The sequence below is a fragment of the Telopea speciosissima genome, chromosome 7 (genome assembly GCF_018873765.1).
Source record: "Telopea speciosissima isolate NSW1024214 ecotype Mountain lineage chromosome 7, Tspe_v1, whole genome shotgun sequence".
In the NCBI taxonomy this organism is placed as follows: Eukaryota; Viridiplantae; Streptophyta; class Magnoliopsida; order Proteales; family Proteaceae; genus Telopea; species Telopea speciosissima.
Window position 1 is genome coordinate 66,979,303 of NC_057922.1, and position 70,337 is coordinate 67,049,639.

At 41.4% G+C, this 70,337-nt stretch overlaps 10 protein-coding genes across 13 annotated transcripts in view; 5 read left to right on the plus strand and 5 right to left on the minus strand.

The window, feature by feature from the left end:
- LOC122668868 (pectinesterase 3) overlaps positions 1–969 on the minus strand; it is a 19,544-nt gene extending 18,575 nt beyond the window's left edge. For both annotated transcript variants that reach the window (XM_043865424.1, XM_043865423.1), the window contains exon 1: positions 1–969. This exon is cut by the window's left edge and continues 126 nt beyond it. In XM_043865424.1, coding sequence (XP_043721359.1) covers positions 1–961 — 961 coding nt within the window. In that variant the 5' untranslated portion in view covers positions 962–969.
- A 9,036-nt stretch (positions 970–10,005) lies between these two features.
- Positions 10,006–11,594, plus strand: LOC122668792. Its single transcript, XM_043865324.1, has 3 exons — positions 10,006–10,023; positions 10,128–11,116; positions 11,498–11,594. The coding sequence occupies exons 1-3, from the start codon at positions 10,006–10,008 to the stop codon at positions 11,592–11,594; spliced, it is 1,104 nt and encodes a 367-aa protein (XP_043721259.1).
- Positions 11,595–23,591: 11,997 nt separating this feature from the next.
- Positions 23,592–25,896, plus strand: LOC122669596 (probable pectinesterase/pectinesterase inhibitor 46). Its single transcript, XM_043866391.1, has 2 exons — positions 23,592–24,648; positions 25,217–25,896. Exons 1-2 carry the CDS (start codon positions 23,592–23,594, stop codon positions 25,894–25,896), a joined length of 1,737 nt encoding a protein of 578 aa, XP_043722326.1.
- A 5,731-nt stretch (positions 25,897–31,627) lies between these two features.
- LOC122668793 (probable pectinesterase/pectinesterase inhibitor 46) lies at positions 31,628–33,932 on the plus strand. The gene is made up of 2 exons (XM_043865325.1): positions 31,628–32,714; positions 33,256–33,932. The coding sequence occupies exons 1-2, from the start codon at positions 31,628–31,630 to the stop codon at positions 33,930–33,932; spliced, it is 1,764 nt and encodes a 587-aa protein (XP_043721260.1).
- A 1,281-nt stretch (positions 33,933–35,213) lies between these two features.
- LOC122668794 (putative pectinesterase/pectinesterase inhibitor 45) lies at positions 35,214–38,325 on the minus strand. The gene is made up of 3 exons (XM_043865326.1): positions 37,294–38,325; positions 36,235–36,395; positions 35,214–35,905 (listed from the first exon to the last, which is right to left on the minus strand). Exons 1-3 carry the CDS (start codon positions 38,301–38,303, stop codon positions 35,214–35,216), a joined length of 1,863 nt encoding a protein of 620 aa, XP_043721261.1. The 5' UTR covers positions 38,304–38,325.
- An 8,297-nt stretch (positions 38,326–46,622) lies between these two features.
- Positions 46,623–49,125, minus strand: LOC122668583 (pectinesterase/pectinesterase inhibitor PPE8B). Of its 3 annotated transcripts, none has more exons than XM_043865129.1 (3): positions 48,698–49,125; positions 47,981–48,601; positions 46,623–47,324 (listed from the first exon to the last, which is right to left on the minus strand). In XM_043865129.1, exons 1-3 carry the CDS (start codon positions 49,032–49,034, stop codon positions 46,624–46,626), a joined length of 1,659 nt encoding a protein of 552 aa, XP_043721064.1. In that variant the 5' UTR covers positions 49,035–49,125; the 3' UTR covers position 46,623. The 3 variants fall into 3 exon arrangements, with proteins under 3 accessions (XP_043721064.1, XP_043721063.1, XP_043721062.1); XM_043865128.1 differs by having other exon boundaries at positions 47,981–48,607; positions 48,701–49,123; XM_043865127.1 differs by having other exon boundaries at positions 47,981–48,604; positions 48,698–49,123.
- An 11,648-nt stretch (positions 49,126–60,773) lies between these two features.
- Positions 60,774–61,190, minus strand: LOC122668795 (glycine-rich cell wall structural protein-like). The gene has a single exon (XM_043865327.1). It carries the CDS (start codon positions 61,188–61,190, stop codon positions 60,774–60,776), a length of 417 nt encoding a protein of 138 aa, XP_043721262.1.
- Positions 61,191–61,344: 154 nt separating this feature from the next.
- LOC122668797 (uncharacterized mitochondrial protein AtMg00810-like) lies at positions 61,345–62,535 on the plus strand. The gene is made up of 2 exons (XM_043865328.1): positions 61,345–61,539; positions 61,699–62,535. The coding sequence occupies exons 1-2, from the start codon at positions 61,345–61,347 to the stop codon at positions 62,533–62,535; spliced, it is 1,032 nt and encodes a 343-aa protein (XP_043721263.1).
- Positions 62,536–64,500: 1,965 nt separating this feature from the next.
- Positions 64,501–65,382, plus strand: LOC122668798. The gene has a single exon (XM_043865329.1). The coding sequence runs from the start codon at positions 64,501–64,503 to the stop codon at positions 65,380–65,382; it is 882 nt and encodes a 293-aa protein (XP_043721264.1).
- A 4,096-nt stretch (positions 65,383–69,478) lies between these two features.
- The window catches only part of LOC122668582 (pectinesterase-like), a 4,180-nt gene continuing 3,321 nt past the window's right edge, over positions 69,479–70,337 (minus strand). The window contains exon 2 of the mRNA XM_043865126.1: positions 69,479–70,181. Within this exon, the coding sequence (XP_043721061.1) occupies positions 69,487–70,181 (695 nt within the window). The 3' untranslated portion in view covers positions 69,479–69,486. The remainder of the gene's footprint in view (positions 70,182–70,337) is intronic.

Sequence of the window (70,337 nt, forward strand, 5' to 3'; positions counted from 1 at the left end):
CCTCGTACACCCCTTGCTTGACGTAGATCAGGAATCTCGTTTCACTCTTCTTGGGAATGGTTGCCACTGCTTCCGTTATGGTACTGAAATTCCCTGTCCCGTCATTGGCTACCGTTACGTTGGCTTTGGTGGTCCCCCCGTTCTGTTCTTGATGAAGTAGCTTGCGGTCGGCGGGCCCGACCCACTCTGGGAATTCGAATCCAAATCCGAGAAGTTTCCGTCGCCGGCGGTGGATGGGTAGGTCGAAGTCTTGGAGAAGAGCTAAGATCTTAGAGACAATAGCGAGGCTGTTGCTGGTGAGTTCCGTGGGATTCTGCATCGCCTTCCTCACCTCCTCCAATGCCGTCGAGTTGGTCTCCTCCAGACCGTCTAAGCACGTCTGTAAGTCTGTCAGAGACGCGCTCAGCCACGTTTTCATATCGTCGATCTTCGACGCCGACAGCAACTGCCCATTTCCATCTAATTGCATTGAAGAGATGGAGGTGTTGAGCTGGTCGATGGCTTCTTGGTAGAGGCTCTGGCAATCGAGGAGCGCCGCCTTGTCTCGGACGTCATTGGTCCTGGCTATGAGTTTGTCCGGTAACGTCGACAGCTTCGAGAGCTCGTTCACCGCGGCTTCCATGGACAGCTTGAACAGTTCCTCTGGATCTGCTGCCTTGTTGGTGGCTGCCTTGGTCTCCAGCGAAGAGAGGGAAGAGAAGCAGGAATTGGGGTACTGGGTGACGCTGCACACGGCTTTGATGGAATTGGCGAGGTTCATGGGGGATGACGAGGTCGCCTTCCCGTCATCCTGATTGGTATTGTGTACAGCGACACCAACGATGGCTGCAATGATGACACTGAGCAAGACTATGACGGAGACGGCAACGATGATCATACGCTTGCGGGTCTTACGGCGGAACGCTTGATCCTCGATCGCGTCCACCTTACCGTAACCCTTGAAGGATTTGATGGTATCCATCCTTCTCTTTGAATTATACTGACCTAGCTCTTGTCTTTCTTCGCAATCTCTATAACTACTACTTCTCTGGTTTTCTTTTGGTTTTTCCTAATCCTTTCCGACCCTAACTCGGAAAATGTGATTTTGGGGGATGTACCTGTCCCTGTTTAGTAGTGTTCACAAAAGCTTTCTGCTTTCTGCTTTCTGCTTTCTTCTTTCTTCTTTCTTCTTCTTTGTCCTTTCTTCTTTGGGTTGTAGATAACAATTCAATGCATAGATGGTAGGTTGATACCCATTGCATTTCATTCCATTCCTTAATTTATATAGGCACAGGCCCGTGGCGTTGGGCTCCCCTCTGTAGCGTGACACAGTGTGTATCGCATATTCAACGGCCGTGTGTATTCGGACACACAGTCTAACACCCTGCCTGTGTCTTAAGAGGTTTTTGGAGTCTTTCGATCTGAATATTTTTAAAAACTAATTAATTACACTGTTAACACAGCTTATAATTGGATTTTTGATATTTTATAGAACTAAACTGACGCGGTAAGGACCGGTAGTGGAGAGGACGAGACAAGGCTCCGAGTGGGAAATGGGACGGTGAGAATGTGAGATGCTTCTTCCTTAAGATTAATAGAGTATTATTATTAATTAGTCTTTAACTATCATTAGGCTTTAGACAATCTAATAATCAACTGAGGGAAAAGAACTCTTAGAGGAAGCGTGTAAACTGCGTCCAGACGAAGGGGGCGAAATACCGGCCCCACCCTCACGAAAAGTAAAATTGCCACCACTTTTGATGCTTGCTCGTGCTCTTTCATTGGTCCCCACAATGGTGCATGGCCACGCTCCCACAGAGAGAGAACCTAACATACAAAATCCCTTTTCCTCATAATTATTAGCTAGAATTTCTCTTTAATTAATTATGTCAGACACCAACCTGTTATTGTGTTGACCAACCGTTTTGAATATTTCTCCATCTCCGCCATGTTTATTGGATAGTTGCAACTTCCCATTCAGAATGTATGCTCTGTGTGGAATTTATCCATGTAACTGTCATAGACACGGTGGGGGCGAGGTTGCAAAACGGGGTGATTTGTTGGGGGTTGGGGGGCGAATTTTTATCACCCCAGGTCCGGTGCACCGAGGTTGCAAAAAGGTGCATCGGGCGTGCACCTTGAAGTTGTTTTGTTTAAACACTCTTCCAAGTGCATGTGCATTGTTCGATATACCTTTTAGGTGCATCGGACTTGACAGTATAAAGATCCGGGGAGTGGGAGGAGTCCGGATTTGCTTCTCACTTAGGGACGATGGGGACAAATCTGAACCCTCCATGGGGCATAGATCCCACATCCCATGGAGGGTTGGGATTTGTCCCCATTGCAACTTAACCTTGAGTCCTTCCAATTTGGGTGTGGGTGTGGGTGTGTGGGGTGGGGGTGGGGGTCGGGGGAGGGGGATTTGTAAGATCGATTGCAAGAAAACGAAGACAAAAAAACTAAGAGGACAAAAGGGGGAGTGGCTTGCCTTTCTAATTACAAAAGCAAAAGTCTATTTTACTCCTCAATTTTAAGATTTATGAGCATTCGTTCTTTAAAGTGTCCGTATAAATAGATAAAAATAAATTCTTTTTTATCATAATAGATAAATGGATCTTGACCCTATTATGATTTTTGTATTATTTTGATTTTATTTAAATGGAAATAAAGTTCATAAATGATATCAAACGATTCAAACACATGCAAAAATATTTGTATAAAAAACATAAAAATAAAAAAGGCAAAAGTTTTCATGCACAACAATGTATGTGCACGAATTGCATTAAATGCACTCAGATTAGCATAAGTGTCAATCCAAAATGACATAAAAACCCCTACACCCCTTATTTGATGGAGTTGATGGAAGAAAATATTTCAACAAATACCTTCCCCAAATAAAAAGGATTACCAAAGAAAGTCTTAGTCTACTTCTTGGTTTGTTTTCTTTCGGAGTGACTTTTTTTCTTCCTTACCATTGGAGGCTTGTATTGTTGTATAGTTTTCTTTTTGTTAATGGGTTCTATTTTTTGTTTTACCAAAATAGCTAAGAAGAAAATTATCAAGTCCATTCAAAAGTAGTGTCAGCAGCTTAGCTAGGGCTGCAGCAGGGTCAGGTTGGGCCAGGGTTTATAAAACCCCAGTTCAACCCTTAGTCCCCTTAACTAGGCCCAACCCCGGCCCGATCCTGACTCAAGACTTGAAAATCCAACTCTGACCCACCCTCAGGGTTGGGCCAGGATGACCCTTATTGGTGTGGATAGTGAACAACCTTAGGAATGAGTAGTATTGATCTGGACCCTTTGAACTGGCTAAGCCACTAGATTAGTTGATTGATTAGAACTTGCTAACTCAAATAAAGGATTTTATCAATTATAAATGATTAGAACTTGCTAACTCAAATAAAGGATTTTATCAATTATAAATGAAAAATATTGGCACTCCAACATCTGGTAAAAAGATCTATGCACTTCATGCCCACCCTAATACATATTGAACATCATAAGTTTTGAGATATCATATCAGAATTCGAGAGGAACATTTGAAATTGAAATTATAAGTCACTGGATAGTGGAAATTCATGATATAGCTCCTTGTCAATCTCAGTCTTCAACATTATGCATCATGCTGATCGACGATGAAATATGAATTTTTAGTCCAACTTTTTTAGGGAAGGGAGACGGGGCTAGGCCAGACCGGGGAGAAGAAGAAGAAGAAGACAGGGCGGGTTGGGCTGGGCCGGGCTTAGCCCAAAGCCTCGACCTTGACTCAAGGCTAAAAATTATCGGCCCTGACCCGCCCTAGGGCCAGTGTATCTCAGCGCAGGCTTGGGCCGACAGGGCCAAACGTGCTCCACCTAAGCCTACCAATACAAGACTACTATCTACTCTTGTCGTCTCATACAAGATCCCTTGATAGCTGTAACCATGATTTAGAAAGCCTTGACAAAAGAAGTGGGGCATCAAGCAAAGGTTGCATCTTAACGCGAATGAGATTCATTTTTTTTTCTGAATGAACTCATCAACTGGCAACCTAAGGTTTATCAAGCTTCAACCAAATAAAGAGTGCCTTGGCTGTAAGTAAGGGGCCGATACAAGAGACATCCAAGGAGGATTTTGGGAGAATTTTCATAGACTATGGCTATAAAAGAAATTCATAAGAAGCAGAGGCAAGGGGAATGCAACAAGGAGCAAGTGGCTCACTGTTTCGTCGAAGTCAGTTCATATAAATATGGAGAGAGAGTCACATGAGATGGTTAATTGGCTGACAAAGCCTCAACCAACACCCAGCTTGTCCCAACTTTTAGTTGAGATTTCTGAGGTCAAGCCCGACCCATTGTTTGAAAATCCCAGCCCGTCCAGAAAAATTTGAGCGAGCTTCATGGTTTTCAGGCCCAAGGTGCATTCCAAGCCGAAATCAAGTACAACACATTTAGGTATGGTGTTATATACACGCAAAGTACTCTTGCATGTTGGGCTTGGTCAGGCCTTGCCCAACTCAAAGCCTCAACCCTTACTCAGGTTGGCCCTTAGTTAGTAAGTTCGGGAACGGCAATTGAACGGGAACGGATACGTACGGCAGTTAAACGGATTAGACGGTAATAATACTTTTCAAAAATCCGGCTTCATAAAATGCATACGGTAATAATACGGTACGACGTTTAATACGGATATAATACGGCATAGACGGCAATAATACTTTAAAAAACAGACATATATTCATTATATAACATGCATTCACCACCTAATAAACAAAATAATATCATGATTTTATTAACTAAAATAAACACAATAATATAATATGCTATATAACATCTCTAAGATTATCATTTAACATACCAAAATATCAATAATCTACAAGAAATGAATGTAGATTGTCCGAAAATGACATGAGCAAGTTGAAAGACCAGAGAAACAAGAGGAGAGTACAAGACTTAAGTGCCGCTTTGTTGAACGGAGATGGCGAGGATGATTGGAGATGGAGGGCGGCTACTTTTGCCTCGCTACGGTTGGATGTTCAACGAAATCGAAAGGGACGAAAGGGAAAGTGAAATCGCTTCCCTAAATTCTAATCTTTTGGATAATTTTTTTTAAAAAATAATACGCATTATACAATAAATACGTGTTGCTTAAAAACGCTGTTTTTTATAAAAATACGGAAAATACGACGGAGTATTATACGCTTAAAATCAGGACCTGCTAAAGCCTAACCCGATTTACTAACTAAGGTTGGCCCGACTTTGGGTTGAGATTTCTTAGGTCAAGCCCGACCCACTGGTTGAAAATCCCAGCCCAAGTCCAGCAAAAATTGGGGCGAGTTTCGGGGTTTTCAGGCCCAAGTTGCAATCAAGTCTAAATCAATTACATACCCACTTCTTATTCGGAACATATTACTTCCCCTACTCTCACTTATACGAATTTAGCTCGTCTATAGGGAGGCGTGCACCCAGGGTGCTGCCAGGGGGCATCCAGCGGTTGAGCTGTGCCACACACATCTCGGCGCATGTCTAGGGATATATGTGGTACAGCCCAACGGCTGACAGCGTCCTGCTGGGCGTTCCCTGCTCCCTGGAGACGATCCTGATCCCACTTATACGTAGGAGTATAAATGAATAGCCAAAATACGTTTCCGTATCCGTGTCCGTATTCGTTTAGCACTATCCGAGTCCTTCCGAAAGTTAAAAGGATGCGGATACGGATACGGATATGCTATAGCTATCCGAAAAGCTATATTTACATGTAAACAAATAAAATATCCGATCCGTATCCGAGTCCATATCCGTTTAGCACTATCCGAATCCGTTCGATAACTAATCGGATGCGGATGAGGATATAGCACTATCCGAGCCGAATCCAATCCGTTTACAGCCCTACTTATATGTCTCTCTCTCTCAAATTTGGTTATCCAACTCAACTGTAATGCCCACTTTGGATTCCTTCGTTTACCCTTGAATTGTCTTGCCTTTTTGGGCTCATCTTTTGTATCTTCAGCTGTTTTAATTGTTTGACTAATTTAAATGCTTTTTTCATCGGTCACATTAGGGATGTAAAAGAAGTGATTTCAGAGTAAATCTAGCAACATTCGAAATCATATATAATTAGCAGTTCTGTTATACGAATTCAATTGATATTTTTATAGACATTTCAAAATTTTTTTTTTCTGGGTAATATATAGACATTTCACTTAATTAGCCGAATTTGTCTTTAAATCCTATAAAAATCACTTAATATAATTATTAAAAAAATGATATAAAGTAATGCATACTTGTGAAAAAACACAATAAGTATCTTACCAATATAAAAAAAAAAAAAAAAAAAACGCTGAGTATAAATTTTATAAAAAGGGAAATTCTTGTTATAACCAAGGTTGATTACAACAACAAGATTAATGTAAGCTTAATTCTTTGCCCTTTTAGTACAACATATATATATTTTTTTGGTTAAAAACATATATTTTTTTTCAATGAGGGTAAATTAATCATTTCACACTAAAATTGTATTGAATATTTCATTAAATGATTTTCAATTTTTGAAAACTTTTTCTGGCCCCTACATTGAATAAGACAAGACAATTAAAATAAGGTTACATCTTGTTACTTCACCACTTTGGTGATTACAAGTTGTTCAAAAAAAATTTAGGGTTTTTGAAAAATGCCCCCCTGGAAATGCCCATTTGTCCAAATGCCCCCTTGAAACTTTTCTAATCCTAAACTCCCCCTTACTTTCATAACACTGTAGCAAATTGGTCCGTTCTGTTAGAACGGAACGTTAAATGCAAACGGATGAAGATTTTTGATCATTCTACCCTTAAAATGTAGAATGACTAAACTAACCCTCATTTACACATATGAACGTTAGAGACCAAACTTCGTCTTCAACCCTAAAACCCATCTTCCAAAAGCTTGGTGAGGACGAAATGAAGCAATAGACCTGCAACTGCAGCAAGTTCTTTCGAATCGGCGGCAAGATCTTCTTCAGTCTTGCTGCAAGTTCTTCAATCTTGCAGCAATTTCTTCAATCGGCGGCAACTTGCGGCAAGGTCTTCATCTTGCAGCAAGTTCATTCGAATAACCTGCAACTCTTTGAGGCAGAAATCATCTCATTCATCTAATTTCACAATCGGAGGACTTCATATGCACTGTGAGTGAAAACCCCTAAGATGAAACTAAGGTTTGAGATGTTAAAATGAAGGTTTTTTTTGGGAATCCGAAATTTAGGGTTTATTTGAGGTGAAATAAGTATAGGGTTTATGTTATTTTGATTCAATTGGTTCAATTTGTTATGATTGTAGTCTAAATTAGGTTACATTTGGTGCAAAGAGAGATGCTCATTATTACATAATGAGATTTTCATCCCAAATGGAAGGAATTGCAGGTTCGGAAGTTTTGAATTAACACCAATTACCCATCAAAGCATAGGAAGAATGTATAGGTTATACCTTGAATACCGAGTATATAATCTGAAACTCTCAGTGTTGCCTTGGTTGTAGCTGTGTTGTAATGTGAAACCAGCTGGGACTTGGCTGATCATCATGGTTATAATACTGTAGGATTTTGAAACTTTTCTTGTGAATCAATATGTGCTCAACCGAAGCTCTTACTTCCTGTTTTAGTACATATATGTAATATAATGATGAAAAGCTAATTTTGACCTGCAAGCATAGGAAGAATGTATAGGTTATACCTTGAATACCTCCCTTAGTCCAATATCTAGTGCGCCATGCAATTGCAGACAACAGAGATTGCAGAGATTGGACAATTGTATGAACAGAACAGAACAGGGATTTTTTTGATGAGAAATGTACATAAGAGAGATGGGTTGGTCTTAGAAGTCAGATCCCAGTCCAATGTTATTCTCCCCTAATAGTGTAATCCTAAAACTGATTTGTTAAAGTGGTTGTGCATGTTTTTGTCTGCTTGACTGTTTTGTGATTATTTTGTGTCATGTTTCTGTCTTATTATGATTATGAATATATCTATAAACTGCTTATGTGTATGATTACAGGCATAAATTTATAGAATGGCTGATAGATATTGCATGTTGGTGTACCATTATAATGTGAGGGCTGAAACTAAGGTGGTAGAAGAGGACAGGTTTGGTTACCTTGAGATGCTTGGGGATATATATAACTCAGTTTTGAGCCATATACCCTGAGAAGATCTGTCATCTTCTCAGTGAAATACATGACAGCAGATGTGATTACAGATGTGGTTACAGATGTAGAGTTGAAATTTGACAGAGATGCAATTAAGATGTTTGTTGAGTTTGAGGATAAGGAGGAAATACATATTCATGTTTACGATGTGCAAGTGCTTGAGCCAACTGAATGTACTACCATCAATGGACACGCATTGGGAGTGATTGGTGGTGATACTGCAATAGGTAGGCCAGAAAGGGATGCAAAATTGCTTACTCCTCTTCAGTTGTGCGACACCCAAAATCAGAGAGAAGGTAGTTTTAGTAGGCCACCAAAAACACCTGTACGTAGGGGTGGTTCAACTTCAAGAGCAGCCGCAGCCACACCCACAGTAAGCAGGGGGGTTCACCCAGAGCAAGGAGAGAGGCCATATCCATAGTTGGCAGGGGGTTCACACAGAGCAACGAGAGAGGCCATATCCACAATTGGCAGGGGGTTTCACTCACATCAAGGAGAGAGGGTATAACCACAGTTGGCAGGGGGGTTCACTCACAACAAGGAGTGGGAGATGCATTACCCCCTCAATGGGGATTGCTTCTGTGAGATCTGATTGTACATACATTGCTGTTCTTGGAGAAAGACATAGTACTATTGTTGGTGTCTCATTTTTCAATGAAACTAGTGCAACATTGACTGAAACTGGTATGTCTTTTGACGAGGTTGGCATGTCAGGTAGATGTGTAAGTAGAGGTGGTGGCTTTCTTAGTGCTTCAACCACAACTGCTACTACTATTGAGGCAGATGTTCCTTCACCTAATGATGTACCTGATAATGGCAAAGGTGTAGATGAGGATGTTACTGACACATCAGATGATGATTACTTGGCAAGTGAATCAGATGAAATATCTGATAGTACAAGTAACAATGAAGATGCCTAAGGATTTGAAGATGAGGGAACTGAGGAAATAAGAGATTGAGCAGAATAGCAATGAAACAAATACAGAATGTGAGTTTGAGAAGGGGTATGGACTGTCTGACATGGAGGGTGTTGTAGACCAACAAATTGTATTGAGTGTTGGTTAAGAATTTAAAAATGTTCACCATTTTAGAGAAGTGTTGCAGGAATATGAAGTTCAAGAGAGTATTCAAGTGTTGAAGAAGAAAAATGATAAGAATAGAGTAATTGGAATCTGTAGTGGGAAAGGTTGCCCACGGAGGTTTCATGCTTCACTCAATAGTGATGGGATCACCTTTGTGATCAAGACATTGAATGCCAATCACACTTGTCAAAGGTCCAGGTTAAAAAACAAGGGTGTAAGTGCAACATGGATAGCAAAGAAATTGGCTCCCAATCTTAGAGCAGACCCAGAAATGAGCATCCAGGCAATGGAAGATTTGTTGAAAGAACAATATGGTGTGACAGTTTATCGCAGTAAACTGTACAGAGCTAAATGGATTGTGAATGAAGAAACAGATGGGAGCCATGCAAGGGCATACAAGAAGTTAGAAAATTATGGGTTTATGGTTAAGGAGAGAAACCCCGGGACAGAATATGTGATTGAGTACCACAATGCAAATATATATGGAGAAGAAGATGAACATGGAGTGATAAGGGTCAATCCACAATTTAAGCGACTTTTTATATGCTTTGATGCATCTAGGAAAGGCTTCTTGAAGGGATGTAGGCCATTCATTGGGCTTGATGGCTGTCATTTAAAGGGAGTATATGGTGGAGTCTTGGTTTCAGCAATTTCAATTGATGGGAACAATGGAATGTTTCCCCTTGCATATGGTGTGGTTGAAACATAGTGTAAAGACAATTGATTGTTCTTCCTACATCACTTACTTGGGTGCATTGGATCAGTCACACCTACTGGGGAACCATTTACATTCATGACAGACAAACAAAAAGTAAGTTGTTCTTTGATATTAACATATATATCTGTGTTATTCTTGAGATTCATTTGTATTCCAATAATGTTTAGTGATTTATTGATTTTTATTTTGATTTTTAGGGTCTTATTGAAGCAATTGAAATGAAGTTCCCAGTAGCACATCATAGGCACTGCAGCAGGCATCTATATAATAATTTCAAGTCACAGTTTGGGGGAGGGCTTGCATTGAGGAGATATTTCTGGGCTGCAAGTAAAGCATATAATGCTATTGGTTTTCAAAGGGCTATGAATGCCATGAAAGAAGAGAAGCCAGCAGCATATGAGTGGTTGATGAAGACTCCTGTTAGTATGTGGGCAAGACATGCATTTGATCACAAAGCCGAGAGTGATCATATTACCAATAATATGACAGAGTCATTCAATCAGTGGGTTGGATCCTATAGGAGCAAGTCAATACTTACCTTAGTTGATCAGACTAGATTGAAATTGATGGGTAGGTTTCAAAAAAGGTATGCAAAGGGTTGCAGCAATGAAGATGTGTTAACTCCTAGAATGAAAAAGAGGCTTGATATGTTGCAGAAAGATGTGAGGTATTATCATGCAGTATATGCTGGAGCAGATGAGTATGAGGTGCAAGATGGTCTGAATAGCTATGTGGTTAACCTAAAAAACAAGAGCTGTGAATGTGGAGTGTGGGTAGCAACTGGATTGCCATGTAAACATGTTGGGTCAACTACCAATTGGACCAAAGTAGGACTGCTGGAGTATTGTGATCCATATCTGACAACAGATAGATATCTCAAGGCCAATGGTGAAATGATTCACCCATTATCTGATGTCAAAACTTTAGCTGACACTGAACTGCTTCCTCCTGTTTTTAAGAGGTCAATTGGTAGACCTAGTAAAAATAGGAAGAAAGAAGCTGATGAGCCACTTAATAGAAGTAAGACGATGAGGAAGAACCCCAGTAATATTTGTGACCATTGCAAAGAATTTGGTCATAACAAGAGGACATTCAAGAGAGGTCCAGTAAAGGGTGAAGGAAAGAGGCCAGCTTCTTCTAAAGCAGTGGTATCAAGAGCAGTGGAGTCAAGACCAGTGGTGTCAAGGTACTTATTGCTCTCATTAAAATGTTTGATTTTCATTCTATTGCTCACAATACATTTTAGGTTTTGTTTATTTTCAAACCATTAACTAGTATTGTTGGTTTCTTTTAGAGGAAAAACATTCTTGAAGAACCAACTCTCTCTCAGAGGGTCACAAGGTCCTCTCAAAATTCATCTACAACTTTGACTGTAGATGAACAAGATAAGGCTTTGGCTGAAAGGGCGAAGAGGGCTACCAGAGAAAAGGCAAGGAGAATGGAAAAGAAAAGTCAAACATGATTTGGTATGTATGGTTTTGCTTAATATGCTGCTCATTAGATGCATTAGTATTACATGTATAACCAATCACTTATTTACTGTTGTTGATGTGATTCATCTATGTAGAGTAGTTGCTGTCAAGGGCTCAAGGCTAGGACTTGCTGTCAAATATGGAGTTGCTGTCAAAGAGGTGTGCTGTGAAGGAGGATATGCTGTCAAGTAGGAGGTGCTCAAGGCTAGGACTTGCTGTCAAGGAGGGGTTGCTGTGCTGTCAAGGAGGGGTTGCTGTCAAAGAGGATATGCTATCAAGGAGGATGTGCTGTCAAGAAGTAGATGCTGTCAAGGAGGAGTTGCTGAAAATAGATTGTCATTTTCAGTGTTTAATTTGTTGTGTATGGCATTTGTATAATATTGTCATAACACTAAGTTTGCGTTTTGGTTTGGATTGATGCAAGAACAATGAGTTTTATGTGTTTAAGTTGATGTCGAGGTTAGGATTGATGCAAGAACAATGAATGTTATGTGTTTAAGTTGATGTCCACAGTAGGGATTGATGGAAGAACAATGAACTCCTTGCTGTATTTCCTTTTATCACATATGAACTCAACAAAGAAGCCAGCTGTTTATGGAAGAGTTTTCAGATTTTCATGTTTAGAGTTTTCAAATTTTCTTGGACTGATTTCATGGACTGTTATCATGTGAGTTTTCAGATTTTCATGTGTAAAAGTTTGCAGATTTTCTTGGACTGATTCCATGGACTCATATCAGGGACTGCTATCATGTATAGAAATTTCAGATTTTCAAATCCCTTGTGTATGGAAGCTCTCGGATTTCAGCAGATATAAGCAATTTTCTTATGATTTTAGTTCATTTATTCTCAATATTAAGTTATAAAACTCATTTTAGCTTCAAATTAAACTGTGAGAACCTTCATACACCAAGGTCATTGTTTCAGCATAACTCATATCATAGGTTGTCATTGTTTCAGCATAAGTGCAGAGAGTAGTTTGAGAGTACACCAAGAAGGTGCACTTCAACTAACCCATAAAATGTACATTGATTCATTCTATACCTATAAGATCTACATTTTCAGAATAATAATAAGAAAATTCACTACAAATAACCCTGCCATAACTACACACAATAACTTCGTTGTCTCAGTAGACTTCTCCAGAGCCTTAACTCTATTCTTCAGACTGCGAAGCTCTTCACTCCTCTGTGGTAGCATCCTCTATTGCTCTTCTGCACTGTTTTCAATCATCATGTTTGGTGCATTATTGGTTAGGCCAACTTGACTTGCTTCACCCATTTGACTTGGATCACACCACTGAAAGAAGTTGCAACCACCCCTGAATTTGTCTTCACAATTGTAGTACAATCTGCTTGGGTTCTCTAACGAGTTTGATACCCTCACAACAGCTCTTTTCCTACAATGACATTGCTTCAAGGGATACTTCAAGTACCTTGATCTACTATCATTCACACTAATTGAAGACATATTCCCTGTTGGAAAAGCACATGAGGTTATTATACCCATTAAACAAATCAATTAAAGCATGATATAATAAAGCCCATAGATTGTGTAATACAAATTTTTGCTGCCTATGAGATTTGGCTGAGACTCACACAGGTATATACTTCAAATACATTGTGTAATACAAATTTTTAAGAGACACAGTGATGTCAAACTGTTAATCATATGCTCCAAAACTATCCATAGACTTAACACATCAATTCCAATTGCTGTCAAGGGGTCGCAATCAAGGGGTTGCTGTCAAGGGGTTGTAGATGGCCAGTCCCAACAGACAGTCACCAATTTCTTGATTCCTAATTTTTCAGGGTGTTTAGCACCTATACTATTATTCGATGGAGGTTGCCTTGCTTGGGTGGAGGCTTAGCATATGTGATGCTTAACCAAGGCAATTTGTGAGACTCTTGTGGAACTGTTGTATGTATTAGACAAAGAATATCAAAAGAGAAAAAGATATGGAACTCTCTTGCTGTTCATGACAAAGCTCTGTACTTTGGACATTACCATAATTTCCTACAACAATTTAAGCCAAAATTTCCCTTTCAATTTCTTTAACTTCTATTATTTCTCAGGAGAGAAGGATTACAGTGCAAATGGTGGGAAATAGGAAATTGACTTCATTTAACCAGATCTAACCATCCCAGCTTTAGACAACTTCTACATCAGCTTTGAACCCCTCTGCTCTGTTTTATATTTTGGGTTTATTATTCCCAATCACATCCTCTGAATTATCAACAAATTAGAATATCATTTCAATCTCATTGTCATACATAAGCCTGGGTGAGGGTGCTAATAGGCCGTAAATGATTTACTCAAAACAGAGTTATATGACCAACGTTAAATTCCATGGTTCCAGCAATGCAATCTGAGATGGGAAGAACATTGCTTCATGTACTTCTTAACTCATGGAATAGTGGGTCAAGTTCCAAAATTTCAATGCTGTGTGAGAAAAGCACATGGTGGATTCTTACAATCGTTTTCTGCTGGAGCAACTGTAGCAGAAACAATACTTACCTGAATGGAGACAGTCGTCTGCTGGTCTTGGTAAGTGGTGAAAACCTGAGATTTCTTGGTAGGGAGTAACGTTACTGTTGCTGAGTAATCGCAGCTCCTCTCACGGCGAACATTGTGGCGCAGCTCCTCTCACGGCGGCGAACATGGTGGTTGAGAACAGAGAAAAGAAACCTAGGGTTTTTCGTGAGGTGTTCTTTCTTCCTTGAGAAGAACCTCTCTAACGTTCATATTTGGGAAGTCAGGGTTTAATTTGGTCATTTGGTCATTTGGTCATTTGGTCATTTTACCCTTGAAAGGGTATAATGGTCTGAAATTGGTCAAAAATCTTCATCCGTTTGCATTTAACGTTCCGTTCTAACGGAACGGACCAATTTGCTACAGTGTTATGAAAGCAAGGGGGAGTTTAGGATTAGAAAAGTTTAAGGGGGCATTTGGACAAATGGGCATTTCCAGGGGGCATTTGACAAAACCCAAAAATTTATATAAAATCTTAAGTTGTAACTAGGGTAGGTATTTTCATAAGAGATACACTGTTATTTGAATTTGCGTTAGATATATTCATAATAGATACACTATTATTTGAATTTTCATAACATGCAAGAAGGCTTTGTTGTTGAGAGCCATTTGTTACGCAGATAAAATTCTCAAAATGTACCCTTGGGTTAAGAATATTCCGAAAAACAGCACCCAAGAACAACACCAATTTATGCCTAAGTAAATCCATTTGCTTAAGATATTATTCACAAATAACCAAACACCCCACATGAATCTAACAAAAATAGTCAAAAATTTCAAATTCCAAAAGAATAAAAAGTCAAATCTCTAGTTTAAGAACATAAACCAATAAAAATCTGATTTTCGATTGTAAGGGCAATTTTCAACTTTCAAATGGTAGGGTTCTTAGATCTAAATATTTCATAAATTTTATTATGATAAAAATCATTTAAAACCAAAAGACCCGCAAATTAATCTTTTGTTTCGATGTCTAAAATTTTATTTTCATTCAGGGTGATTTTAAAAAGCATTAGTGCATACAAAATAACTCCTTCAATATAAATCAAATTTAAGCAATCTTGGATTTGTTGAAAATTTAGTTTTATGCTCTACCTAATACAAAAAGTCTCATGCAAAACAAAATTATTTGACTAGTCATATTTATTAGAGAATAAGAACATTTCTCTAAATTGAGAGCGGTTTAATTATTTATAAGGGAAAATCACACTGCCACCCCCTAAGGTTTGTACTAAATACAGAGCGACCCCCTATGTTTCTAAATTATACAACCGCACCCCCTAAGTTTAGGTTAGTTGTTACAATCAGCCCCACTCTGTTAGTTAGGTGTATGGTGTTAGTAAAGTTTGCCTTCAAATGACTAATATACCCCTAATGGGGTGTGAGCTTACCATTTTGCACATTGGGCATCCCTAACTTCACACCCCTTTCCAAGGTCACTGTTCTTCACATTCCCTCTTTTGAGAGCTCTCTGCGACTCTAATGGCGCTCGGAAATAGAACAAGCAGTCCCGGCCGAAACCCATCTCCCCATGAATTTAGCTCGTCTCCATGGAGCCCAGCACACCCAGGATGCTACCAGCCGTTGGGCTGTGCCGCACACATCCCTAGGCATGCGCCGAGATGTGTGCGGCACAGCTCAACCGCTGGATGCCCCTTGGCAGCATCCTGGGCGCTGAGCTCCCTGGAGACGATCCTGATCCTCTCCCCATCTCCCCATCTTCTCATCTCATCTCAACCCCACCTCTTCCCCCCTCAAGATCGTTGTGATTTCATCTTTGTTCGTGCCGTCCAATCTGCTGAAGAATTACTTCTTCTATTAGAAAGAATTGATGCTTTGCTCACAGATCCACCTTCAAAATTACCTGTGAAATTGATTGTGATTGATTCGATTGCGGCACTCTTTTGTTCAGAATTCTAGAACACCCTGGCTGATCTCAAGCGAAGGTCGTTTCTGTTTTTTCAAGATTTCAGGGAAGTTGAAATCGCAGGCGAAAAGGTATTATACTTTATTTAACAAAATTTCTAGGGTTTTTGTGGTTACGAATCAGGTTGTCAATTTTATGGCATCTGATGGTGTTCATGGGCTGAGAGTTGGGAATTTGAGGTGCAACCATGGCGGCAGCACTGGTCAAAGCCCTAGATGGAGTTCGATCTGATGCTCATCTATGGAGATCATGTTCGTTATGATGTTGGGTTGGACAAGCTTGATGTGGTTAGTTCCATTCTACGGGAGGGAGGTTGGGATCATGGTCTTGCTTCTTGAGTGGAACTCATTAGGACTTGGGAAAAGCTTAGCAATATTGGTAGATTGGGGGAAACGATTCCGGATTTCATTTTCTAGAAAGGTAATTCAAATGGTATTTTTTCCTCTAAATCGGCCTGGGAGATTATGAGGAGCCCTCACCCTCAAGTGCCATGTAACACCTATGTGTGGTTTCATTCATGTATTCCTCCTCAATCCTTGACTTCTTGGGGTTGTTTACTGGATGCCCTCCCAACTAGGGATCAACTCCACATATGTTTTGATGTGGAGGAACGGTGTCATGTATTATTCCCAAGTGGCCCAAGTCTCCTAAGAATCAATACGTTGTAGAGAGTTGGGGGATTCACCCCATTTGGTCCTCCAGATAGGTCATTGACTAGTGGGATTCTGGGTCATGGGCTTCTCTGAAGCTGGCTTGGGTTTTTGTCTAGTATGGTTATTCTTTTGCTTCTCAGTAGTGTCGTTGGTCTACTTCTTTGGTTCAGGATCCTCCCTTGCCCCTATATTGTTTGATTAGCTGGGAGGGGGCTGCCTTTTAGTTGTATGTATAGTCTATCTTTTCTTTACAATAAATTTGATATTACCTATTGAAAAAAACTGTATAATCACCTTAGCAAAACCAAAACGATAGATAGAAACCTTATCAAAACATCAGTACTCAAGGTCAATGCCGACAGGAGTTGTTTAGGGAATCGAGACAGGACCAGTGCTGGCGGCATGATGTGTGATCATGATGGTAAGTGATCCTTTCTTTCAAGATGTTCTTAGGGGTTAAGACTATTTTTTTAAGCTGAGTTTGCGGGTCTTATGCATGGTACTCTTAAATCGAAGAAATTAAATGTGCCTACCCTATGGATTGAGTTAGACTCTGCATCTGTGGTCCTTTCAATCCAGTCTAGATTAATTCCTTGGCTTGCGCTCTAAGATTGAACTTTCCTCCAACCATTCTTGAGATGCATTCCGTGGTAGATCACGTACTGTTACCGAGAGACAAATCACTTTGCTGACTACTTGGCAAAAGATTTTGCAAAATCAGGGAATTCAAGTGATATGGTTCAATTTCCAAGCCACAGTGCTGAGGAGCTTGGGATTGATGCAATGTTAAGACCTAGGTTCAAATTCTATTAGTAGGGGGAGGTAGTTCTTACTGTAGGTGGGGCTACTTCTCCTTTAATCCTTTGCCTAGGAATGCCTAGCTCTTTATTTCTATATTGTATTTATTTTTCTTTTCTTTGCTTTAATGAATCCTTTTAGCGAAAAAATAAAATAAAATAAAACATAATAATCAACTAATCCAATGTTTTAAGAATTGAGAATCAGATCGGTGAATCGGCCGTGATTGATCTCGATTCCGATCCATTTGACACGTCCAATTCACACCCAAAATCCCTAGAAATTCCCTGTTTTTGGATCTGATGACCGATTCTAGGGTTCTTGGAGACTGATTCCCATTCAATTTGGATCGGAATCACCATAGACTGCCATCCCCGATTTGTGTTTTAAAAGCCCGCTGATCAAACTGAGAGGATATTGCTGATGACAATACTTTACCCTTAAGTGTAATTTGCTAGGGCAAGATTTTAAGAAATCAGTTTTGGAGCTGGTGTCTAGCTTAAAAATCATTGGTTGTCGATCTAACTAGCATACTGTTAAGGAGAAAAGTGTTATGGTTGGTTAGACTGTTAGGACCTATTGTTATATGTCACTATCAGTATCTATACGGTTTAGAACCTTCTCTGTACACATCAGCTCACATAGCCTTCTGTACAAACTCTATATATATTGTAACTTCTCTCATTAATAAAGTGTGAAGATATCAATTGTCTACATGGTATCAGAGCTTTTTATGCTCCTACGAGTGTCCCTCTCTTCGTTGTTGTGACTCTGCTTTTTTTTCTTTCAAAATGTCCTTTGAGATCTCCGGTGGTCTGTCTCCTACCACCACCACCATAGTGGCTCCGCTGGTGTTTTTGAATGCCACTACTACGATTCCACTCAAGCTTACAGCATCGAATTACTTATTCTAGCTTGCTCAGTTCCTTCCGCTCTTGCGCGGCCACAACCTTCTTGGATATATCGATGGCACATTTCCAAGACCTGCTTCCTTTAATGCAGACTTGTAACAGCTATGGGATCGCCAGGACCAGCTAATACTAAGCTGGATCATATCTTCACTGTCTGATGAGACTTTGCCACATATCATCAGTGCGAGAACATCGTTTAAGGCTTGGACCACTCTCAATCGTGTTTTCGCCTCATCCTCCAGACCTCGAGTGATGGATCTCAAGGATAGCCTCTTGCACCTTCAGAAAGGCACCTCTACAGTACCTGAGTTCCTTCTTGAAGTGCGATCAGTGGCTGATGCTCTTGCCGCCATAAATAATCCAGTATCCGATGAGGATCTGGTTCTTGCAACCTTGCGCGGCCTTGGAGAGGACTTTCATGATTTCGCCACTTCTGTGCGCATTCGCGCTGAACCGATCACCTTCTTGGACCTCTATGGTCTGCTTATGACTCAGGAACTTTACCTATCTTCTTCGGCATCTACTGCGAGTACTCCGATCTTGACTGCTAACATTGCCATTGGATCTGATTGCAGTATTGGATCTGATCGTACTGGACGCAATGATCGAAATCCTCGATTCTGTGGTAATGGTCGTCACCAATATTACTCAAATCAGGGGCGTAATGATCGCAATAATGGTCGCCAATATTCACCCAAGGGCTCTGCCAATGGTTATCATTCCTATTCTGGTAAAGGAAATGGTTCCAATAACTGCAGCTCAGCTTCAAGTACTTCTGATGGATATCGCCCTTACACTGGTTACAAAGGTAATTCTGGAGGTTCAAATGGTGCTGCTGCTTCAGGTGAGCCTTCCTTCCTTAATAATCCTCGCACTACCTGTCAAATTTGTCGAATGGAGGGTCATGTTGCTAGACAATGTCCTCAACGATTCAATCATGCCTATTTGGGTAAGTTTAGCTCTTCTACTACACCTGGTTTTTCCGTTTCACCCACTCTTTGGCTTCTTGATAGTGGTTCTAACAACCACATTACCGCAGACATGTCCAACTTAGCCATTTGTGACTCATATTCTGGATCTGACAGCATCATTGTTGGCAATGGCCAAGGTTTGCACATTTCTTATCATGGATCTACTACTGTGTCTTCTTCTACTGCTATATTTCGTTTGACAAATGTGCTTGTTGTTCCTACAATCCACTGCAACTTGCTTTCCATTTCTAAGTTTTGTGTTGACAATGCTGTTTACTTTGAGTTCCATGCTTCTTTCTTTTATGTTAAGGACTTCAAGATCCATCGGACTCTGTCTCAAGACCTGAGTGACAACTAGTTGTTCTGACTTCAGTTATTACCTTTTGAGCATGGCAACTCCTCTGTTCAGCTACCTGTTTCATGTGCTGCCTTGACTGTTACTGATTGGCACAGGCGTTTGGGGCATCCCTCTGCTCAATGGTTGCCTCATATCTTACCTACTTCTTTGCTACCACTTACTACTTCTAGTACTATTCCACTTTGTGATGCTTGCAGCTGCTCCAAGTCACATAGGTTACCTTTTATTTCATCTTCTTCTACTACATCTGCACCATTACAGCTTATACACATTGATATTTGGGGCCCAGCTCCTATTGTCTCTTTTGACAAATTTAGATACTATATCATTTTCATAGATGACTTTACCAGATATTGCTGGCTTTATCCTCTTTGTAATAAATCGGACATTGTCTTTGTGTTTAGCAAGTTTAAATGCCTTGTTGAAAATTACTTTCAATCCTCCATTAAAGTTTTACAATCTAATGGGGGTGGGGAATACGTCAAACTTGCATCATTTCTTTCCACACATGGGATTTTACATAGGTTTTCATGTCCCCACACCCAGGCTCAAAATGGCCTTGCTGAAAGAAAGCATCGACATATTGTCGAATCAGCCTTGTCTCTTCTATTTCAGGCTGGTATGCCTGCTCAATTTTGGACAACAGCTGTACAAACTAGTGTCTACTTGATCAATAGACTTCCACTTCCATCTTTGGGAAACATTTCTCCGTTGGAATGCCTCTTTGGCATCTCACCAGATTACTCATCTTTAAGAGTATTTGGCTGTTTGTGTTACCCATGGCTTCGGCCTTACTCTATGCATAAACTCTCCCCACGTTCAAGACCTTATGTCTTTTTGGGGTTCTCCCTTTCTCATAAGGGTTATCGATGCTTCGATCCAACAAATCAAAGGATTTTTATATCGCACCATGTCATTTTTGATGAACATGTTTTTCCCTATGTGTCCTTGACTTCCTCTCGGCCTACTCCTCCACCTTACTCTTCTTGGTTTTCATCGCAACCTGCCCAGATTATACTTCCCTGTTCTACACCTGAACGGCATGCACCAAGTTGTGCCACTGGGCCTGCTAATGTGTTTTCACATGGGCCTGCTATTGATGTTGCTAATTGCCTTGATACTACTGGGCCTGACAGTGCTTCTGGGCCTGTCACTAGGGTGGATATTACTTCTGGGCCTAATACTGTTTTTGTTCCTGGGCTGCATATGAGTTCTGGGCCTGATCATGCAGTTATAAACAATAACATGACTATTAGTGGGTCTATTACAGATATTGGTGATGCTGCACCATCTGTTACTCACAGGTCTCATCCTATGGTGACTCGCTCTGGTACTGGTGCTCTCAAGGCAACTACTCTGCTCAATTTGATTTCTGTGGTGGGCACCTCAGATGATGTTCCAACTTGCTACAGTCAAGCTGCCAAATCTCCTCACTGGCGCCTTGCAATGGCCAATGAGCTCAATGCCTTAATAAAAAACGGCACATGGGTCCTTGTACCACCAGCCGCTCATCAAAATGTCATTGGCTGCAAATGGGTGTTTTGAATTAAATGGCGCCCCGATGGCTCTATTGAACGCTAAAAGGCCCTCTTGGTGGCCAAAGGCTTTCACCAACGACCGGGCTTTGATTTCAATGAGACTTTTAGCCCCGTGATTAAGCCAACTACGATTCGTATCGTTCTTTCCCTTGCGGTAACTCATGGTTGGCCGGTGCATCAGTTGGATGTTTCTAATGCGTTTCTTCATGAGGACCTCATTGAGTCCGTATATATGACGCAACCACCGGGCTTTGTTGATGCTGCTTTTCCTTCACATGTGTGCCACTTAAGGAAATCTTTATATGGGCTATGCCAAGCTCCTCGTGCTTGGTACGCCAAGCTTAGCTCTTTTGTCCTGTCACATGGCTTTGTGGCGTCGCAGACTGATACTTCACTCTTCATATATCAGTCTGCCTCAGTGGTCTTATATTTCCTTATCTACGTTGATGACATCTTAGTCACCAGGAACAGCAATGCCGCCATAACGGTTCTCATAGAAGCATTGTCTCGATCCTTTGCTCTAAAGGATCTTGGGGACCTGCACTTTTTCCTTGGTGTAGAAGTCCAACGCACAGCCACGGGAATGCATTTGTCTCAGGAAAAATATATAATGGACTTACTCAAGGAAACCAACATGTCTACAGCCAAGCCCATCTCGACTCCTATGGGCTCTGATACATTGTCCATTACTCAAGCCAAGGCTTTATCCGATGGCACACTTTACAGAAAAACAGTTGGATCTCTCCAATATCTGGCGGTCACAAGACTTGATATTGGTTATGCAGTCAGCCGTGTTGTGCAATTCATGCATGCGCCAACCGATTTACATTGGTCCGCTGTGAAACGTATTTTACATTACTTGTGCGGCACAATCTCTTTGGGCTTATTCTTTGGTTCGAAGTCCTCTGTTTCTCTTACGGCTTACTCCGACGCCGATTGGGTTGGCTGCCCGGATGATCGGAGATCAACTACTGGTTTTGGTATCTTCTTCGGCACCCATCTTATCTCTTGGGGTGCTCGCAAACAACGCACTGTTTCTTGCTCCTCGACGGAGGCGGAGTATAGGGCTGTTGCTAGTACAGCAACTGAGCTCGTTTGGATACGATCCTTGTTCGGTGAGCTGGGCGTATTTCTTCCTCAGCCTCCTACACCATGGTGTGACAACGTTGGCGCGACATATCTCACCGCCAACCCTATTTTCCATTCTCGCACCAAACATATAGAAATCGACTTCCATTATGTGCGTGAGTTGGTGGCTGCTGGCTGTCTTACAGTTCGCTATGTGCCTACTACTGATCAAGTGGCTGATATCCTAACTAAATGTCTACCAAGCACACGGTTCCTTACTCTCCGGGACAAGCTTGCGGTTACAGATCCGCTGCACTTGAGGGGGCGTGTTAAGGAGAAAAGTGTTATGGTTGGTTAGACTGTTAGGACCTATTGTTATATGTCACTATCAGTATCTATACGGTCTAGAACCTTCTCTGTACACATCAGCTCACATAGCCTTCTGTACAAACTCTATATATATTGTAACTTCTCTCATTAATAAAGTGTGATGATATCAATTGTCTACACATACAATTGATAACTGGTGATACCAGCTGACATTATTCGAATAGATCGATCAGCCATCAGTACTATACTGGTATACCGGCCGATAGCTGATAATCTGACTCCCCAAACCATCATCTAATTCCTTTATTAAGTCTCCAAGATCGGATTGGGTTAAGTCCAATCCCAACTCTGATCAGAGTCAAGATGAATTAATAATAGGGCAGGTCATGTATTAGCTTTGGGTTGGCTATAATTAGTTTAATCAGTTTAACTTTTGATAGCTAAAATAATAATATTAAGAGAATTGGTGAAACCCGGGCCCATCCGAATCCATCCTATCGAGGCCCATTGACATCCCCAAGCGGGGGGGTTAAGAGTTGAACGGTTCAGCCACTCACATACATGTATGGTTAGTAAGACATATAATTATTAATGCATCTACACACTACAATTACATGCGAAGCACTCCCAATTTCTCAATTTGCTTCTTTAAATTTATGACTTCGAAGATCAAACTCTCCCTTTATATTGTTATATTTAGGGAGACAGCCTTTTACCCAAACAAAAAAAAAAAAAAAGAAGAAAATTTAGGGAGAAAGCCGAAAGGATTATATAAAATTAAATAAGAAATAAAAGTAAAACTCTCCCTTTATATATATTGTTATATTTAAGAATAAAGAATTATATAAAATAAAAAATAAAAGTAAAATCTTGCCTTACTAATGAAAGTGCAATACACGTTGTGTAAGTAAACAATGGCATTATAATTCTGGCCATGTTGGGTGTTTGTTTATATAAGGAGACCAAGATCTCCTTCCTCTCCTCGTCTTTGGGCCATCATCTTCTTCTTCTTCTTCTCTGCAATTGTCTGCCAATCCTCCCCACCTAGGAGGCAGGCTAATCAAATTTTTGGAGTTTTTGGTGCAGCAATTCCTTAAAATTTTCCAAGTATGTCTTCTTCATACGGGAAGATAGATGAAGCTGAACAAGCAAGGCTTGAAGCTCGTCGGAAAACGAGAAAGAGAATTACCATAATAGTCTTGTCCTCTATCGTCCTGGTCGCCATTATTGTCGGGGCATTAGTGGGAACTCTCACTTCTCGTGGTGGTGGTGGTGGTGATTCCTCTTCTTCGTCATCCACTCCTCAATCGGTTTCGGATTCTATAAAGGCAGCTTGTAAGGCGACCTTGTATCCGGATTCATGTTACACCAGCCTCTATGCAATGCTGACCAATTCCAGTAACATTGATCCTCAACAACTGGCCAAGTTGTCCGTACAAATCGCCATAACAGAACTATCCAAAGTGTCGGATCAAGTGTCCCTCCTGGAATCACAAGGCAAACTCGACAATATGTCCGCAGCTGCATTGCAGGATTGTGTGACTCTCATGGATCTGGCCATGGACCACCTCAACGATACTCTCTACTCCACTCAGCTAACGGCGCTCCAAGCAGCGGACGATCTCAGAACCTGGTTAAGCGCAGCTGGGACTTGTCAAGACACCTGTCTAGTGGGCCTTCAGAATGCTTCGCAGAGTCTGCAGACCCAAATGGGACAGTATACCCAGAACTCCACTGAGTTCATCAGCAACAGCCTCGCATTGGTCACCACAATATCAAACATCGCATCTTCTATCAAGATGGGGAGACGTTTGATGAGTAGTAGCAATGATCAGGAAGTCGAAGTCGGCGAGTTCCCAGTTTGGCTGAGTGCAGCAGACCGGAAGCTACTCAAGAAATCGGCAAATCAGATCAAGCCGGATTTGGTGGTGGCACAGGACGGGTCCAGCAAGTACAGGACCATCAGCGAGGCACTGAAAGCTGTTCCTGATAAGAGCAAGAAGAGGACAGTCATCTACGTGAAGAAAGGAGTTTACAATGAGAAAGTTACGGTCCTAAGCAGCAAATGGAATATCATGATGATCGGTGATGGCATGGGTGTCACTATCGTCACCGGCAACCTCAATTTCGTCGACGGCACTCCCACTTTTCAAAGTGCCACAGTCGGTAATTAATCAATCCTCCTCACACTAATAAATTTAGGGAGAAAGAACGCCTATCTAGTGTTGTGCCTGAGGACTTGGGTTTCCTCTCGTCATCCAGCTCAGCAAAAACAAGGGGGTTTGGTGGTCATTTCACAGAGAGGGCCCACACTGTGTAACCCTTGTGAAACCCAAACATCCCAGTCCGTGTTTTGCTAGGCTGGATCCTCCTCCCGCCACAGCTTAGAGGGGAGTCAAATTCCAAATTTAAGGAGAAAGAACGTTAACGACCGGTGTTGTGCTAACACCTGGGTGTGTACCTATATTAGACATAGTCGAGTGTGAAAAGAGTGACGCTGGCCCATGAAAAGGCGGAAAGCTTTTTGTGTTGGACTGTGGTGTCTGGGTGCATGTACACTCCCTGACACAACACAACACAACACCGATGATTAGCGTTCCATTTCCTATAAATTTAATTGCATTTTCCTCATTAGTTCATTCATTCATTTATTGAAGAATCAAAGTATTTATTTTATCAATATATCACAATAATATTCCCCTCCCTTTGTTAATCATTGATGATGATGATGCAGTTGTGTATGGGAAAGGATTCATGGCTACGGGGATGGAAATTCGCAACACTGCAGGGGCAGTGAAGCAGCAGGCGGTGGCCCTGCTATCGCATTCAGACCAATCTGTGTTCTTCAGGTGTCGCATGGACGCATACCAGGACACACTCTACACCCATTCCCTTAGGCAGTTCTACAGGGAGTGTGACATCTTGGGCACAGTCGATTTCATTTTTGGGAACGCAGCGGTTATCTTCCAGAACTGCAACATTCTGGCAAGGCTCCCACTGCTAGGCCAAGAAAACACTCTCACGGCTCAGGGAAGGTTCGACCCAAACCAGAACACAGGCACCTCCATCCAGAACTGCAATATTGCTGCGGCAGAGAACCTGAAGAGCACACAGACATACCTGGGGAGGCCATGGAAGAATTATTCCACCACAATATACATGGAATCATGGGTAGGAGGATTCATCAACCCAGCTGGATGGCTCCCATGGGTGGGTAACACAGCTCCCAACACCATCTTCTATGCTGAATACAACAATGTGGGACCCGGTTCTTCCACAAAGAATAGGGTGAAGTGGAAGGGGTTGAAGACATCTCTTTCCGCCTCTCAAGCCAATAAATTTACTGTAAATTCCTTCATCGGTGGGGGTAGATGGATCTACGGTGCAGGGGTGCCTTTCAAAGCCGGCTTGTGATCGCGCGAGTTGCGCTGCCAGCTGAGGAGTGAGTATTCCTAATACAATACGTAGCTGACCACCACGACAGATGCAATGAATGAATGATATCTATATATGGGAATTATGGAATATGGAGGATGCATGGATCGAATTATATTAGAGAAATAGATAGGTGCATGGCTGGCTAATTGCCTACTCTTCTTCATTCTATTTTGCTGCTTTTTTTTCTTTTTTTTTTTCGTTTTTCCCGCCTTTTTGTCGTTTTCCTTTTTTGCTTGGTGGTGGTGGGTGATTGGTTGTTTATCCCATTTTTTCACTACATCTATAAAATACAAATCAAAAAAAGAAAATTTTTTGTGAGTCCATAAGATTGAGTACGGATTTAAGATCGTCTAAAAAATTCTTGTTCTGCGTCTTTCTATTCTGCTTCGGCATTTGGTGTCTAATGAGTTGGGAGCAGCTTTTCAAAAGGGGAAGATTATTTCTTCAACCATTAGCCTTGCCTTGGAGTTGGTGAATCTCATGCACCCATCTATTCGGGGTGATAGTATAGGTTTAAAGTTGGATGTGCAAAAACCTTATGACACCTTGCCTTGGTTGATCAGGGTTTGGGTGTTTCTGTTTAGTATCATCAAAAAAAAAAAAAAAAAAAAAAAAGCTTATGACACCCTGCCTTGGAACTTTTTATTCGCTGTGCTCAAAAGCTTTGGGTTCTCCGAAAAATGGATCACTTGGCTACACCAATTTCTTTCGTCCACTAAATTAAATCTCAGATCTTTTAAATGTAGGGCCATTGGTTACTATTCGGTGAAAAGAGGTCTTCCACAAAGCAATCCGTTATCTCATTCTGTGTATATTTGGTAGAAGAGGTACTGTGCAGAGAGCTGAACCAGCTTGTCAGAGATGATAAGACCAAAGCTCTTTCAGGTCCAAGGGGGGTGCAAGTCCCTTCCCATCTCTAATTTGTTGATGATGTATTCATCTTCATGAATGCCTCAACTAGGTACGTGAGGAATTTAAAGGCTTTTCTACCAATGTATTAGGAATGATTTGGGCAACGTATCAACCTTGAAAAAAGCAAGATTTCTTTGGGAATATCTCTTCTGCTCGTAGACATAGGCTGTCAAATTTGATGAGGGTTCCTATATGTTCTCTTCCAACCCCGTATTTGGGAGTTGAAATCTTCAAGGTTGGGGTTTCAAAGGAGCTTCTTCTTCCTATTATGGATAAAATTAAAAGTCGTATGTTGGGTTAAAAGGGTAAATTATTGTCCATGGCAGGAAGATCGAGCTTGTCAGGTCAGTGATATCAGGTATCCTTGTTCATAATTTTTCAATTTATTGATGGCCGGAGTCTCTAATTAAATTTGTAGAGAAATGGATGAGGAACTTTAATTGGTTTTTTTTTTTTTTGTTAAAGATTAGCAAAAGTATATTAATAGGAAAAAAATAATGATTTACAAGAATGGAAGAATGAGAGACACCATTCGATCACATTGATTGGGTTAAGCTTAATATGATGGGAGTTCCCTTCGGAACCCAGGTCGTGCAGGAGCAAGTGGGGTGTTTTGCAATCATGATGGTGCGGTAATCTCTTCTTTTTTGAGTTACTTGGGTGTTGCAACAAACTTTGAAGCAGAGTTTAAAGGCTTTACTCAAGGTGTTTTGCGGGCGATGGAGTTAGGGATCCAAAATTTGTGGATTGAATGTGATTCGATAGCGGTAGTAACATCAATCCAAAAGCAGAGATATCTGTGGTTTGTTTGACAGGATTGGCTCTATATGCTCCAGTATTTGTCAAATATCATGTGGAAGGTTACACATTGTCTTAGAGAAGTAAATCCAACTGCGGATTTCTTGGCCAAAGTGGCAATTAAACTTGTCTCATTTTCCATTGATTTTTCTTTCCCTATGTCGGTTAAAGCGGACCTTCACTGGGTTGCAACGGAAAAGATTAGGTTCCAGTTTTGCTAAAGTTGTAATTTGGAGGTTAGGTTTCCCCTGCTGATGGCAATGCCAAAGGTGGGGGTTTCTTTTGTCTTTGCCTTCATCTGGGTTTGTCCAAAATCAGGCTTTCTTGTATATTCTTTCTCCTCTTCGTTAATATAATCTGATCTTTAGTGAAAAAAGACATCATTGGATCACTGCTCCACCTTCGGCATGGCCATCAACAGAGCGGCGATCCAATCAAGGAAAAAGAAAAATCAACAGAATCTATATTTAGGTTTCAATTGAGCATCCTAGTTGACATCATGAAGGACAAAAGGAGGAGCATAGTCCCAAAAAGTAGAAACTCTTGTAGCGGCTGCATGCTTTGCTAATCTGTCCGCAACAGAGTTCACTTCCCGATAATAGTGAAAGATCTGCATGTAATATTGTCCAAAAAGTGCTTAAAGAACCACCATTTTTTGTTAAAAGCACCAAGAGATGTTTTGGTTTTGAATGCAATATACAACAAATTGCGAGTCACATTCGATCTAGTGCTTATTTGGACTAGTGATGAGGAACTTTATTTGGACTAGTGATGTTGATTCAGTCGAGAAAATTTTCGTAAAATGAGAGGATGTTAGTAGACCGTTTTCGGATGGTGGCAAATTGATCATTAACATGAATTATACGTTGAGACTCTCTCTTTACACATATGTGGCATGCCTAAAGATCAAATCATAACTCTCTTTTTTGATCTTTGATTGAGTTTTTTTTTTTGCTTTTTACAGCTTTCATGATTTCACTATCCATCCAGAATTGCACAGATCTCAAAATAGAGCTTGAATCTGATGCTTGTGCAAAAACTGCATCCTGAAACATACGTATCCTACCAAAAGAACAATCTATAACTTTCCAATCCGATAGCAGATTGATGTAATCCAATTTTCTTGGAAAGATAACTCGGAGATGTTCAATTTTCATATTTGGAGAAAAGCCAAATTTTATCTCGAAGGTAACTCAAAAAATACATGGAGTTTCCACTACAACATAAACATGCAGTCTTCACCAAAATATTTCTTCATTTTAATGTGGCTTGGAGAATTGGACTTAATCAAATGGAACCATTTGTCATTGCAGAAAAATGAAAAATGAAAAATGAAAAATGGTAGAGAGTTCATTAAAAATCTCCAAACTCTTTAGGTTTGCCCCATTCCAGACCACTTGTACGACTCTTTCATACGAACTCGGATCAGCGCGATTCCAATTGTATTGAAAAATGACTCGACGCCCTACAACTTTCTAGTTCCGAGCTCTTCCCAAACTGTCACTTGGCCTGTCCAAATTGGATCCAAAGGTTTTAACACATCAATGTGGACCTATGACTTTGCTATTCAAAGCCCATAAACCTTTCACCTGATCCTTCCACATGCTTGCCATTGATCGAATAACAATGTCAAGTGCTGCCACTTTTGCCCGGATACCTCAATAATGTTGTCTAACTATCACATATCCAGTAGTCACTATCTGACACGTGTACAATGTCACTTATGCACCATTTTGAACACTTCCCAACTACCGACCACATGCCACATGTGCCTATATAAGGGTGTCAAAATAGAATCGAAATTGACCGTTTATGATCGAATTAAATTGAACCACAAAAGATTTGATCCAGTTTTGATTTCATAGATTTCCTTTCCAATTTGATTCTGGTTTTAGAACAAAAAACTAATTATTAACTGAATAAAAATCGTATAAAAACCGTTTTATAATTGATGATTTTTTTTTTTTAATAGATTATGATACCGTGGACACAATGAAGAACTAAAAAAAAAAGAGGCATAGTTTAATTTTTTTCTTAACTACTTAACATTTTGTTATCTTTTTTTCTAATCCTTTTTCCATAGTTACCATCTCCCATACTGTATTCCATAATTTTATCCTTATCCATGGATACCATCATCATTGGTATCATGGTGGGTTACGTCCTTACATGGTAACATATATAGGTATAAAAAACTAACCCTAAGGCTAATCTCTATCAGTTTTGACCGGTAGACAACAATAAGTTTTTTCTCCCGTCTTTCCCTCTCCCACATAACGAGGACAAGAAAAATAGAATTAAAGGGTACAGAGGTGAAATCGAACGTGAACCAATGCTACAATCGAACACAAATCGATCATTAATCGGATAACGAAAACTAAATAGAAACCAATAAAACTGCACCACATATAAAACATAAAACAATTATGATTTTTGATAGATTCTTATCCAATGCGGTATTGATTTCTATGTTGCAAAATGTGCACTGAGCTGGAAGCGGACCGTTAAACTAAAACCACACCGTTTGACATCCTTACATGTGCCAAATCATCAAAACATGCCCATTCAATTCATTGTACGTGCCATCATACCTCATGTATAATTTGTCATGCTCATCATGCACTCACATGCATCACATACATATATCATGCATTCCATCTTTTCCATAATCACGACCATGCATCCACATCATAATGCATGCATGAACACATCACCATCATGCTCCTAACATGCTATAAACATACAAAATCATGTTGAACATATTAGTATGAGCCTGCCATCACTGCTGCATGCCACACACACATGTCATGACATACCAACTGACATATTAACCATATCAATAGTTGTACATACATATTGTACTCCTCATCTGCCATGTTCAATTGATCCAAAGTCCTGTCATTATGTCACACCCTTCAAAAAGAAAACAGTTTAAGTTGAAGCGGGTATCCGATATGCCTCTAAAACATTTTCAGTTCTACCCAAGATTTGCTTAATTTGTTTCGTTTAAAAAACACACTACTAGTTGATAATATAATGGAAAAGGTTGGGCATGCAAGCACCTTACGTGTAGGGAGTCATTTTAAAGGGAAAAAAAGAGAGATAGACATGTAGGGTGCTAGCATGTGGTATACTACTAGCATACCCATCCCTCTCCCTAATATAACATTATCAAAATTAGACCTGGAACGAGAGACAGCCATACAAAGACATTTATTAAAGTAGGCAATACTCGGTGATAATAGATAACATTGGAGAGACTGCCAATGAGCTGTACGTGACAAATGATCTCAAGCCTTTGCATGCTTCCCTTCTTCAGTTGATCTTTTTGTACTACTACAAAAATATTGTCACAAGGAGAAGAAAGAAATCCGTTGGTTATGGCCAAATGTTTTTTGTATTGGGGCACAGGCTGCACCCAGACACATGGAAGTGGATGAAATGGCCACCCTACCCCCCTAAATTACAGGTCCATATGTCTGAACGTAAGCTACGCTACGGCATAGAGAACATCTGCCCAATTATTTACTAAGTTAGTTAGTTAGTTTTGGGATAGTCACTACTTGTGATATATAATTAATCAAATCAATAACAAGATCAAGATGTGGCTAGCTAGCTAGCTAGCTCATCCCTTTGATATATATACGGATCCAACTACCTAGTTGTATCCACTTACATGGAACGCACTCCAAATTTCCTCAAACTCTCATTGGGCCGGGAAGCAGCCAAGCAGGTTTGGTGGAATATGCATGTTGGGTTAGGGTTGTGGATCGCACGTAGTACCACGCGGCATTCATTATAAATTATAAAATTAATGCTGTCCCATCTTCTATTGTGTGTGTATCTCTGGATGTTTTACAGGATCCTAATAGAAATTTATATTTGTATCTTCGAGCGCATATATAGCCATACAGGCTACAGCTGACCGAGCGACGGGAAGACTCTTTCTTGCCGTCCTACGCACAGAGACAGGAGGGCAGGAAGAGAAAAGAAAACGATGTCGATGTGTTCAGGTACAGGTTCGTGGAAAGCCTACGGGAAGATAGATGAAGCTGAACAAGAGAGACTGGAAGCTCGTCGGAAATTTAGAAAGAGAATTGTCATCATAAGCTTGTCGTCAATCGTTCTTGTCGCCGTCATCGTTGGGGTTGGGATCGGAATTGCTTCTCGTGCGCGTGCCTCATCCTCTGGTAACTCAGGCAGCAGTGGTGGAGCTGCTCAATCAATTTCGGATTCCATCAAGGCGGCATGTAAAGTGACCTTATACCCGGATTCTTGTTACACCAGCCTCTATGCCATGGTAACCAATTCCAGTCACTTCGACGGCCAAAATCTGGCCAAGTTATCCATTCAAGTCGCCTTGACCGAACTATCCAAAGTGTCGGACCAAGTATCGCAGCTCCAATCCCAAGGCACACTTGACCAGATTTCCGCAGCGGCTCTTGAGAACTGTATCGAACTTGTGGATCTGGCCATCCATCACCTCAATGACACATTGTACAGCTCCAATTGGGATAAACTCACGATGCTTAAAGCGGTAGATGATCTGAGGACATGGTTGAGTGCAGCTGGGACGTCCCAACAGACTTGCCTTGACGGCTTGGAGAATTCATCGCAGGAATTGCAGGCCACCGTGGCACGCTATACCGTAAACTCCACTGAATTCATCAGCAATAGCCTCGCCCTTGTTACCGCAATATCCAACATCGCCACCTCCATCAATCTGCGACGACGTCGTTTGATGAGTAGTGATCGTGATGAGCTCCCAATGCCGATGTGGCTCACTTCCAAGGATCGAAAGCTACTCCAAAGTAATAGCAGCACGGCAGCTAATGTGGTATTGGTTGTGGCTAAAGATGGTTCCGGTAACTACACCACAATTGGCGCGGCACTTAAGGCGGCGCCGGAGCAGAGCAGCAATAGGATTTTAATACATGTGAAGAAGGGTGTCTACACCGAGAAAGTTATTGTCGACAAGTCCAAATGGAATGTAATGATGGTCGGTGATGGCATGAACGTTACCGTCGTTTCCGGTAGCCTCAATGTTGTCGACGGCACCCCCACATTCTCAAGTGCTACAATTGGTAAGTTTTTCCTTTCTTTGGTTTTTTCTTTTTTTTTTCCTCTTTCAATTCCACTGATTTTATTTTAGGGTTGAAAGAAGAAAACAAGTCTGATCTCAGTCCAAAAAGTGTTATGGTGATTCTTCGATGGGCCATTTCACCTTCAAAACGCGCCAGAATGGCCTGTAGAACTCATCGAGACCTTCAAATCGATAATTATTTCGACATATTTTGGGTTCATGTTCAAATCAGACCGATGGGTTTTTTGAGTCTGTAGGTGCAATTCTATACTTTTTTGGGTTAGGGCTAGCTCTCTCTTATAAAGTATCCTTATCTCTTCTGAGAATTATGTGAGTTCTATAATTTCTCTTTAGAGAAGGAGTGAAACCATTCTATCGCTCGGTCTTAGATGTAGCCTTCCTACTTGAGGGTGAACCACGTAAAATCCTTATCTTGTGTGATTGTGTGTTAATTTGTGCGTTCTTCTCTTTTTCTTCGCTTCTTTCTGCAATATCGCCATTTTTGGGCGTTGCTTTTCTAACACTAGTTAGTGTACTTGCAGCTGTGTTCGGGAAAGGATTCATAGCAAGAGATATAGGATTCAGGAATACAGCAGGTGCAATCAAGCAACAAGCAGTTGCCCTTTTATCAGCAGCAGACGAGTCAGTGTTCTACAGGTGCCGCATCGACGCATTCCAAGACACTCTCTATGCTCATTCACTTCGCCAATTCTATCGGGAATGCGATATTTATGGGACAGTAGACTTCATCTTTGGAAATGCAGCAGTGGTGTTCCAGAATTGTAATATATGGGCGAGGGTACCATTAACTGGCCAACAGAACACCATTACAGCCCAAGGGAAATCTGATCCCAATCAAAACACTGGAATCTCCATACACAATTGCACCATATCCCCAGCAGGAAACTTGGCATCCGTTAACAGTTATCTTGGAAGGCCTTGGAAGAATTACTCAACCACCGTATACATGCGTTCAACAATGGGAAGCTTCATTAATCCTGCTGGGTGGCTATCATGGATGGGGAATTCACCTCCCAACACTATCTTCTACGCTGAGTTTAGAAACTCCGGCCCCGGATCTTCAACAAAGAATAGGGTTAAGTGGAAGGGGTTGAGAAAACTCACCCTTCCTCAAGCAAGACAGTTTACTGTTGGCTCACTTATCCAAGGAAACGATTGGCTCCCACAGGTCAGTGTGACCTACCAATCTGGTATGTAAAGTATCATATATTCCATGATCGGGGCTTTTTGGGGTTTTATGGAAATTTTTTTCCCCTTCATTATTTGTAGATTTTTTTTTTTTTTTTTTTACCTAAGCCGATTTATTTTCTTTATGTGTTTCAAATACTATCAAGTTGAAGAGTATGCATTTGAATTGTCATTTTTTTTAGAATTTCAACCAAGGAAAAATGATGTTGTAACTAAGGAAGGTAAACCTTCCTCTTAATTTTGCCTTTTCAGTATAGTATTTTTTTTTTTTTTTTTTCCAATGAGGCTAAATCCTATAGCTTCACATAAAAATTGCATTTAATATTGCATCCAAATAACTCAATTTTTTTGAAAATCAATTTTTACCACTGCATTAAATAACTCTTACGAATAAGATTAAGGGCAATTAAAAGAATGTCACCAAAAAAAAAAAAAAAAATCTTTTAATGGGAAATGTGTATAGAAGAGATAATAATAATAATAGGGTTTTTAACAAATACCCCCCTTGAAAATATCCATTTGTCTAAATGTTCCCCTACAATTTTTCAAATTGCAAACTCTCCCTTATTTTTAAAATAGTGTAACACTTTGGTCCAATCCGATAATTTAGGATGTTAGACATTATTTTCAAGGAATCTAATGACCAAAATGCCCCTCTGATTAAAACCCATCAAATCAAAATTAAAGAATAAAATAACCAAATTGCCCCCATCTTCCCCAAACGACGGGCTCAATTCTTTCTCTATAGATTTTGGTTTGGCTAATTAAGAATTTTGTGTATTCGATGGGCTTCATTCTAGTTGTTTGTTCAATATCACATGCAATATTCTTCACGTAAAAAGTATTTATTTATTTATTCATAAAAAGTGGTTTTTTGATATAATAAAAAGAAAAAACACATCAAACAAAGAAAAATAAGTTACAAGCCATGTAAAATTGTTTTGCATGTTTTTCAGTACTGTAGAATACCTTCTTTCGAATTTTCATCAGTTCCCCTAGCTCCCCCCATTTGTTGTATATCCTCTTTCCCCTCGTTAGAGTTAATTAGATAGAACAACAACAAAAAAAATAAAATAAAATGTCAAAAACATCTCACTCCAAACTAAACCAAACCAAACCACCCCCAAGTGAAAAATAATGTGAAAAGCCCATCTGCTGCATGCATGCATGCAGTATACTCCCTTTTTAATTAAACTCTGGTTTCTCATCCTCAAATTAAACATGACATTAATATCAGCGATGGAGAAGTGAAGCTCTAGATAAAACATCAAACAGTTGTGAAAGTTGGGCCTCAAGCAAAGAAGCCTACTTTAACAGGGGTTCCTGTGGCCTTGATCCAGTTTGATTGCAAGAAAGGCTCCACAGTGTAGAGTTGGGCTTCCTTCTTGGTAATAACCTTATAGCCAGGCCACTTGACTCTGGCACTAAGGCTAGCTCCCGGTCCTTTGTTATTGTATTCAGCATAAAACAAAGTGTTGAGAGCGAAGTCTCCCTGCCAGGGTAACCAACCATCTGGATGGATAAGATCACCGATCGTTGATTCCATGACTATGGTCCTGGAATACTCCTTCCATGGCCGCCCTAAGTAATTTTTGAAATTTGCTTTGACGGGTTCGAGGTCTGTATCTGGTTGGATGCGGCAATTTTGGAGGACAATTCCGGTGGTCTCACGCTTGTCGACCCTTCCTTGTGCTGTGACGATATTTTGTTGGTTGTCTAAGGGTTTCCTGATCAAGATCAAGCAATTCTGGAATATTGCAGTTGCATCTCCAAAAATGAAGTCCACGGTGCCAGATATGACACAGCTTTTATAGAACTGCCTGTGAGTTTGAGCATATAGTGTGTCTTGATAACCCTCCATCCTACAATTGAGGAAAATTGAACGGTCAGCTTGCACTCTAAGGGCCACTGCCTGATGCTTTTGTGGACCCGCCGTGTTCCTGAATCCCATGGCTTGTCCTATGAAACCCTCTCCTAATGCCACTGCAATTATTTTAAACAAAAAATTAATATAATAAGATTGAAGGAAAATAACTAATGTTATATTAATTATCAATGATAATGATAACATGCAATGTTTAGATGTTCAGGTCATTGTTGAATTAATGGACACTCTAACTAACATGGTATTAGAGCATCACGCGCATCATCAATAATACATGACGCTTGTCATCATCAATATTAATATATGCATACGATCATCCAAAAAAAAAAAAAATCTTATGCCAGTTGAGCTTTTCCATCTAATAGCTTAAGTTTTTGGACTTCAAATGCAAATGGAGAAAATTAATTAAAGCATCAATTTAGCATACCGAAGGACGCAGTCTGGAAGGTCCTAACGCCATCAACAAAGTTCTTGTTTCCTGTGACGATTGTTTTTCTCGATCCGTCTCCGTACATGGTAACGTTTACCATATTCTTCGTCACAGTCACAGTCTCGTCATACATCCCTTGCTTCACATATATCACGTATCTGTATCATAATATCAGTTTTACTAAATAATTTTCAACAAATTAATTGTAAATTTAGCAAATTTAGCATGCATGCATGAATGAATCATTAATACAAATGCTAATTTCTTCTTATATTATTAAGGAAAATGAAATGAAACTTGAGTAGTAATTAACTTGATGATGATGATGATGATGATGATTCAGGTCACTTAGAGTAGCAATCTAAGCAGTGTTTGGTATGCATTTTTGGAATGAATTCTAGGCCAATTTTGTATTCTCGGACGATATTGATCAATATAGCCTTCCCTCTTCTTGGAACCCTATATTGGCTTTCCCAGATTGTCTCAATCTCTTCTAACTAGCTTTAAATTACACTCTCACCCCTGGTTTTTCAAACGAAACTCAAATCACCGTCCCCCCCCCCTACCCCTATATTAGACCCTAATATAACAAATTAGTCCCTACCATTAGTTTTATTTTTATGTTGTCAAGTGATGTTGTCAGCCAGTTAAATAAATTTAAATCCCTAAACTATCCTTGATATCCAAACATAGAATTTGAAGGGTAGTATTGTAAATTTAATTCTAATGTTTTAGTACAAGGGTAAAATAGTCCTTTCACACCAATAAGCAAACTAACAATAACTAACAGTCTGACTAATACCGTTACTGTAGAGGGGGACGGATGAATATTTTCAAAAAACCAGGGGATGATTTGAGTTTCGTTTGAAAACTAGGGGATGACGTGTAATTTAGATCACTTTCCAATGTAACCCATGTGTTATAAGAAAACTATATTGGTAAATAGGCGATAAAAACAAGTATCTTTATCATCCGAGAATGCAAAATCGACTTAGAATGCATACCAAACGCTGCCATATGTGAATGCATGTGTGATCATCAGATCAGATAACATACCGTCCAGTGTATGCTTTAGGCATGGCCAACAATGCCTCTGAAATGGTCTTAAATTGTCCACTCCCGTCCTTGGCCACCACAGCATTAGGCTTTGGCTTGGAGGAGGCGCCCTTCCCTCTGAGCATCCTCCGATGCTCAAGTGACATCCAAATTGGAAGACCATCCTCATCATATTGTGTCGTCAAGGAGGAGGAGGAGGTGGTGGTGGTGAGCTTCTCCTGGTGCCCCATAAGACGACGGTGACCTCCGAATCCCGGAACCTGCAGGACAGAGAAGAAGGAGTTCACCTCGGAGACGATGGCAAGGGCATTGCTGGTCAGTTTCCTGACAGAATCCAAGGTCTTCTGCATCTTAGATTTCAAGTCGCCGTCAGGAAACCCATCGATGCAGGTCTGCTGGTAGGAGATCACAGCACTCAACCAATTGTTGAGGTCGTGTGACTTTGTGGGGAGATTTTTGACGTTGGTGCCATTGCCCACTTGGGAGATGGAGTCCAGTAACTCTTCCTTGGCATCCGCAAGGAGTACCTTACAGTCCTCGAATGCATCCTTCTCCGCAGGATTGCTGAATTTAAAACGGGAAGAGGTGTCGACGGCCTTCCCCACCTCGTCCACGATCACCGTTATGGCTGCCTTGAGGAGATCCAAAGGCCGAGAAGCAGAATAGCTGGAATTGTTCTCCACTTTAGACAAGCTGGAGACGCATGCTTTCCTGTAATCCGTAGGTGCGCATATCATCTTGATTGCCTTACTCCATTTTGCTATGTCATTGCTGCTGCTTGATTCACCTTCGTTTTTATTCCCATTCCCATTCCCATTCCCATCCCCATCGTTCTGATTCTTGTTGTTGCTATTATTATCTTTGGATTTAGAGACGATCATAACCCCGGAAGCAACGAGGATGAAAAGAATGAAGCCCACAGCTACCCCAATCGTGATCCTCTTTTTAAGCTTCTGTTTTCTTTCAGCCTTTCGACGTTCCGATAACAGCCCAAAGTCTTGGAACGCCATTGCTAGGGTTGTTCGTGGAGGTCAGAGAAAGAGAATAATAATAATAAGTCTCTCTGCCTTAGATGTGGCCTAAGGGCCTAGGGCAGAGAGAGGACGAGAGGCCCAACAAATTACCTTAATTTCCCCCCCTTCTCACCTCTTCCTCCTTTCTTCAATTCTTCTTCTCCTTCTTTTTCTTTTTCTTCAATTTAATTCGCTGTTCTTATTCTTCTCCTTCTCCTAATTTGCCTTTTTTCTCATACCTAGTTTTTGGTTCTTAAAACTTATCTCTAAATGAAGGGATTTGGAGGAATTTGAGGACCTCAATTTGAAAGTTGGTTAAAAACGGTGGTGGGGAACGGGTGATGGAGACCCCCCCGGCCCCCCTGGACTTAGGTTCTCAGTCCTAACGAGTGTGGTCATATGCTTCCCGCTAAATTTTGCCTATTTTTTCTTCTTACCCGGGTTTCTCTCCACCCACGGTGAAGAGATAACTGAAGAACATATCTTTTCGGGCACCACTTTTGTGGTGCTCGTGTAGGAGTCCGGAAACCATGGAAAGGGTATTTCAGACATTTACCGTGAAGAAAAATTTTCTTCTTTCTTCTTGTCCCACCCAGATTTACGAAAATATTTTGGCCCTTTGAGAAAAAGGGTCCTTTTTATGGCCTGCACAGACCATGAGGTCGTCTGATTTCTTCCACACATGATATCTCTTTCAAAACAATGCATATAATTGGGATAGAGGATCCTTAGAAATCAAATGCAGATTAGCATTCTCAAAAATTGGAGAATGCCTAACTATGGCTGGCTGGGCCTTTCTCATCTTAATTAAGGGACAGTTTAGGTTTTTTGATGCAGGGTCATTATTGCTAACGATGGAACAAAAACATTACATTTTTGCGATCCGTCAAGGATTGACCCATGCTGTATCCATTGGGCTGAAGATGAAAGAAATTTGGTGTGATATCCATGTATCACTCAATCTCTTCCATCTCCAACCAAATGTCTATAGCCATGGTTTTTGTTTGATAGTTATCTATATATAGCAAACTTAACACTTGATGTACAGTTTAGACTTATTACTAATGGGTTCTGTATGACTATTGCCAAAAATCTGGCAAAAAAAATGCTTGTACACCTTCTTCTTTGTAATATAGTCCTTCTTGGTTTCATAAAAAAAAAATAATAAAAAAAATTGGAGAATGCATTTCTTGAAAATAATCGATAATACTTGTTGCTATCAAGATCTTCCTCTCGCGGTATGGTTCCGTAGTGGACACAATAGAACCAGAAGATAGATAGGGTGAGTGCCCTGGAATGGGTTCCGAGGGGGGGGACTCTCCGATGCCTAAGTTAAGTCTCAGAGCAAAATACTAGTGAACAAGACCAGAGACGGAAAGCTTGGTTTCAGAGCTTCAAGGTCCCAACCAATGGAACAGTTATAAGAGTCTTACCCCCTCTCTCCTTTCTCTTCTCTTTGTAGGACGTTGTCTCCAATGTCTTTCCTCTCCTTAGGGTTTCATGTTCCTCAAGTTAGGTGGGAGATTCGAGCAGAAACCATTAACCGAATTTGTCAGTATTGTTAGTAATTGTGCTATTGGCAGGCCACGTGTAAAGTTCCTTACGCAGGGTTCCGGCGTGAGGCTATGATTGAGGGTCCGGCCGGGTTGTTGGTTCTTATTTCCCAATCGTTCTCCAGTTCGACCCTGTTACATGTGTCTTCATGCCATTAGATATTAGATTATGTATATATCAGGTCGATACTTATTCCTGAAGTCAGATCTTGTCTCTTTGTCGGAAGGGTCTGTCGTTTTAGAGTCCTGACCAGCTTCCTGCTCATTGGTAGCTGCTAAGGCTTCTACTACGTTGATGTACTTATCACAACGAGCCATGAAGTCTTCCATGGTTTTTGGGCTTTTCTTCACGATGGAGACTCGAAGCAATGTATTCATGACCCCTTCCTTTAGTGTGTTTAGCTTTGTTATGGGGTCAAGGTTCTCCACTTCCATGGCTTCTTTATTGAATCACATCAAGTAAGAGGGGAGAGGTTCTCCTCTTTGTTGCTTGATCGTTGATAAGCTCGCAACATTTTTCTTATAGTTTCTGCTACTCAAGAAGTTTCCAACAAAAAAATTTCCCAATTTATTAAAATTAATCACTGACCTTGGCTCTAGACAGTCGAACCAAGCTCTGGCTCCGGAGGTAAGCGTGGTGGGGTAGGCTCTGTACATAATCGGATCTGAGTCTCCGTGGAGTAGCATCATTGTTTTCAAGTTCTTAAGATGCTCCACCGGATCTGAGGTTCCGTCGTAGCTTTCGATCGACAACATCTTGAATCCATGAGGGAGGGGGTCCTCATTATCTCATCAGAGAGTGTTGTCTCCATTTATTATTGTAGCTCTTGGATTTTTTTGGGCTAATTTTTGCTGGTACGTTCTCCGTTTGTAGGATACTTTGTTGGAAGATCTCTTCCTGATTGCTTTGTTGTTGATTGTTCCTGGGTAACACTTGCGGTTGTGAATGCTTCTGGAGATACTTGTCTTGGTTTGATTGATTCCTTGGATTTGGTTGCTCATGAGGGAGGGTGTGGTGGTTTCCACTAGATCCACTAGATCCGTTGGAATCTAACTTGTTGTCCCCTTCTGCTTGATGCTAACTCTGGTGAGGATGAGGAGCATGAGTCTTGTTTCTCTGTTGTTTCCAGTTCTATAGAACTATTCTCATCAAGAGCTCCAGTTTCTCTCCCATGGCAACGAATTGAGTTGAGTGACCGGAGCTTTGGGATCTACTCCATCATTGAGAGGGAGTGTTTCCTTTGGGCGGTCATGGCGATTGTCGCTAAGGTTGGGAGAAATCACAGATCATAGAATGTTCAGCTGTAGGTCGGTTGCCGTCGAAGTAGGATATGCATTCCTTGATTGTAGCCTTGTCTTCCTTTTGTCGTTCCAAATTTTCATGGTAGGCGAACCCTTTCCTCCGTTGCCAATTTCCGATCGGCCCCACGGTAGGCGCCAATTTGTTGCTATCAAGATCTCCCTCTTGCGATCTGGTTTCGTCCTGCACACAATAGAACCAAAAGACAGAGAGGGTGATTGCCCTAGAATGGGTATCAGGGGGGACTCTACGATGCCTAAGTTAGATCTTAGAGAAAAACAACAGTTAACAGGGGCAAAGACAAAAAGCTTGGTTTCAGAGCTTCAAGGTCCCAACCAATGGAACAGTCCTAAGAGTCTTACCCCCTCTCTCCTTTCTTTTCTCCTTTATATGACATTGTCTGCAATGCCCTTCTTCTCATTAGGGTTACATGTTCCTCAAGTTAGGCGGGAAATCCGAGCGGGAACCATTAACTAAATTTGTCAGTATTGTTAGTGATTGTGCTCTTGGCAGGCCTAGGGGTGTCAATAATGCCCGGCTGACTCGAACCCACCCTGAGCCCGGCCTGGACCCAACCCTGATCTGTAAGCCCGAGGGGCGGGTTAGGGTTGAGTTTTAATTTGACCCTAGCAGGGTCGGGTCGGGTTCGGGATAACACCTCGGGCTTGGGCTGGCCCTGTATTAGTTATAAATATATAATTATATATATATATTATAGATATAAGTATAACTAAGAAAAATTAAAAATGAAAAGACAAAAAAGGAATTAAAATCCTCTGCAATACATGGCGAGGCGGCGGTGCACATCGGACGGCACAGCAGAAACCATGTGGGCCATGTGTGCCATGTGGCCTCTGCTGTATCGTCGGATGTGCACTGCCGCCCCGCTGGTACTGCAGAGGATCCTGGTCCGACAAAAAAGCCCTAAAGATGGTTAAACCCTAAATCCGTTTTCAATTTTCACTTTTCACTTTTCAAGTTCATCAAGATCGACGCCGCTCGCTGCCTTCCTCTTCCTCCTTCCCTGAGGAATGAGTTCCTTCACAGGCCTCACATCCTTGTAGCTGGCTAGCTGCTTCGAGCCTTCGATTCTCTTGACGATAAATCACTCCGAGTCCAGGTACTCAAATCTGTGTTTATTTCCTTCTGTTGTTTACTTGTTGAATGAGACCGATCCGATTATATCTAGCATTCTTTTCCGCTCATACAAAGCACTAAGCAAGGGCGGTGGGTGGGCAGGAATTTTCTTTTTCAATTCCAGCAGGTTTTGAAATATCTGGTTCGAAAGGACCACGGAATGAATAAGAATTTCAAAATTCAAAATATGAAGAATGATCTGCTGAAGTCTATGGCACGCAAGACACAAGAGAATGAGTGGAGCTTAAAGCATTCTTTCACCTATGGGGAATCAATCAAACGAGATCAAAAGTAGCCAACCATGGGCGGCAAGTCATCGCCAGCAATCTGCTCTTTACTAAGTAGTGCTATTCTGTCCTCCGCCGACGGACTAACCATCCGTTTCGTCCGATCCGATTATATTTGGCATTCTCTGGTTACATTGAAATTATTTCTGATTTTTCCTCTTTTCTGATGATCATTCTCTTGGTTTATCCTGAGTTTTAGCGTAGCTTGTACCGAAACTCCGGCTAGGATCGGAGGAGTGGAGCCGAGGAAGTAGTTGCAGAGACCCAAGGTCCGACGTTGGGGTTTCTATTTCTTCCCATTTAAATTATTTCCGATTTTTCCCCTTTTAATCTTATGTTTATTGTCTTCTTCTTCTTTTATACAAATGAAATTATTTATTGAGATTTCGTTACTGTTTTGTCTCGTTTGACTGTTTTCCTCAATGTGCCTGAGATAGGAGAATTCCTCTGTTTTACTTGGATGGATCTCATATTGTTAAATGAATTTTCCTCAATGAATTTTTTTTTTCATATAGACATGAATTAATTTCATGGGATTAAAAACAAAAATCAGGGTCAAAATCAGGGTCAGGGGCAGGGTCAATCAGGGTCGGGTCAGGTTAGGGGAAACCCTGGCACGGTCGGGTTGGGTTGAGGGTTTCTTAGGCCCTAGCAGGGTTGGGTTGGGTTAGGGTTTATGTTAAGGTCCCTAGGGTTGGGTTAGGATTAAGGGTAGGCCCGGCCCAACCTGACCCATTGACACCCTTAGGCAGGCCACGTGTAAAGTTCCTTACGCATGGTTCCGACGTGAGGTTATGGCTAAAGATCTGATCGGGTTGTGGGTTCTTATTTCTCTAAGGATCCGATCGGATTGTGGGTTCTTATTTCTCGAACCATTCTTTAGTTCGACCTTATTACACGTGTCTTTATGCCATTGGATATTAGATTCTATATATATCATAAGTCCCCCACTCCTTTGAGTCATCGTAAAGAATCGATGGAGTAAAGTAGAAATTTGAAAAATTAGGGTGGCTCGAGGCATTGTATGCTTTGTTGTTTTTCGTGTTGATATATAATATTACCATTAGGGGAGATTGTTTGTCTTCAAATGGATTCTCGAATGCAACATATAGAGTCAATGGTGAGAGTATGTAGAACAGCCTTTCGAGTTGCTCCACATTAGAATTCCCATGTTCAAATTAACTAGGTTTTAATACTTTCATCAAATCTGACTTCTTTTGTGTCCCACCCAAAAAACAACGCCCCTTTTCGTTATTCACATCTACTAATATCTATCAAATCAGAGATCAGATCGAGTAAGGCCTCTAAGCACAGCAACTCCTTGTAGTAGCAGGAGTTGATGGGTATGGTCCTTCATCAAATCTGATTTTTCTTTATTTGAATCAGCATAAAATTTGTTCATTTCGCCTCTTTCTATCAAATTCGAAGTCTACAAGCGTTAGAAATAACGGATCTTTTAGTTATTCTAGTGAGAAAGTCCCAAACAAGGTATTTATCACAAGTAGGCTCTATTTCAATGTCTTTGGTAGAAATCATACCAACAATCGAAGTCCTTAAAGATGAAATTTTGCTGCTACCTTGTATAAGGAATGTTCCTTCTATGCAATATTCTTTGTTAAAAGGACTTTTCATATACCCATTTTTTTCAAAAGGGATGTTGGAGTCTTTTGTTGGGTTAGTTCTATTTTAAAATTAATATATTTTCAAATTTATCCTTCTCAGTCGTATGAAATTTTGCTAATACACTAATAGCACAAGGCTGGCAGTCAAGAAAATAGGATCTTAAAAAGTATTTCAAAAATACTAAAACCTAGGAAAACTGAACCCAAAAGAAAACTGAATTATTCCATTTCCTTGGCTGCCAACCTTGTAGTGTAGCAGTAAAAAATTTTCCCCTTCCACCCTTCACCCCACCGTCAATTCCACTGTCCTCTTCCACCGCTTCCTTGACGGTACAACCTCCATGCTGTTCTACCATTGATTGACGACTGATCAGTCCGTCATTCCTTCTTGATCGAGGTTTCTGCCATTCTATTGGTTGTTCGTTCCATTGCTTCCTTGACGACACACCCTATTCTCAAAGAATCCCACCACCTCTGAACTCCTCTGAATCTAAACTCCACCGCCTTGTGTCCACCCCGGCCCCTCGGTCCTCAGGTTTCATGTCGATCCCCAGTTCAAAGCCTCGCTTCTATCCGTCCAACCCCATTGCAACTCCCCATCATTGTGCATCCCTGGACTTCGCCCACTCCTACAACTTCCCGTATCAGTCTTTTCTATTTAAAAAAAATCAGCACCACTACCATCACCAACGTCCATTAATGTTGCTGCCTCTGCTCTCCACCGTCTTGAAACCATTGCTGCTGTCTATGGTTCTCTTGTTCGGCCACTATTTCCTCCAATAGTCCGAGAGTCCATTGCAAGCTCCTGTTAATCGGTTGATTTCCAGATCAGACGGATTCCTCATTTTGTTGTAATGCATGTAATCCGTCTGAATTGCCGCACATCTCCTTCTCCATCTCCCTTTCGACTTTGGCGCTGGCCAAGACAGAAATAACAGGGCTCATGCGCCTCTTGCTTCGATAAAAGGATCGATCTTCCGTCACTGCGACCATCACCATCCAATACTAGCGATTCGGTTTAGGTTGCAATCCCGATCGAAACTCATACAAAAATGGAACAGACGAGCAATCTGTAGGAACCCACTTGCTGCTGCTGAATTCCTGACATGGTGTATACATCATTTTCTTTTCTTTCTCCAAGTGTATGTGAAACGGATTTATTTTTTTTATTTTTTATGGATTTAGAGAATTGTAAGATTGGGAGAAGGGAAGCAGAATTAACTATCGTCAGACGTTAACAATTGTTGCCAGTTCATCTATGAACAACGAGTATTGAATTGATCGTGGCCTTCCAAGACTATCGGCGATACCTTAAAAGTCTTTTTAACAAAGATTGGGCATCTCAGGTGTACTTCACCCAAAATCAAAATAACACCAAAGCCCTTATTCCCCCTAAAATCTCATTCACAATGGCTACCCCTTTAATTAATTAAAGAAATGTTAATCATTTTTCCTCTTTTTTTGTCAATATAAATTCTAGACAGCCAACCTGCTCTCAATCATGGCGGAAGAAGGGAAAGAGTATGGGATTTAACAGTTTTAAGTGCTCTGGTTGTGTGTCTTTAGCCACCAGTATTGAACTTGTTCATTATTATGATGTGACGACCTTCAAAGAGAAGGGGGAGGGGAAATTATGGTAACTACATACCTATGGAGAAGAAAGGGAAAATTTCGCTGTTGGTTTAGTTAAACAGCAGTAATGTAGTAGATCCATGGCTTTGAGTTAATATGAAGTTGAAGGTCGAAATCAGACATGAAGATTAGTGTCCAAACCGCGTCATAATCTACTACTAATTATGAGTTGAGTTGTTGTATCTCTTTCTTTCTTGATCTCCCAGCTTCTATTTTTTAACGTCTCTCTCTCTCTCTCTCTCTCTCTCTCTCTCTCTCTCTTTCTCTCTCTCTCTCTAGAACAGAGTATTGGGAAGAAATCAAGTTCAAGTTCGAGCAAAGAGCCGCCTGGGTCTTCGGAGGAACGAGTGTCAATGGAGAGGTACAACTATATATGACACGGTTTCTCTCTTGCTGGATTTGGTGTCTAGAATTAATTAAGACTCATATTTCTTTCTGCAACTCTACCTGCAGGGAAATGTCTGTTCCGATTTCCATTTTGAATCACGCGGCTGTGAGTATTGTTAGTTAACTTGTATTATTAAGTTTCTATCTTAAAACCAATAGGTTGGGGGTGGGGTGGTCTCTTGAGCCTTCACAGCCCATTTGGGATTATCTCAATAACTTACAACCCAAAAGACAAAAGAAGAAAGAATGATTCACACTACAAAGACAAAGAGAAAGACAAAGAGGAGAGAGAGGGTGGCAATGAGTTAAATGAATAAAATAAAAATAAATATGAGAACTGAGGAGTGACGATCGAGGAGGAGGAGGAGGACTTTTATAAATAAAATAATGCACAAAACTTTAAGTTGTCAAACCGGCGGTATATTTGACGCCCGTGGAAGGCAACCACATATTGCCGTCGATGAACTGAGCGACAGTGAAATTAGAAGCTTGGGTGGAGTCATTGATGGCGCGGAATCCAGGCCATTTCACTCGGACACCCAGAGCGGCCCCGGGCCCATAATTCCTGTACTCCCCGTAGAAGAGGGTGTCCAAGGCGAAGTTCCCCTGCCACTCCAACCACCCTTCGGGCCTTACCACACTGCTGATGTAGGACTGCATGAAGACAGTTCGAGAGTAGAGTTTCCAGGGTCGGCCCAAGTAGGTAAGGGTGGAGTTGACACCGGCAGCTAGGAGATCGGAGTCGGCGGAGATGTTCGAGAATTGGATGGAAAATCCGGTGTTCTGTCCCGGGTCCTTCCTGCCCTGTGCGGTAATAGAGTTCTTCTGATCCGGGAGGGCCTTCTTGGCGAGTATCTGGCAGTTCTGGAAGACGACCGCACCGTTACCAAAGATGAAATCGACGGTGCCGGTGATGTGGCACTCGCGGTAGAACTGGCGGAGGGAATGGGCGTAGAGGGTGTCCTGGTATCCCCTGATTCCGCATCTGAAGAACACCGACAGGTCTGAGTCCGATCGGAGAGCCACCGCTTGGTGCTTTTGTGGTCCAGCCGTGTTCTCAAAGGTCAGGTCCCGAGCTATGAATCCCCTTCCGGAGACAGCTGCAAATACCGACGACGACACATTTAGCCAATTTTATACTTTACTTGGCATATGGTTTTTTTTGTTTGACTGATTTGACCAAAAGCAAAATATATTATAAATTCTCATTGGTTTATATCATTAATACTTCCTTATAAGCGTATTGCACTTCCACCTTAGAAAAAAACAAATAAAGTAGACATCATAGTAATTTAGCTCTGCTCCAGGCTCCAGCCATGGCGCGAGTTGGAAAATTATGTCCTTCCAGTATTTTGTTCGACCTATCAAGCAAAGTATTCAGGCTGGCAGAGGTAGGATAGCCCCGTTGTTAGAGAAACTGTTTAAACTAGAGGAGATAAAGATCCGGCCGGAGCTTGAGGGACCAGTCCAGCAAAACAAGGGTTGTTTTGATCATTTCATGGGTGGGACCCAAGTGACTCCCATGAAATGACCAAAACCCCACCCCTGTTTTTGGTTGTTTTTACTGGAGCTGGACTCCCGCCACTGCCGGAGAGCCAGATCCGACATCGTAGACATACTATTGTACTAGTATTCCCCCCCCCCCCCTCCTCCAAATAAAATTTATTGTCCTCCTTTATGAGATTCCTATTAATTCTAGACTTGTATGCATGGTTTTAAAGCAAAAGTTAAAGGGGGTTGGGTTGCCGTAGCTTACCAAAGGTTGCAGTACGAAAGGTGGTCCAGCCGTCAACGTAACTGCGGTTACCGGAAATGACTGTGAGATCCATACCGTCACCGATGATCATGAGGTTCCATTTCTTCTTCTTGATATCCACATTCTCTCTGTACACACCTTTCTTCACGTAAATCACATACCTTCGCGTGCTATTATCAGGAGCTGCTTCAATCGCATGCATCACCCTTGTATAATTCCCACTCCCATCCGCCGCCACAACGACGTCTGCGTCTGACACTCCCAGTGATGGTTGCTGCTGTAACAATCTCCTTTCTCCAGTTTTAACCCATGCCGGAAAACCACCATTGTCGCCCTCTGCGGGTACCACGAGAAGCTTCCTCCCCGCTGGTCCCGATGACTTCATCTTCTTCTTCTTCTTCTTCTCTGTAGTCGTTCCATGAAAATGGGTATCATGTGGTCGTAGCATTGCGAGCAGGTCAGACACGAGGGAAGTGACTTGCCCAAGGCTCCCACCGACGATCCCCTCCACGAAACTGGAGGTTCCTTGGAATCCTTCCATGCAGGTGTCTTGATTGCCGAGTGCGGCGCTCAGCCATGTCCTCATGTCCGATACCCGATTTCCCGTGCTACTATCCTTCTCTGTCGTCACAAACAAAACAAAACGTTGTTTTAGAGAATCAATAACAGCTCAAGAACACTTTGTAAGTTTATCGAAAAAAAAAGAATGTTCATTACGAGAGGGATTCTGTGATGCAGAGAGGGTCAAGCTCAACTCGTCGGCAGAGAAATCAAGCAAATCCACACAGTCGTTGATGGCAGTGGAAAGACGAAAATCGTACAAGGCATTGGCGAACTTGGAAACCAGAGAGGTGACCTTGCGCACAACGTCAATAGTGGACTTGACAGAAGCTATGAAATCTGAAGATGGAACATTGAAGCACTCGGCCTGCAGATAATCATCTGCGACAACGAGTGGGGATGAAGAGAGAGAAGAGAAGAGGAGGAGGAGGAGGAGGAGGACCAAGAAGAGGAGGCTGATGGTGGAAATGGGACGCCGCGGCGCCATTAACATTAGTTTACAGATGTTATTATGATTCGCCAGTCCCCACTAGATCAAGTTGGAAACTAGAAAGAGAATAAGGAGAGGATATATACTATGCAGTACATACAACTGTACAAGGGGATGGAGAAACTAGAAAGGGAGGAAGCCAAAGTAAGTGCCTCACCACTGCTTATTGCTTGGATGGATTATTGAAGAAGAAGAATGAGGGTTGGAGGGAGGGGTGAGTAGCAAAGTAACTGAACCTCTGCAAATTAAAGTTGGGATCGAGTGGATTGAAATTAGAAATGGCAGTGATATAAGTATGGGCGCAGGTGGCAGGTGGGGGGCGGGCGGGGGGGGGGGGGGGGATGAATAGAATTCGGGGAAGGAAGGGAGGAGGAAGAAAGCAGTTGAGGCAATTTAATGGGGGTGGTGTTGGCGATCGGAAGAGCGTGTGGGGACACTCAACCCTCTGCGCTCAAAAAATATCAAAAGCGGCAATAGCACTTACAACTCGGAGGACTTGACCAAATCATATGTTAAGAAAAAGACCCCTCGAGATTTGGTGGATAGGAGATGGAATTCTTGGGATAGCCTTTTACTGTGTTCTGCAGCTTCTGGATCGGGTTCCAGGGGTGCGCCGACACATCTTGTGCCGTGGCACCACAGTTCGCCATGTAGATGAGTTCTTTTTGGACGGCCTGGATCGAACTTGAAAATTCGAATTTTGAAATTTCAAAATACTCCTCCACACCATATGTGTACTACTACGCTCAATTTTCCCAACTCAATCCAAACCGTCCAAAAAGAAACTTGTCTACATTACTAGCTGTGTGTGCAGTAAAGGAGCTCAATCCCGGATTCTGCCTATCTCAGATTTTTTTTTTTTTTGGTAAAAGAAAAAAAGTTATATTAAGATAAGGAAATATATACAGTTTTGTTGGTCAAAGCATTACGAACCAAGTTCACCACTATAATTATACAAAAAGGATCTCCATGAACTATATACTTAATGTTACAATACAAGTCAGAAATATATAGTAGATCTTTAAGATGCTACAAGGGCCAAGCTGATTTGGTTGGAGAGGGAAGAACATCGTCGATCATAGGATAAGAACACCACACTTCTTGGATCTGCAAGCCCAAAATTGATGTTTGATCCAGCCCAGTTCTAATACTATACAAAATCGGCTCCAGTTCCATCGAAACAGACTGAAATCTAGCAGCAAAAAAAGTAAGTCTTCTTCCTGTCAAAAAACAATAAGCCCATTCTACTATGCTCAAACCTGGTATGTAGTATCCTACGCAAATTACAACATGAAAATCGAGGTTTGGTAAACCATGGAATTATGAAATAGATAAACAAACATCCGACTCATTATTTACATTTGAGGGTGTAACAGGTGAGGGAACCTATCTCAGTTTTTTTTGTTAGTGAATGTGTTATGGACTGGTTTACCAAAAATAAATAAATAAAAGAATGTATTATGGACGGAAAGGGGTATGACATCTTTAAGTCATAAGACTTGCTTTTGAGTACGTGCATGCCAGCTTAACATAACCTCCTTTTAATTTGCAGCTCCACCGCCTTCTATTTTTCTTCTTTCCTTCTCTTCTCTTTTCTGGCGGCCAGAATTATTTGTGATCAAACCATGAATGAAGAAGATGTAGATGTTAGGTAAGAGTACTAATATAAATGTAGAGAGAGAAAACCAAAACCAATTTAATGCTCATTGAATCAAATGAAAGATTTTATACGGTGAAGGACCCCAATGCTAATACTTTCTTTCTTCATATATATATTTGAGTACAGCTAACCAGAGACTTCTCTTCCTGCAAAAGGGTAAAGTTCTAGGACTCAGAGTAACTTCAAAAGATTTAAGGGAATTTTTTTAAAAAAAATGGAAAAGGTTCAACTAGAGTGAGAAATGGGTTTGCATGAAATTCCATCTTTTCTATCATTCTTTTTGTTTGTCTGGTCGAAACTTGACATGCAAGTCTATGGGAGGGACTATGAGGACTATTACATAATGTCCATTGAATTTCAATTCCATATAACTTTTTTTTTTTTTTTTAATAAATTATATATAACTTTTTCTCATGTAGTGATTGAAGTAACTGCTGCCAACTCAAGATTCCTTCCTTGTTTGGCCAACCAAAAACAGTAAAAGTACACAATTACAAATTCTACCACCAATTTCCACCATTTTAAAGTATATATATTGAGCCAAAGTTTATTGATTTTCAAAATTATTTCTGCATTAATAATCCCATTCGAAAAAATCTTGAAAAATAGTTATATTCTTCGGTTTATTTCTATCCATTGTCAGAAAAAAAAAAAAAAAAAAAAAAAAAAACCCTTCCCTTGCACTCCTTGCTACTGTCAAACTATGTACTATCTCTCAAATTCCATCCCCTCCCCATCAAATATCTGATTCTTCACGATTGTCCATTTTTCATGATGTGAAGCTATCTCTATATAGGCCCTTCTATTAATTAATCATCAGCAGCAATCGTAAAGGTGCAGCAAACACATACAGATTTGACTCCCACCCCCACCTTTTCTGTTCAAAATTTAGGTGAAGAAGGTTAGAGAAATACAAAAAAGATCGTAGGGCCAATGTTTTTATCATTGAGTCCTTGGTGATAAAAGAAGAAGATGTTGATATTACAATTTATAAATACATACACATTAATCGTCCATTCGAAGTTGGTTCATTAAAAGTGATGGTTCATTAATAGATATTCCATTAATAATTTTTTTAAGGGGGAGGGTTCTCTCTAACGCCCATGTACAGTTTGGAGTGTCCACAAGCGGGATAGGGTATTCGTACAAAAAAACCTATGCATGAAATATGGGGGATATTTATGACATTTTCTTACAGGGTTGCTACATCACTAATACAAGTGTGGAGGACGTGCGGTTTGGATTTTAGGCCGGCATTGGGATAAACTTAAATCTTCTTTTTAATAAAATTTTTTATTTTATTTTAATTTGTACAACCATAAGGTCCATAACTCAACCCCCCCCCCCCCCCTCCCTCAATTCCATAGCCATATTACCATCAACCCAAAAAATAGCACCTGATCTGACCATCATTCTTTTGATTTTTTTTGGGTGATTTGGAGGAGCTTGGGCACCTCTCAATATTACAATATTAGATAAAATATTTGCACAACGGCAGTTTTAATTATGAAATTGCATTAGGGTACCTTTATTAAGACTCAGATTATTGTAGCACTATCTCTATAAAAAGTCTTAGATACCCTACCCTGCCTTTATTTTTAATGTATTCTTCTCATAATACCTCTCTCTTACAAGGTATGAAACTGTTGTACACTGGCGTTGCAGGGAACCCTCCCCCTTCAATAGTTGTTGGAAGTCGCATGAAATAATAGAGATGAGTTGGGGGAAGGCACGTGATTAGGTGAATTGGAGAGAAGAAGTCATAATTATATGGATGCATGCATGGATGGGGCCAATCGCATTTATAAAGCCCAGAACTGGGTAGGACGACGATGACTGGGAACCAACTACCCTTGTCCCTCTTTATCGCCCCTCCCTCTTCCTAAAAGACAAAATTCATTTCCCCCTTATAACACAGTTGATGACGGACGGACGGACGTACGTAATTACCAAAGTATGTATATGATCGATATAGTGAATGAAACTTGTCCCAAAAAGCTTCCATTTTGTTAACAGCCCCTAATAGCACAGTCACAGTGCGACACCGACGACTGCGGAGGATGAGCTAACTGACTTGGAGGGATCAACTCTATATTATTATTATTATTATTATTATTAATAATCAAAAGGAGGAACTGTACTTGATGGAGTAGATGCTGATGATCAGATTGCCGTTGTTTATGTGAGAGCGAGCGTTCATGGGCGTTAATAACCACAACAGCTTGCGTTCGATCTCCAATGATACACTGAAAGGGTGAGGCACATGCACAAGTGCCACCCACACAACAAAAGACTCTTGTCCGAGAGAGATGGAGAGATGATACGGGTTCCGTCACTACTCACCAGGTTCATATATATTCACTAGTTATAAATCGGCAAGGGTTTTTTTTTTTATGTTTTTTTTTTTTGGATAAAAAGAGTTTTATTATAAAAACGTGATAAGCTCATCAAGACTGAGGATTACATGATCGATAAGGGTCTGTTAAGAGTTTTTATTCGCAAAAGATTTTATACTTATGCGGCCGTATATGGTATACGATTATACTTTCAACCGTTGAATAGGCATACATGATCGTATACATTACACAATCTCTCATTTCTATTCAACGATTGCATGTACCCCTTTTTTGTTTTTTCAATTTGTTTGTAGATTCATGAGAGTAAAGAAGAAGCAAGACATAAAGCTTTCTACTTTAACAGGATGAAAGAGAGAGCTGATAAAGATGCAACAATGATAAAAGTGGGACACCCGATCGAACGCGTTTTCAGTAAATGACTCTCTCCCTCTCTCCCTCTCTCCCTCTCTCCCTCTCTTATCCTTCACATTTTCAGAACATGGGAAATAAACGCTAATAAAGAAAAGATGTTACTTGCATTCAACGGTTCAACCCTTCATTTATTGGTACCCTCTGAGAGTCTGAGTGAGTGATGGGGACAGTCAGGATCCCCTCCATACTGCATTCTGCATTCTGCATCTCATGTATTAGGGTCCTCTCCGTCCCCATTTTGTTTTTTTAAGAAAAAGGCCAATTGTTCTCTATGAAGGGGGCCAGGCTGTGCCCAGACACAAGGGGGTGGGTGAATGACCACCCTACCCCCTGAATGGCAGGTTCATGTGTCTGGGCATAGGCTACGCTGCGGCACAAAGAACATCAGCCCTTTGAAAAAATAGCAATTTTATTTAATCAACGTGTAGTATATACTATATATGAGTGGAGAAGAAACACTGCCTGAGAGAGGTCTCTGATAGTTCACAAATTGGTGGTGTTCGGGTGAAATCGGTTGATGATCTGGTCATGGCCAAAAAGTTCCAAGTGGCAATTGCTAGATCCGGCAAATTCTGTTTCAGAAGTGAAATGGCGTCAACCACCCCTAGGCTGGACAAAACTAGACATTGATGGCTCATCTCTGGGAAATCCGGGGTCCTTAGGAGCAGGAGGGATATTCAGAAATCACATGAGTTCCCCAATCAGGTGCTTTGCCACCTTCCAAGGAGTGGGAACAAATTTTAAAGCTGAACTGGCAGCCTTCTTTGAAGGAATCAAAGAAGCTAAGAAGCTACAAATCAGTAGATTGTGGGTGGAATGTGATTCTACATCAGTGGTCTCTACAATTCTCTCAAACACGTACCCATGGTACTTCCTGCAGCTGTGGTGGACAGTATCCAACTTTCTTGGCTCCATTCAATGGCGCATCACTCACTGTTTCCACGAGGTAAATACTGCAGCAGATGCACTTGCCAAAAAAGCAGCAATGCTACAAGAGTCCTTCTTCTGGATCACTGCCCCTTCTTTCATTGCTCAGGCAATCGAATGGGAAGCTTTGGGCCGGCCCTATTACAGATTCTAGCCAGTTTTTGGAAAGGAAGGTGTTTCCGGTTTTTACTTTGTCTGCTAAAGTGGGATGTGAAGGGCCAGACACGGCTTTTGTATGCTATCTTTTCACTCCCTCTTGATGTAACTTTCTCATTTACTTTCTATTATATTCGTTGCTGATATTTACCAAAAAATATATGAGTGAAGAAGAAACAAACTCCACAATCTATGGATCGGAATTAGGTCAAATTGTCGTACACATTATTGAAAGTGCCCTCCTTGCCCGGGAGCTAGCAAAGCTATTTTGCTCCCTTGTAACATAAGAGAAATTACTTGTGATTATGTTTGTCAACTTTGTCTTCCCAGATGTCTGCCATATATAATCAAGAATGTTTTCAATTTTGAGGAATGGAGCGAATTCTTTAATGTATCTCTGGTTAGTTTTTTAGAACAAATTTTGCTCTTAGAGTTGATGAGCCTCCCAAGCCATTGGTTGATAGCATTGTTAAAGCTAAGACTCTTTATCAAAGTGGGAGGAGTCAAATCGGTTATATCTAATGCTCATATATGAAAAACACAATGAGTAAGATCATCAAGAAAAGTATCACTTCGACTAAGAATGTTAAAGAATTACTTGCAGTTGTAAGTAAGAAATTCACCATTCATGATAGAAGGGCACTAACATGGAGCTGTTTACATCCACTTATTATGATCGTGTGAGCAGAATTCGTGATTATATCATAAAAGTGACTAATTGTATCATGGAATTGTTTACAACCGCTTACTAGTTTGGGGTTTTTGGTCACCCATCTTCTATTTCTTCAAAAATTGAATCTCTTATGTTCTCTTTCCTTTGAAAAGGCCATGATAGTCCCACTTTCCTGAATCCTTTTAGTTAGGTTAAGGTTTGTCTGTAGAAAAATGATGGGGTTTAGGTCTTTGTAGAGTTAAATATTCCAATATTGTTGACATTATCATTTGGAATATTTCATTTAAGAAAAAAAGCATTTAAGTAAATTGGGTGTACTGTATGTATCTCAAATTTGATTTTATATGGACTATCTCGTGCCCTTCTGATGCTTCTTGGGCCTGGAGAAAAATTCTTAAATATAGACATTTTGTTTCTGATTCTATTCAGACTTCTATTGATGATGGTTCAAATACTTTTCTTTGACTTAATAACTGGCATCCTGATAGGGTGTTCTGATTTCAAAATTTGGTGATAGAATTAGGTATGATGCTGGTTTAGATAGGCTTGCAAATGTCTCTTCTATTCTTTATGATGGTAATGGCTATCTCGCACTAGAAATTCCGCAACCCTAATTGAGGTTTGGAGCAAGCTTTCTAGCTAGCATTCGTTTGAGCCCTTGAGGTAGTGGGGATTTGATTCAATGGGTTACAAATTCTTCAAAAAAAAAAAAATTCTCTTATGCATCTGCTTGGAATATGGTAAAAGCTAGAGCTCGTAGAGTTCCTTGGTGTAGAATGGTCTGGTTCAGCCCATCTATCCCAAGGCATAGTTTCACTGTTTGGAGAGCTATGACCATTTCCCTTTCCACCCAGTATTTTCTTCTTCAGAGAAACCTATCTATCCCAAATTGTTGCCTTTGTTGGAATTCTATGGAAAGTGTTGATCATTTTCTTTTCTTGCCCTTTATCCTCTTCTGTCTAGAAAAGAGTTCTTAGATATAATTTCTTTTGACAGAGAATGGAGGTGGATCATGAACCTTCAATGACAAATTATCTTGTGACATTTTGGGTAAGTTGGCATTTAATGCAGTGATTCATCATATCAGGTGAAAAAAAAAAACAAAAGAAGATGGGCCTCCTCTTCGCATTCTATTGAGAAGATTTGGGATGTTATTCTTTTAAGATCTATAAACGATAAGAATCCATCCGATTCATCCTTATCTCCAACAGCTAAGATATCAGAGTCCAATTATGTCGTTATGTGTGATAATAGATCAAGCACTACCAAGGATACTTCGGATCTTATCTCCAACTCAACACTTCAATCTACAATAGTGTTTGAGTCATCGTCTAACTCTCCAAGGCTCAAGGATCATACTGAGAAGTGTTCTAGATCAACACTAACACCTTGTACTTATCTTTGTAGATCCAAAACTACTAATCCTCTACATCTATATAATGAGAGGGTTAGTAAAGAGTTAAAGCAGCGAAAACAAATCAGTTGTGTGGACGTAGGTTTTGATAAACCGAACCACGTTAAAACCCTTGTGTCATCTTCTTCTTCCTTATCTTCTATCCTCCTCTCTTAACTTCAACATGGTATCATCCGACCAGGGCTCCTTAGGATCCACAAGTAACCTACCCAGCCTTGGAATAGGATCCTCCTCTCTACCTCTGTTTCCATCTCTCAGCCATGCTATTGCTATTAAACTGAGTGACTCCAACTCCCTACTGTGGCACTCTCAGTTCATTCCCCTCCTCCGTGGATATGATCTCTATGGTATGGTTACAGGTACTACGCCATGTCCTCCTGAATATCTCACACCAGCGGCTGATGCATCTCCAACAGATCCTCCCACGATCAATCCTGCCTACCAATCATGGCAGTGCCAAGACCAACTCCTCATGAGCTGGTTGATTTCCTCCTTAACAGAACCAGTCCATGCCCAGATCGTTGGATGCAGTACCTCTCATGAGGTTTGGCATACTCTCGAGTGGTCCTACAACAACATTTCTAGTGCATGTGTGCTGTAACTTCGGTTTCACCTTCAAAACACCAAGCGAGGTTCATCCACCATTCAAGAGTATTTCCTACGGATCAAAACCATCACTGATCTCCTTGCTGCCGTAGGGAAACCTGTAACCGATGAAGATCCCTGCCTCTATATACTCGGTGGCCTAGGATCTGAATATTCGGCATTCGTTACCTCGATTACTACACGTCGAGAGCCTCTATCCTACACTGGTCTGCATGGTCCTCACGCAAGAGATCTGGATGCTCGATGAGCAACCCTTAGCTGATATGAATGTCACAGCCAATACTGTCACCACCCATACTGACACTCATGGTGGACGATCCAATCGTGGCAATGGTGGGTCACGCAATGGTCGTGGCACTAATCGGACCGGCTACCAGCGTTACCCTAATCAAGGTATGAATCAACAGGCTCCTCACCCTCATAACCCTGCTCCGAATGTATGTCAAATCTGTAACAGGGTTGGTCACAAGGCCCTTGATTGTCGCAATCTCTTCAATCATGCGTTCCAACAGCCTCAAGACAATGTACCACCTGCTGCAAATTTGGTTGATTATAATCGTACTGCACCAACCAACAATAATGTCTGGTTTCCTGATTCTGGAGCAACGAATCACATCACTGCTGATATGGATAACTTGGCTATATCCACTGATTATACTGGACAGGATCAGGTCCAAGTAGGCAACAGTTCAGGTTTGAAAATTCTACACACTGGGTCCTCTCATATTTGATCTTCTGCTAAGAACTTAATTCTTCCAAATATTCTACATGTGCCTTCAATTACTCAAAATCTATTGTCTGTATCTCAATTCACAAAATATAATAATGTCATGTTTGAATTTCATCCTGATCGTTTCTATGTTAAGGATTGCTGCACGGGGAGATGTCTTCTCCAGGGAATCAGTAAAGATGGGCTCTACCAGCTAGCTATGAATAACGGTGCTCCATTGGTCAATGGATCTGCTCCACATGCTCTAGTTGGTGAACGCACATCTCTTCATCAATGGCACAACAGGCTAGGGCATGCAGCCCTCCGTACTGTTTGTCAGCTTACCAGTAGCTTTAATTTACCATTAAATTCTCAGTAGGGTTTTAATGTTTGTAATGCCTGTCAACAGGGCAAGAGTCATAAATTACCTTTTTACTCTTCTCCCCATCGTTCTAGTGGGCCCTAGCCCCTCTAAGTATCGTTAATATCAATCCAAAACCCAAGTTTTGAAAAATGATAATGCCGTCCCCTATTTTTTAAAGATTATATCAAACGTACCCTAACTGTTAAAAAGCGCCATTAAGTGATGACGTGGCATCTCCAATTTTTCTAAAACCCCAAATTACCCTTAATCTAATTTTATTTCCATTTTTATCCTCATCAATCCCAAAACCCCTTTTACAGTTTTACCCTTCATCGTTTTTCACCCCAAATCAAAACTCCTTTTTCATTGCTTTTCCCCCAAAATAAAAATTCCTTTTTCATCGTTTTCCCCCAAAATCAAAACCCATTTTTCGTTTCTTAATCTTCGTCTTCTTCTTCCTCGCACGCCTCACACCTGCAACATCAAAATGACGAACACCACCGTCCCTGCAATACCACCGCCAATCCTCTTCTTCATCGTCTTCTTCTGCCAGCACCACCACCATCATGCACCAGCGCCAGCACCACCGGACTGCCGCCGCCGATCTTCTTCTTCTCCTGTGAAACCCATCTACTACTTTCATCATCTAAATGTAATCAAAACCCCTTTTTTCGTTTCTGTATCAACCCCTCCGAAGGCTGGACTGGCTATGTGCACGTCGAGATGCGCATAGGTACATATCCAGATCCAATTCACCGAAGTTGTTCTCCTCCTCCACTGTCGACTGTGTTCTGCTACTCTTGCACTTGTTCCACCCCCCGCCCCCCAAAATCAAAAAACAAAAAAAAAATCCACTTCGGTATCATCGATGTAGCGAAACCATTTCTAGTGGAAGATGGGCCGTTTTATCTAAAGAATGGAAAAAAATTTGTGGTAGATCAATCGCTTCTTTACCATTATAAATTACAAACATTACTTCAAGTGGAATACTTGTTTCTTGTCTGTGGATAACAAATGCAAATGAATCACTCAATCAGAGTATTCAAATCGGGAAATTGTGTTGGTTGATGTTGAATTGTTGGAATTAAATTGTATTGGACCAAGCAAGTCAATTTCAATTTTTTTTATGTGAATGAAAGCTTTTCAGTGGGAGTTCAGTGAGTAAGAGGATGATAGAGCAACTAGGTTATGAGATAAGGGATATCTGAGCAAACCCGAACTGTTGAGAGGTTACCCATCTCAACAATTTTTCTGAGGATTCGGAACTTGGCTTTGCTAATTAGACCTCACTAATGGGTGAGGGAGCGATTTCTGAGAATACGCAACTCCTTAGATTGTTCAATTCAAACAATCTTATTAATTTCTATAATTGTATCAACATCATCATCTTTGTTTTTTTTTTGAGGAAGAAGAAGAAGAAGAAGAAGAAACGAAAAAAGGGGTTTTGATTTTGGAGGAAGACGATGAAAAATGAGTTTTGATTTTGGGGGAAAAGCAATGAAAAAGGGGTTTTGATTTGGGATGAAAAACAATGAAGGGTAAAACTGTAAAAGGGGTTTTGGGATTGACGAGGGTAAAATAAAAATAAATTGGATTAAGGGTAATCTGGGGTTTTAGAAAAATTGGACATGCCACGTCATCACGTAATGACATTTTTTAACAATTAGGGTACGGTTGATATAATCTTTAAAAAGTAGGGGAGGGCATTATCATTTTCCAAAACTTGGGTACTAGGTTGATATTAAGGAAACTTAGAGGGGAGGGGGATGATATTTTCCCTTGGACTTTTTATATTCTGATGATTGGGGTCCATCCCCCATCTCATCTTCCGATGGCCATCGTTATTATGTTCATTTTGTTGATGACTACAGCAAATTCATATGGTTGTTTCCCCTTACTAATAAGTCGGAAGTACTACCTGTTTTTATCAAATTCAAGGTTCTTGTTGAGAATTTGTTTGACAGGAATATCAAGCGACTACATAGTGATTGGGGTGGGGAATACCACTCTGTTTCCAAATACTTGGAAAGTAATGGCATTGAACATAGAATATCTTGCCCACATACTCATGAGCATAATGGATCTGCTGAAAGAAGACACCGTCACATAGTTGAGACCGCATTGGCCTTAATGTCTCATGTCGGTGTGCCTAAATCATATTGGCACCATGCGTTTGCTACAACAGTTTTCATGATTAATCAGCTTCCCACAACCGTGATTGGCAATGTATGTCCTTTGTTTAAGTTGTTTAGCACCCAACCAGACTACATGACATTACGGGTTTTTGGAACAGCTTGCTACCCATTACTTAGGCCATTTAACAAGCATAAACTTGATTACAGATCTGAGCTACATGTTTTTATTGGATACAGTTCCAAGCATAGGGGCTACAATTGCCTCAACATGTGCACAAAGACTATTATAATCTCCAGGCATGTGGTTTTTGATGAAGATCGGTTCCCATTTCATGAGACTACAACACTATTACCACCTAAAAACCCTTCACCAAATCCTTCAATTCTTGGTCCACCACTGGTTCTCTCTTGATCATACTTGCCATCACCGCCATCATCCCAACACCTCACTCCACCACACTCATCATCTCCACCACCAATCCCTCCACCGAATCCACCATCGTCTCCATCACCTATACCTCCACCGAATACACCATCATCTACACCATCTTTACCACCACCACCAATCTCTCCACCGAATCCACCATCATCTCCATCACCTATACCTCCACCTATACCTCCACCGAATACACCATCATTTGCACCATCTTTACCTCCACCGAATCCTCCACCACACCCATCATCTCCACCGCCTATACATCCACCAAATCCACCACCAAACCCTCCCCCCACTTCCCACCATCCCATGGTGACTCGAACACGTGATGGCACACGTAAGGCCAAGATTCTCCTTAGAACCAAACACCCAATCCCTGTTTCCCTATTAAACGAATCTATAGCTCAGGCATTGGAACCCACATGTTACACCACTACTTCCAAAAGCCCTCATTGGCGTAAAGCCATGGACACTGAGTTTAATGCTTTGATTAGGAACGACACATGGACTCTTGTCTCACCTCATCCTCAAATGAATATAGTTGGGTGTAAATGGGTCTACATAATCAAACGACTGACAGATGGATCTATTGAGCGCTATAAAGCTCACTTGGTGGCAAAGGGGTTCCACCAACAGGAGGGACTGGATTACTCAGAGACAGTTAGTCCCTAGTAAAGCCCACGACTATTCATCTTGTGCTATCACTGGTTGTATCTAAGAGATGGATTGTATGCTAGCTTGATGTTCAAAATGCATTTTTGCATGGAATTCTAAAAGAAAGTCTACATGACTCAACCTCCTGGTTACACTGATTTACAGATCCCAAATCATGTGTGTCGCCTTCATAAGTCTCTTTATGGCCTTAAGCAGGCTCCACGGGCTTGGTTTGATCGCTTCAGTGAGTTTCTCACTGAGTTTGGATTTTTGGGGTCTAAAACAAATACATCACTATTTACCTACAACACTGCTGCAATTACCATGTACCTATTGGTCTATGTTGATGATATCGTCCTAACTGGCAACAACACCCTGTTCATGTCAAGGTTCCTTGACCAACTTACCAAGACATTTACAATTAAGGACCTCGATAATCTTCATTACTTCTTGGGCATCAGTGCTCATAGTTGTTCAAAGGGTCTTATGCTATCTCAATGGCAATACATTTTGGATCTGCTAGATCGCACTCATATGACTAGCTGCAAACCAATATCAACACCATTATCACCATCACAATCACTGTCACGACTAGGTGGAACTCCGGTGGATGACCCTACTCTTTATCACAGTGTGGTTGGGGGCCTTCAATATGCAAGCCTGACAAGACCCGACATATCATTTGCCGTCAACAAAGTGTGTCAATTCATGCACCGCCCTTGCACTGACCATTGGGCAGCAGTGAAGCGAATTTTGAGATATTTAAAATCCACCATTGACCATGGACTCTATCTCCAACGCCAACCCACTTTACAACTATCTGCTTACTTTGATGCAGACTCGGCTGGTTGCCCTGATGACAAGAAATCAATGGGCGGCTTTGCCATTTATCACGGCACCAATCTCATCTCTTGGAGTTCCCGCAAACAAGCAACTATGGCCCGATCGAGCACAGAATTGGAATATCGGGCCATCGCCAATGCAGCAGCTGAACTCACCTAGCTTCAATCTCTCTTAAAGGAACTCGGCTTGTACATGGCTCAAGCACCAATTCTGTGGTGTGATAATGTTGGTGCAACTTACTTAACAGCCAATCCTGTTTTTCACGCTCGTACAAAGCATGTGGAAATTGACTTCCACTTTGTACATGACAAAGTCGCAAAGGGTGACCTTGACGTCAGATTTAGCTCCACTAAGGATCAAATTGCAGACATTTTCACAAAAGCACTAGCGAGTAAACGATACACTCAACTTCTGTCCAAGCTCAAGGTTCAACCCACCTTGCCCTTGAGGGGGCATGTAAACGATAAGAATCCATCCAATTCATCCTTATCTCCAACAACCAAGATATCAGAGTCCAACTATGCCGTTACATGTGATAATAGATCAAGCACTACCAAGGATACTTCGGATCTTATCTCCAACTCAACACCTTAATCTACAACAGTGTATGAGTCATCGTCTAACTCTCCAAGGCTCAAGGATCATACTGAGAAGTGTTCTAGATCAACACTAACACCTTGTACTTATCTTTGTAGATCCAAAACTACTAATCCTCTACATCTATATAATGAGAGGGTTAGTAAAGAGTTAAAGCAATGAAAACAAATCAGTTGTGTGGACGTAGGTTTTGATAAACCGAACCACGTTAAAACCCTTGTGTCATCTTCTTCTTCCTTATCTTCTATCCTCCTCTCTTAACTTCAACAAGATCAGAAATAAAATTCTCCACAAATATGCAATGTGTCCTGATAATGTCAAAAAGTAGGCATCCTACATATACTTGAGAGATTCCTCTTATTTCTCCCCCTAGTTTTGTTATTCTTGGATCCACCCTTTTTTGGTTGGTTATATTTTGTCCCATTCCTTTTGTTTTCTTGCATCACTCTCTTTAGTTAATTGTATGTTTACCCCCTAGTTTTAATTGTTTCCCTTGGGCCCCGTTTGTTTGATGGGAAGAATGGGGTGGGACTGTGGGAATGCTATGAGATTGGATCCCACATTGTAGTGGGGTAATAGGGATGGAATTTTTATTTTTTCCATGAGCAGTAACCAAAGTCCTTTGTTTTTTGTGGGACTTTTGATAGTATAAGGGTGAGATTTTCAAGTGCTACATCAACAAGCAAAGCATTTAATACTATTCCCTAAGCTTTTGTAAGTTCACCACCCCTAGTTAAACAAACAAGATTAGAGTGGGATTTTGAAGTACCACATCAACACTTTCCCATCCCAATTCTCCCACCCACCTAAGTCCCCGTAAAATAAATGGGGCCTTGTAATTTTGTGTTTTTGCATATCTTTCTAGGGGTTTTACCCCTAGGTAGTCCTTGTGGCTTTTGACAAGCCGCTTAGCCGCTTGTCTGTCATTTTTCTTTTCTTTTCTTTAATGTACTTTCTATTCATGGGAAAAATAACTTTTGAGTCAAATGGGGGCCTTTAGTCTTTTCCACTCCTATAATCAAGGAGGTAAGGGTGTCAAAACCTAAATCGAACCGGTAAAACCAGCCCGGCCCGATCCGTTTGAGCCTGATCCAACCCAAACTAAGGCCTTATCTGTTCAATTTCGGTTTACGGGTTAGAGCATACTTCGGTTTCGGCTTAGTCCGATCTAAATCGATGGGCCACCGATTATCAGTCATAACAGCTTTCCATCTTGGCACTTACCATCTTGGCTCTTACTATCATTACATGCAATCCTATCTTACCATTAGCTAGCTTTCTATAATTGTATGCAATCTCTCTCAATCCGAATATTCTTTCAATCACATCTCTCTCTATATGGTAAAGGTGATTGAGTTTCCAATCTTGTGGATTCCTCTCACCTCTCCTATATATATGTAAACACTTATAATCTTCAAAGGTTAAGGCAATAATATCCAATCTTCAATCCAATATGGTATCATTAGCAATTAAGCTCCAAAGAGCATTTTCGATCCTCCCTCCCTCCCCAACGATTTTCCTTTGGCCATGACTTCTCCTCCCTCATCTCCATCTCACAAGGCCTCCCTTAGTCAAATCCTCACTCATAAGTTAACTCCCAAAAACTATGTTTATTGGAAGACTCAAATAGTTCCTTACCTCAAAGGCCAACGATTCTATGGCCATGTTGATAGCTCTAATCCATGTCCTTTTTATGCAACCAAAGTTGATGCCTGGCACGAAAAGGATGCCCCTATCATGAGCATTATTATCTCCTCCCTCTCCGATGATGCAATGCCTCTCGCCGTTGGGCGTGACACAAGTAAAGAAATATGGGATGCCCTTCATGCAGCCTTCAGTTCTACCTCTACCACACGCATCCTCTCCCTTAATGTGGCCCTCCAGAATCTAGTACAGAAACCCAAGGAGACCATTACACAGTTTCTCCATCGGGCCAAGGCCCTCTCTGATGAGCTCAGTGCTGCAGGAAAACCCCTCCCCACGGAGGATTCGAACATACATATATTTCGTGCTCTTTGTCCTAAGTTTGAATCTGTGGTCTCTGCTGCAATGGATCGCAGGGAACCAATCTCCTACACTGAACTTCATGGGTTGCTTCTCAGCCGTGAGTACCTCATTGCATCTCGCCAGGCCGTGTCCGATCCGACTGTCGATGCTGCTGCCAACATTGCTCAACCATCTCGCAGCCCTCCCTCTCACCCTTACGGCCGTGGCTCTTCCACTGGTCGTGGTCGTGGTAGGGGAGGCCGTGGTGCTCCTACTGGCCCTAGTGGATTTGGGCATTCTAATGCATATGCCCATAGTCCTTGTACAATCTATGGATGGACCAATCATCAAGCCCCGATGTGCTATTATCGTAATAAACCACCTGGTCAACCCACTCCACCTGCTTTTCCCCCTACCCATTAGTCCTATACCCAACCTTCAGCCCATCTAATTGCAAATCAACCACCATTGCTGCCCACTCCACCTATACAATACCCTCCCCAACCACATCAGCCTCAACCGAACCACCCTCCTTACCACCAACCCCCACCACCACCTACCCCAACCGGCCTTCACCATTGGCTTCCCGATACTGGTGCTACACATCATGCAACCCCAGATCTGCAATCTCTGTCCTCTTATGCTCCATATGGTAAGAACAGTCTTATGGTTAGTGATGGTAATTATGTCCCTATCTCACATGTGGGGTCCTCTTCTCTCCCTTCCCCGTCTCGTTCTTTGGTTCTTTCTAATATTTTGCATGTTCCATCTCTCACAACTTCTTTGCTTTCTGTCAATAAATTTGCTTCTGACAATAATGTGTTTTTTGAATTTCATGCCTCTTATTTTCATGTGAAGGATTCAACGTCCAATCAAATTCTGCTTATGGGACCTAGTCACAATGGTCTCTACTACTTGCCGTCGATCCACCCATCTTCTCCATCAATCCATCTTGCACATCTTGCTTCTTATGATCGTTGGCATCAACGGCTTGGCCATCCCAATGATCGTTCTCTTCAACTCATGCTTCGTGACATTAAGCTTCCTTCATCGCCTCAATTGTGCTCCGCCTGCCAGATTGGCAAATCTTGCCGTTTGAGTCTTCGTGAAACCAATAATCGTAGCAGTTTTTCTCTTAATTTGATATTTAGTGACATTTGGGGACCAACCCCTACCATTTCTTCTCTTGGACATCGCTATTTTATTATTTTTGTGGATGATTTTACTAAGTTTATTTGGTTTTATCCGTTAAAAGTTAAATCTAATGCGTTTACCACTTTCAAGCAATTTCAAGCCCTTGTTGAGCGGCAATTTTCGAGAAAAATAAAAAATGTCCAAACTGATTGGGGAGGGGAGTACCGCTCCCTCACCTCCTATTTTGCCTCTCTTGGCATCCATCATCGTATATCATGCCCTCATACTCATGAACAACAGGGCATTGTCGAAAGGTGCAACCGCCATATTGCTGAAACTGGGCTCACTCTCTTGGCCCAAGGTTCGGTCCCATAGGCTTATTGGGATTATGCCTTTGAAACGGCAGTGTACCTCATTAATCGGATGCCTTCTCCTACCATTGGAAATGTTTCCCCTTTTCAATTAGTCTCAAAACATATACCTGATTACAATTTTCTTAAGGTTTTTGGGTGTCTCTGCTTCCCATTTCTTCGACCCTACAACAGTCATAAAATGGATCCAAGGTCTGCTCCTTGTGTCTTCCTAGGGTGTAGTTACCATCACCATGGTTACCGTTGTATGCATATTGAGTCTGGGCAAATTTACATCGCTCGCCATGTCAGGTTTGATGAATCACATTTTCCTTTTCGAGAAGCAGCCAGCACACCATCCCCCTCCCCATCTTCACCCTCATCTTGGGTTTCCCTTCCCCTCACCATTTTTCCAAACCAACCCCCTCCCACTCCCCTACCACCACCCATCACACCATTACCACCTCCTACCCCTCCCCTACCATCCAACGTGGCCTCCCCATCTCCCTCACCTAGCCCGTCCTCATCACCAACTTCAACCCCTCCAACCACCCCCCCACGCCATACACACCTTCTAAGTGACATTTATAATGACCCCTCCACTGCCTTACACACCCTTATTCCCCCAAACCCAGCCTCACCACCTCCCCTTAATGAGCATGAGTGGAGATTGGCCATGTCTGAAGAGTTTACGGCCGTATTACGGAATGACACTTGGTCTTTAGTCCCACCTCCTACTAATGTCAATGTGATTAGTTGTAAATGGGTGTACAGGATCAAGCGGAAGGTGGATGGCACGATTGAGCGGTATAAGGCCCAACTTGTTGCTAAGGGGTTTCACCAGCAGCACAGCCTCAATTATGATGAAACCTTTAGCCCAATTATAAAGCCCACAATAATTCGGACCGTTCTCACAATGGCTATTTCCAATGGTTAGGCCGTTAGTCAACTAGATGTTCAAAATGCCTTTCTACATGGCATTCTTAATGAAGAAGCCTATATGACACAGCCCCAGGGTTTTGAAGATTCCAATCGGCCTCACCATGTCTGCAAGTTGCACAAGTCTTTATATGGGCTTAAGCAGGCCCCCCGGGCTTGATTCAGCTGTCTTTCTCAGTTTTTAATTGGGACTGGTTTTCGAGCATCCCACATTGATCCATCTTTGTTCATATACAGACAGAGCCACATGGTAACTTATGTCTTGGTTTATGTAGATGGCATACTGGTTACAGGGAACTAGCCTACGCAAATCACTGCTCTACTCCAACAGCTTGCTTCGGAGTTCTCCATCAAGGACCTTGGTCGTTTGAATTTCTTTCTGGGTATTGAGGCCACATATCAGCTAGATGGGGTTATTCTGTCTCAAACCCGTTACATTACCGATCTCTTACAGCGAGCTGGCATGGCTGACTACAAACCAGTTCTCACACCGATGGCCACCACCGATAAAGCCTCCTCTACAGGGGGTGTCGCACACTCAGATCCGACTCAATACAGGTCTATCATTGGCGCACTTCAGTATATTACCCTAACCCGTCCTGATGTAGCCTTCTCAATGAACCGGGTGTGCCAGTTCATGCACAACCCAACTGAAGACCATTGGTCCATGGTGCAAAGGATTCTACGCTATCTCAAGCATACTATTAAATATGGCCTTCGCATCACAAAATCCTCTTCTCAAGATCTTCAGGCGTTCATTGATGCTGATTGGGCCGGTGACGTTGATGATAAAAAATCTACAAGTAGATATGCAATCTATATGGGCCCGAATCTGATCTCTTGGGCCTCAAAGAAACAGAAGACAGTTGCCCGATCATCCACTGAATCAGAATATAAAGCACTTGCTGATGCCTGTGCCGAGCTGACTTGGCTCCAGTCTCTATTTGGCGAACTCGGTCTGTCCACGACCCAGGCCCCGGTGTTATGGTGCAACAACATTAGAGCCACTTATCTCTCCGCCAATCCGGTCTTTCATGCCCGCACCAAGCACATAGAGATCGACTTCCATTTTGTGCGTGATAAAGTTGCCAAAAAGGAACTCCAGGTCCGATTTATTTCCACAAAAGATCAGATTGCGGACATTATGACTAAAGGGCTCGGTACGACACGTTTTTCTTTCCTTCGGGACAAGCTGAAGATTAGATCTCTCAAATCTTCATCTTGAGGGGGTGTATCAGTCATAATAGCTTTCCATCTTGGCACTTACCATCTTGGCTCTTACCATCATTACATGCAATCCTATCTTACCATTAGCTAGCTTTCTATAATTGTATGCAATCTCTCTCCATCCCAATATTCTTTCAATCACATCTCTCTCTATATGGTAAAGGTGATTGAGTTTCCAATCTTGTAGATTCCTCTCACCTCTCCTATATATATGTACACACTTGTAATCTTCAAAGGTTAAGGCAATAATATCCAATCTTCAATCCAATACCGATTGACCCACCCGATAGGACCAAACCCGAATTGAACAGAATACTAAAACCAACCCCAAACCCTAAAAGCTCTACCAAATCCCTACCCTAAACCAGCCTATACCTAAACTACAAACCGAATCGAACCTGAGTCCAACCCGAACCGAAACCAAAAAATCCTTATTGGTTCGGTTTCGATTTCACTGAAACCCACACTGAAACTGAAAAACGGAACCAAACTAGCCGATTGACACCCATAGAAGGAGGGCACGACCCTGCACACAAGGAACTTTTGCCGGTAAAATAACAATTTCTTACTCCACACCATTTTCTTGACAACATTTTCACCAAGTGACTAATCATGCATGTCTGAATATTGGCATAATTTGAAAGCCATAAACTTGTGAATTATGTTACAAACTTTAGCTTCAAGCACCAGGAATGCTGATGACTTAGGAGTAGTGATAAGAAATCTCGAATCATGATATAATCGATGTGATATATAGGAAGGAATATAAAAAATTAAAATATGAATGTGAAATGGGTAGAATAGATATATTGGACATGGATACTTAAATTGAAGGAAGGAGATCGAGGGATGATGAGAGATAATAGAAGTTGAAAAGTTATTCAAGACCGAGAGAAAAGGGAAAGCCAGTGGAGTCCAACCAAGTGCTACCGGCAATGAAAGAGGAAACGGTGAAGGGTTGAAGGTCGGCTGCATCAGTGATGAGCTTGTAACCCTTCCAATTCACCCTTTGAGGAGTCCCCGAGCCAGCACCCGTGTTCTGGTACTCCCCGTAAAACAATGTGTCAAGCGCAAAATCGCCGTTCCAAACGTGCCAGCCTGCCGGGTCGATGACGTCGGTGATGCTGGACTGCATAATGATGGTCCTCGAGTATTGCTTCCACGGCCTTCCCAGGTAAGTGGGAAAGCTGGTCTTCACTGGTTCCAGATCGGAGGTGGCCCCGATCCTACATTTCTGGATGACAATGCCAGTATTCTGATTTGGATCAGCTCTCCCTTGGGCCGTCACCATGTTCTTCTGTCCAGAGTCTGGGAGGCGGGCGTGGATGTCGCAGTTCTGAAATACCACGGCGCCGTTGCCAAAGATGAAGTCGACGGTGCCGACCACCAGGCAGTCCACGTAGAACTGGCGGAGGGAGTGGACATAGAGGGTATCTTGGTAGGCCAGAATGTCGCATCGGTGGAAGGCCGACAGGTCCGACCCCACCCTGAGTGCCACCGCCTGGTGCTTCGACGGCCCCGCTGTGTTTTCGAAGGTTATATCCCGAGCCAAGAACCGCTCCCCGACCACCGCTGCAATTTCCAAATCATTCAGAAAAGTATCAGGATTCGTAATTCGTTCAACATATGGATAAATTCTATGTCATAATTCAATTTTTTTTTTTTGAATTTGAAGAGGGAGATACATAGTCTAGAGGTGTCAATCGGTCGGGCTCAGTCAGGTTCGGT

Excerpts from the sequence above, each read along its gene's own strand:
- LOC122668793 (XM_043865325.1), top strand. The coding sequence starts at position 31,628 with ATGTCGATGTGTTCAGGTACAGGTTCGTGGAAAGCCTACGGGAAGATA. Across the intron at positions 32,715-33,255 it reads ATTCTCAAGTGCTACAATTG|CTGTGTTCGGGAAAGGATTC; the intron begins GTAAGTTTTTCC and ends GTGTACTTGCAG.
- LOC122668798 (XM_043865329.1), top strand. The coding sequence starts at position 64,501 with ATGACTTCTCCTCCCTCATCTCCATCTCACAAGGCCTCCCTTAGTCAA.
- LOC122668797 (XM_043865328.1), top strand. The coding sequence starts at position 61,345 with ATGGACACTGAGTTTAATGCTTTGATTAGGAACGACACATGGACTCTT. Across the intron at positions 61,540-61,698 it reads GACTGGATTACTCAGAGACA|ATCCCAAATCATGTGTGTCG; the intron begins GTTAGTCCCTAG and ends ACTGATTTACAG.
- LOC122668795 (XM_043865327.1), bottom strand. The coding sequence starts at position 61,190 with ATGGGATGGTGGGAAGTGGGGGGAGGGTTTGGTGGTGGATTTGGTGGA.
- LOC122668792 (XM_043865324.1), top strand. Across the intron at positions 11,117-11,497 it reads TCAAGACCAGTGGTGTCAAG|AGTAGTTGCTGTCAAGGGCT; the intron begins GTACTTATTGCT and ends TCATCTATGTAG.
- LOC122668583 (XM_043865128.1), bottom strand. The coding sequence starts at position 49,034 with ATGTTAATGGCGCCGCGGCGTCCCATTTCCACCATCAGCCTCCTCTTC. Across the intron at positions 48,608-48,700 it reads CTCTGCATCACAGAATCCCT|CGACAGAGAAGGATAGTAGC; the intron begins CTCGTAATGAAC and ends TTTTGTTTGTGA. Across the intron at positions 47,325-47,980 it reads CTTTCGTACTGCAACCTTTG|CTGTCTCCGGAAGGGGATTC; the intron begins GTAAGCTACGGC and ends CGGTATTTGCAG.
- LOC122669596 (XM_043866391.1), top strand. The coding sequence starts at position 23,592 with ATGTCTTCTTCATACGGGAAGATAGATGAAGCTGAACAAGCAAGGCTT. Across the intron at positions 24,649-25,216 it reads TTTTCAAAGTGCCACAGTCG|TTGTGTATGGGAAAGGATTC; the intron begins GTAATTAATCAA and ends ATGATGATGCAG.
- LOC122668794 (XM_043865326.1), bottom strand. The coding sequence starts at position 38,303 with ATGGCGTTCCAAGACTTTGGGCTGTTATCGGAACGTCGAAAGGCTGAA. Across the intron at positions 36,396-37,293 it reads CCTAAAGCATACACTGGACG|ATACGTGATATATGTGAAGC; the intron begins GTATGTTATCTG and ends ATTATGATACAG. Across the intron at positions 35,906-36,234 it reads CTTCCAGACTGCGTCCTTCG|TGGCATTAGGAGAGGGTTTC; the intron begins GTATGCTAAATT and ends AAATAATTGCAG.